Genomic DNA, 72,089 nt, shown 5'->3' on the forward strand with positions numbered 1-72,089 from the left:
CTGGCAGCTTGTACTTGTTGAGGGTACTTGTGACCTCTGGCAGCTTGTACTTGTTGAGGGTACTGGTGACCTCTGGCAGCTTGTACTTGTTGAGGGTACTGGTGACCTCTGGCAGTTTCTTCTTGTTGAGGGTACTGGTGACCTCTGGCAACTTGTACTTGTTGAGGGTACTGGTGACCTCTGGCAGCTTGTACTTGTTGAGGGTACTGGTGACCTCTGGCAACTTCAACTTGTTGAAGGTACTGGTGACCTCTGGCAACTTGTACTTGTTGAGGGTACTGGTGACCTCTGGCAACTTGTACTTGTTGAAGGTACTGGTGACCTCTGGCAACTTGTACTTGTTGAGGGTACTGGTGACCTCTGGCAGCGTGTACTTGTTGAGGGTACTGGTGACCTCTGGCAACTTGTACTTGTTGAGGGTACTGGTGACCTCTGGCAACTTGTACTTATTGAAGGTACTGATGACCTCTGGCAACTTGTACTTGCTGAGGGTACTGGTGACCTCTGGCAACTTGTACTTGTTGAAGGTACTGATGACCTCTGGCAACTTGTACTTGTTGAGGGTACTGGTGACCTCTGGCAACTTGTACTTGTTGAGGGTACTGGTGACCTCAGGCAACTATAAATTGTTGAGGGTACTGGTGACCTCTGGCAGTTTCTACTTGTTGAGGCTACTGGTGACCTCTGGCAACTTGTACTTGTTGAGGGTACTGGTGACTTCTGGCAACTTGTACTTGTTGAGGGTACTGGTGACCTCTGGCAGCTTGTACTTGTTGAGGGTACTGGTGACTTCTGGCAACTTGTACTTGTTGAAGGTACTGGTGACCTCTGGCAACTTGTACTTGTTGAGGGTACTGGTGACCTATGGCAGCTTGTACTTGTTGAGGGTACTGGTGACCTCTGGCAACTTGTACTTGTTGAGGGTACTGGTGACCTCTGGCAACTTGTACTTGTTGAGGGTACTGGTGACCTCTGGCAACTTGTACTTATTGAAGGTACTGGTGACCTCTGGCAACTTGTACTTGTTGAGGGTACTGGTGACCTCTGGCAACTTGTACGTGTTGAAGGTACTGATGACCTCTGGCAACTTGTACTTCTTGAGGGTACTGGTGACCTCTGGCAACTTGTACTTGTTGAGGGTACTGGTGACCTCAGGCAACTATAAATTGTTGAGGGTACTGGTGACCTCTGGCAGTTTCTACTTGTTGAGGCTACTGGTGACCTCTGGCAACTTGTACTTGTTGAGGGTACTGGTGACTTCTGGCAACTTGTACTTGTTGAGGGTACTGGTGACCTCTGGCAGCTTGTACTTGTTGAGGGTACTGGTGACTTCTGGCAACTTGTACTTGTTGAGGGTACTGGTGACTTCTGGCAACTTGTACTTGTTCAGGGTACTGGTGACCTCTGGCAGCTTTTACTTGTTGAGGGTACTGGTGACCTCTGGCAGATTCTACTTGCTGAGAGTATTGGTGACCTCTGGCAGTTTCTAGTTGTTGAGGGTACTGGTGACCTCTGGCAGTTTCTACTTGTTGAGGGTACTGGTGACCTCTGGCAACTTGTACTTGTTGAGGGTACTGGTGACTTCTGGCAACTTGTACTTGTTCAGGGTACTGGTGACCTCTGGCAACTTGTACTTGTTGAGGGTACTGGTGACTTCTGGCAACTTGTACTTGTTGAGGGTACTGGTGACCTCTGGCAGCTTGTACTTGTTGAGGGTACTGGTGACTTCTGGCAACTTGTACTTGTTGAGGGTACTGGTGACTTCTGGCAACTTGTACTTGTTCAGGGTACTGGTGACCTCTGGCAGCTTTTACTTGTTGAGGGTACTGGTGACCTCTGGCAGATTCTACTTGCTGAGAGTATTGGTGACCTCTGGCAGTTTCTAGTTGTTGAGGGTACTGGTGACCTCTGGCAGTTTCTACTTGTTGAGGGTACTGGTGACCTCTGGCAACTTGTACTTGTTGAGGGTACTGGTGACTTCTGGCAACTTGTACTTGTTCAGGGTACTGGTGACCTCTGGCAACTTGTACTTGTTGAGGGTACTGGTGACCTCTGGCAGATTCTACTTGCTGAGAGTATTGGTGACCTCTGGCAGTTTCTAGTTGTTGAGGGTACTGGTGACCTCTGGCAGATTCTACTTGCTGAGAGTATTGGTGACCTCTGGCAGTTTCTACTTGTTGAGTGTACTGGTGACCTCTGGCAGTTTCTACTTGTTGAGGGTACTGGTGACCTCTGGCAACTTGTACTTGTTGAGGGTACTGGTGACCACTGGCAGTTTCTAGTTGTTGAGGGTACTGGTGACCTCTGGCAGTTCCTAGTTGTTGAGGGTACTGGTGACCTCTGGCAGTTTCTAGTTGTTGAGGGTACTGGTGACCTCTGGCAGTTTCTACTTGTTGAGTGTACTGGTGACCTCTGGCAGTTTCTACTTGTTGAGGGTACTGGTGACCTCTGGCAACTTGTACTTGTTGAGGGTACTGGTGACCTCTGGCAGTTTCTACTTGTTGAGGGTACTGGTGACCTCTGGCAGTTTCTACTTGTTGAGGGTACTGGTGACCTCTGGCAGTTTCTACTTGTTGAGGGTACTGGTGACCTCTGGCAGTTTCTACTTGTTGAGGGTACTGGTGACCTCTGGCAGCTTGTACTTGTTGAGGGTACTGGTGACCTCTGGCAGCTTGTACTTGTTGAGGGTACTGGTGACCTCTGGCAGCTTGTACTTGTTGAGGGTACTGGCGACATCTGGCAGCTTGTACTTGTTGAGGGTACTGGCGACATCTGGCAGCTTGTACTTGTTGAGGGTACTGGTGACCTCTGGCAGCTTGTACTTGTTGAGGGTACTGGTGACCTCTGGCAGCTTGTACTTGTTGAGGGTACTGGTGACCTCTGGCAGCTTGTACTTGTTGAGGGTACTGGTGACCTCTGGCAGCTTGTACTTGTTGAGGGTACTGGTGACCTCTGGCAGCTTGTACTTGTTGAGGGTACTGGTGACCTCTGGCAGCTTGTACTTGTTGAGGGTACTGATGACCTCTGGCAGCTTGTACTTGTTGAGGGTACTGGTGACCTCTGGCAGCTTGTACTTGTTGAGGGTACTGGTGACCTCTGGCAGGTTTTTTACAGTCTGAGATTCTGAGCAGTTATATATCTCTGTATTTAACTATTTCTACATTTATCTACCTCTACTATAATACATCTGTATTTTGTTTATCCTCTACAGCATCCAGGACCTTGTCATAGTGGTCCAGTAGCTGGGACAGTCAGGAGCGACCTGCTCTAAACCCGTGTTGCCCTGGGTTGTGTAACTGATGGGTATCTAGATAATTGGGGATCTTGCTTCTTAGAACCTCTCAAAGATTTTTATGATATGGGATGTTAGTGCTATCGGTCTGTAGTTCTTTGCAATTGCTTTACTGCCACCTTTGTGGAGTGAGGCTATGTCTGTTGTTTTTAGTGTGTGTGGGATGACCCCTGTGTCCATGCTCCCTCTCCATAAAATGCTGAAGGCACGCGATAGGGGCTTCTTGCATATCTTGATGAACTATTGTGCAGAGGCAAAACAGACAGATAAATGACGGCGATAATGACGGTCTAGTAGCTAGGAATGATAACCTTAACTCCATATGTAATGCATACATAGGTCAATGTGAGACAATACAGCCATTATTATCTCAAACACTACCAAACAAGTTCATACACTGTACTAAAGTACGCATGAAAAACAGAAAAGGCACCTTATGTAAAATGTGTAAGGGGTGGGTGCATGATGGATGTATGTACAATTATAGCAACGGTGCCAGAATTCATTTTGTGTGTAACAAATGCACTTTGGCACAGTTACCCTTTAGCAGTGATGACATTGATTTACCTAATTTTAATACAAATGACCCATTGCCATATATTGATGATTATGATTGTTTTATGAAAACAGGCCTTCACTTTATTCATGTCAATGCAAGATCACTTCTTCCTAAATTGGCAGAGATTAGGATTCTAGCTAACAAAATTAGGGCGGCAGTTATAACCATCTCTGAATCTTGGTTGGATGATACGGTGACTGACGACGAGGTCAAAATAGATGGTTACAATATAAAACGCTTAGATAGGAACAGAAAGGGTGGTGGAGTATGTGCCTACATTAGAAATGACTTAGCTTACAACCCAAGACCTGATTTAAATAACAATAAACTGGAGATTCTATGGTTTGAAGTGCTGCTTCCTAAGACCAAACCCATCTTAGTAGGAACTAGTTACCGCCCTCCTACCCAGGACCAGTTCTTAGAAGACTAGAAGACTTTTCCAGAGTCTTGTCCGGAGTTGAAAACAATTGCGAGACAATAATACTGGGCGACTTCAATATCTGTTTTCAGCAGCAAAATAACGGGCTATGCAAAAGGTATAAGCAAATTCTAGGATTAAATAGTTACACTCAACTAATTAATACTCCAACCCGGATCACACAGTTCTCAGCCACCCTAACTGACCACATACTTTGTAACCGCTCTGAGAACATTAGTCAGTCAGGCGTCATTACCACAGGTCTTAGTGATCATTTCATCATTTACTGCACCAGGAAAATAACTAGGGATAGGATAGGCCTACACAGGACAATAAAAATGAGGTCAACTAGAAACTACAGTAAAGAAACACTGGTAAATAGGCTACACAATTGTGACTGGACAGAGATAACAAGTTGCACGGACGTAAACGATGCCTGGGAAAAATTCAAAACAATGTTCACTACCATCCTTGATAATATTGCACCAGTTAAAGAGGTTAGGATTAAACGAAGAACTGAACCCTGGATGACTACTGAGATATTAGATAATATGAAATTCAGAGACCAGTTGCTAAAAAGATTTAAAGCAAACAGACAGGATATTGCAGCACTAAATGAATTCCAAAGGGTGAGGAACAGAGTACAGAGACTTATAAAAGGAGCAAAGGCAAAGCACTACTGCTCAAAAATTGAAGTATAAGCATAACCCCAGAAAGCTCTGGCAACAACTAAAACAGTTGGGGTATAGCCATAAGCCAGTAGATAGGTCTAACATAGTACTCACTATCGATAATGAGGTATGCCACGAAACATCTAAGGTGGCAAATTGCTTTAATTCCTACTACACATCTGTTGCATCAACACTAGTAAGTAAACTACCAGCTGCATCAAATACCTTTAACACAGACTCTGATAAGTTTCAAACATACTATACCAATAAAGGGGTAACCCCAAACAGTTGTCAACTAGTAAGTGTATCTCATGACTTTATTCAAAAAGAACTAAGCAGGTTAAACCCAACTAAGAGCACGGGCCCTGATAACATCCCGTCTAAGTTCCTAAAAGATGGTGCTTCTGAACTGTCAATCCCTATTGCTCACATAATAAATCTATCAATCACCACTAATACCGTACCGGAGGGGTTCAAGGAGGCCAGAGTTACTCCTATCTTCAAGAAAAATAGTAGGTCTGATGTAAGCAACTATAGGCCTGTTAGTATACTCAGTATAATATCTAAAATTCTAGAGAGGGCGGTGTATTCTCAAGTAAAGTACCTTAATGACAACAACATTCTCCATAGCTATCAATCGGGCTTTAGAAGATCCTACTCAACCGATACCTCCCTTATTAATCTGATGGATTACCTGAGAACTGAAATGTCAAAGGGGAACCTCATAGGTATGGTAACCTTAGACCTGCATAAGGCCTTCGATACTGTCAACCACAATATATTATGTAATAAACTTCAAGCTATCGGTATAGGTTCTGTAGACTGGTTTAAGTCCTACCTTAGCAACAGGAGACAAATAGTCAAAATCAACAAAACAGAATCAGAACCCCTGCCGATAACATGTGGAGTTCCCCAAGGTAGTATTCTGGGTCCCTTATTATTCTTATGTTATGTCAATGATATGCCTATCAGTGTCAAGTGCAAACTCCTACTGTATGCAGATGACAGTGCTCTGTTAGTGTCAGGTAAAGACCCACAAGATATTGTTAATGTTTTAACACTGGAACTGGAGTCCTGCAGCAAATGGTTAGTAGACAACAAACTATCATTACACCTAGGGAAAACTGAAGCCATTCTCTTTGGCACGAAACATAAACTGAGAAGGGCAAATAATTTTAATGTTCAATGTAATGGGGAGCCCATCACTTTGGTTTCATCAGTAAAATATTTGGGAATCCCCTTTGACCCATGCATGTCAGGAGAATTGATAGGGAACAGTGTAGTAAAGAAAGCGAATGCCAGACTGAAGTTCCTGTATAGACAAGCACAGTGTCTACCTACTGAGGCTTGAAGGACCCTATGTCTAGCCCTTATACAATGCCATATGGATTACGCTTGCTGCAAATCACCCAGAACAAAATCGTAAGATTCATCCTGGGGCTGGGACCAAGAGAACATGTAGGCCAGGATGAATTACAGCAGTTGGATATGCTGAATGTTGAAGACAGAGTAAAACAACTGAAGCTAAATCATGTTTATAAAATTGCTCACGAACAGTGTCCAGAATATCTTGCTGTCAATTTTGTCAAGGTTGGGAACCAAAGCAATCATAGTACTAGGGGGAGAGAGCACAACTTTGTAGTACCCACAGTCAGTGGCCAGGCTTCAAACACCTTTTATTGTACAGCAATAAAGGAATGGAACAGACTGCCTGCACATGTCAAAGCCAGTCATAGCATGAACCAGTTCAAGAAGAGTGCCAAAAGGTGTCTGATGAATGTAGCTACAGAAAGGGAGGGGAATGATTTTCTATTTTTTAGCTAACATACGTGTAAATTTTACCATATTCCTAGTAATGACCCTCGTATTGTAGATAGTCATAATGACCCTCGTGTAGTAGATAGTCATTTTAGTATGATAATAAGATGTTATCTTCATTGTATAATAATAAGAAAATATTATAACCTTTATATTAAAATAATAAGGTAAAAGGACCCCAATGGAAATAAGTCACTGTCTGACTTTTCGGGGTTATCCTAGGTTCTCTACACATATGCTGCTATGTATGATAATTCTATGTAACTGTATTTGTGTATACCTGAATAAACTTACTTACTTACTTACTTACTTACTATGGAGATCCGTGAGTCTGGGCCTGGGGCAGAGTGCATGGGCATGTCATTAATTGCCTCATCAGAGTCTTGTGGAGTTAGAATAATATCCGAGATTTTTGGGATAACCAAATTTTGGGTTTTGTTCATAAAGAATTAATTTTGATTGTTGACCCTTAGTCTGGGCAGTGGCTCGCTGAACACTGAGTCATATTGGGACTTTAGTATCTCACTCATTTCTTGGCTATCATCTGTGTATGTCCCATCCCTCCTAAGCAGGGGCCCAGTACTGAATGTTGTTTTTTCCTTAGATTTGGCATAAGAGATGAACTTTTTTTTTTCAATTTCCTTTATGGCTTTTAGTTCTTCCTGTGATTCTTGTCTCCTGTAAGATTTCTTCAGCTTAAGTTCGATATTTGCAATTTCATTGACTGGTGCCTCCCTTCGTATTTCAGATATATTAGCCCCACTCAGCAGCTCTGTGACTCTTCGCCTTCATCTGTATAGGGAACGTCTCTCTCTTTCTAGTTTACATCGTCTCTTTCTTGTTCTTAATGGACTGTGTCTTGAGCAGATCTCAAGAACCACAGAATTAATTTTTTTCAAGGCAAAAGTTTGGATCCGTGTTGTTTCATTTAAGAAATGGTTTACTTGATCCCATTGTATGTTTTAGTTATTGAAACTGAATTTCGTGAAGAGACCTTCATGACTGCTCACATTTTGCTGGTCCAGAGCCCTGTGTATACGTGTCTGTACCTCTATTATGTTGTGATCTGAGTGTTTTGTCTTTGATACGGTTATATTACGTATCAGATCGTCATTGTTAGTGAAGATGAGGTCCAGCGTATTTTCTAGTTTTGTAGGCTCTACTATTTGCTGGTTTAAGGTGAAATTGGTGCAGAAATTTAATAGTTCATGTGTGTGTGTGAATTTTCATGTGAGCTGCCACCTGGGGTGATCTCCGCTAAAACATTGCTAAAACATTAAAGGTGTCTCAAGTTGAAATCTCCCAGTAGTAAGATGTTTGGGGCAGGAGTTGGGAGATTTTCCAGACAATGGTAAATTTTCTCAAGCTGCTCCTGGAATTGCTGGGAAGTTGCATCTGGAGGCTTGTATACTCCCACAATGACAAGGTTTTGGTTTTCAATCTTTACTGCCAAAACTTCAACTACATCATTTGTGGTGTTTAGTAGTTCTATGTAAATGAGCGACTCTGTGATGTACAGGCCACTCCCCCCCCCTTGTTGCCTGTTCAGTCTGTCGCATCAGAATAGGTTATAACCTGGGATCCATATTTCGTTGCTGCAAACATTGCGTTTGATTCCGTGAGCAGTCCCTTGATGTAAGGAATTTTGTTGTTTTTTGACGGCTTTAGACCCTGTATGTTTGCAAAGACAAATGTCGTTACATTGTTGGAATTCTGAGGACAACTATTGACAAGAGTAATCTTCTATACTAAAAATATAATAATAATAATAATAATAATAATAATAATAATAATAATAATAATAATAATAATATCTTTATTTACTACAAGTGCATATACAAGGTATACAGTCCTAGCTGACATCAGTGACACTACTACAGAGGAAGCCCCTTGTTACACTGAGCATTTCGGGCAAATTAGGTCAGTTTTTTCCCAGGATGCGACCCACACCAGTCGACTAACACCCAGGTGCTTATTTCACTGATGGGTGAACATAGACAACAGGTGTAAAGAAACACGCCCAATGTTTATACCCTGAGTGGGAATCGAACCCAGACACTCGCCGTGTGAAGCGAGAGCTTTAACCACCAGGCCACCAGAACCATCACTTACTCGTATTTAACACCACAACATTTATTCTGGTATCTTATCTATACACTATGGTACCACTGTGATATACACTATGGTACCACTGTGATATACACTATGGTACCACTGTGATATACACTATGGTACCACTGTGATATACACTATGGTACCACTGTGATATACACTATGGTACCACTGTGATATACACTATGGTACCACTGTGATATACACTATGGTACCACTGTGATATACACTATGGTACCACTGTGATATACACTATGGTACCACTGTGATATACACTATGGTACCACTGTGATATACACTATGGTACCACTGTGATATACACTATGGTACCACTGTGATATACACTATGGTACCACTGTGATATACACTATGGTACCACTGTGATATACACTATGGTACCACTGTGATATACACTATGGTACCACTGTGATATACACTATTGTACCACTGTGATATACACTATGGTACCACTGTGATATACACTATGGTACCACTGTGATATACACTATGGTACCACTGTGATATACACTATGGTACCACTGTGATATACACTATGGTACCACTGTGATATACACTATGGTACCACTGTGATATACACTATGGTACCACTGTGATATACACTATGGTACCACTGTGATATACACTATGGTACCACTGTGATATACACTATGGTACCACTGTGATATACACTATGGTACCACTGTGATATACACTATTGTACCACTGTGATATACACTATGGTACCACTGTGATATACACTATGGTACCACTGTGATATACACTATGGTACCACTGTGATATACACTATGGTACCACTGTGATATACACTATGGTACCACTGTGATATACACTATGGTACCACTGTGATATACACTATGGTACCACTGTGATATACACTATGGTACCACTGTGATATACACTATGGTACCACTGTGATATACACTATGGTACCACTGTGATATACACTATGGTACCACTGTGATATACACTATGGTACCACTGTGATATACACTATGGTACCACTGTGATATACACTATGGTACCACTGTGATATACACTATGGTACCACTGTGATATACACTATGGTACCACTGTGATATACACTATGGTACCACTGTGATATACACTATGGTACCACTGTGATATACACTATGGTACCACTGTGATATACACTATGGTACCACTGTGATATACACTATGGTACCACTGTGATATACACTATGGTACCACTGTGATATACACTATGGTGCCACTGTGATATACACTATGGTACCAATGTGACATACACTATGGTGCCACTGTGATATACACTATGGTATCACTGTGATATACACTATGGTATCACTGTGATATACACTATGGTATCACTATCATATACACTATGGTATCACTGTGATATACACTATGGTATCACTGTGATATACAATATGGTATCACTGTGATATACACTATGGTATCACTATCATATACACTATGGTATCACTGTGATATACACTATGGTATCACTGTCATATACACTATGGTATCACTGTGATATACACTATGGTATCACTGTGATATACACTATGGTATCACTGTGATGTACACTATGGTATCACTGTGATATACAATATGGTATCACTGTGATATACACTATGGTACCACTGTGATATACACTATGGTACGACTGTGATATACACTATGGTACCACTGTGATATACACTATGGTACCACTGTGATATACACTATGGTACCACTGTGATATACACTATGGTACCACTGTGATATACACTATGGTACCACTGTGATATACACTATGGTACCACTGTGATATACACTATGGTACCACTGTGATATACACTATGGTACCACTGTGATATACACTATGGTACCACTGTGATATACACTATGGTACCACTGTGATATACACTATGGTACCACTGTGATATACACTATGGTACCACTGTGATATACACTATGGTACCACTGTGATATACACTATGGTACCACTGTGATATACACTATGGTACCACTGTGATATACACTATTGTACCACTGTGATATACACTATGGTACCACTGTGATATACACTATGGTACCACTGTGATATACACTATGGTACCACTGTGATATACACTATGGTACCACTGTGATATACACTATGGTACCACTGTGATATACACTATGGTACCACTGTGATATACACTATGGTACCACTGTGATATACACTATGGTACCACTGTGATATACACTATGGTACCACTGTGATATACACTATGGTACCACTGTGATATACACTATGGTACCACTGTGATATACACTATGGTACCACTGTGATATACACTATGGTACCACTGTGATATACAATATGGTACCACTGTGATATACACTATGGTACCACTGTGATATACACTATGGTACCACTGTGATATACACTATGGTACCACTGTGATATACACTATGGTACCACTGTGATATACACTATGGTACCACTGTGATATACACTATGGTACCACTGTGATATACACTATGGTACCACTGTGATATACACTATGGTACCACTGTGATATACACTATGGTGCCACTGTGATATACACTATGGTACCAATGTGACATACACTATGGTGCCACTGTGATATACACTATGGTATCACTGTGATATACACTATGGTATCACTGTGATATACACTATGGTATCACTATCATATACACTATGGTATCACTGTGATATACACTATGGTATCACTGTGATATACAATATGGTATCACTGTGATATACACTATGGTATCACTATCATATACACTATGGTATCACTGTGATATACACTATGGTATCACTGTCATATACACTATGGTATCACTGTGATATACACTATGGTATCACTGTCATATACACTATGGTATCACTGTGATGTACACTATGGTATCACTGTGATATACAATATGGTATCACTGTGATATACACTATGGTACCACTGTGATATACACTATGGTACGACTGTGATATACACTATGGTACCACTGTGATATACACTACGGTACCACTGTGATATACACTATGGTACCACTGTGATATACACTATGGTACCACTGTGATATACACTATGGTGCCACTGTGATATACACTATGGTACCAATGTGACATACACTATGGTGCCACTGTGATATACACTATGGTATCACTGTGATATACACTATGGTATCACTGTGATATACACTATGGCATCACTGTGATATACACTATGGTACCACTGTGATATACACTATGGTATCACTGTGATATACACTATGGTATCACTGTGATATACAATATGGTATCACTGTGATATACACTATGGTATCACTGTGATATACACTATGGTATCACTGTCATGTACACTATGGTATCACTGTGATATACACTATGGTATCACTGTGATATACACTATGGTATCACTGTCATATACACTATGGTATCACTGTCATATACACTATGGTATCACTGTGATATACACTATGGTACCACTGTGATATACACTATGGTACCACTGTGATATACACTATGGTATCACTGTGATATACACTATGGTATCACTGTGATATACACTATGGTATCATTGTCATATACACTATGGTATCACTGTGATATACACTATGGTATCACTATCATATACACTATGGTATCACTGTGATATACACTATGGTATCACTGTCATATACACTATGGTATCACTGTGATATACACTATGGTATCACTGTGATATACACTATGGTATCACTATCATATACACTATGGTATCACTGTGATATACACTATGGTATCACTGTCATATACACTATGGTATCACTGTGATATACACTATGGTATCACTGTGATGTACACTATGGTACCACTGTGATATACACTATGGTACCACTGTGATATACACTATGGTATCACTGTGATATACACTATGGTATCTATGGTATCACTGTGATATACACTATGGTACCACTGTGATATACACTATGGTACCACTGTGATATACACTATGGTACCACTGTGATATACACTATGGTACCACTGTGTTATACACTATGGTATCAATGTGATAAACACTATGGTATCACTGTGATATACACTGTGGTATCACTGTGATGTACACTATGGTACCACTGTGACATACACTATGGTACCACTGTGATATACACTATGGTATCACTGTGATATACACTGTGGTATCACTGTAATGTACACTATGGTACCACTGTGATATACACTATGGTACCACTGTGATATACACTATGGTATCACTGTGATATACACTATGGTACCACTGTGATATACACTATGGTATCACTGTTATATATACTATGGTATCTATGGTATCACTGAGATATACACTATGGTACCACTGTGATGTACACTATGGTACCACTGTGATATACACTATGGTACCACTGTGATATACACTATGGTATCACTATGATATACACTATGGTATCACTGTGATATACACTATGGTATCACTGTGATGTACACTATGGTATCACTGTGATATACACTATGGTACCACTGTGATATACACAATGGTATCACTGTGATATACACTATGGTATCACTGTGATATACACTATGGTATCACTTTGATATACACTATGGTATCACTGTGATATACACTATGGTACCACTGTGATATACACTATGGTATCACTGTGATGTACACTATGGTACCACTGTGATATACACTATGGTACCACTGTGATATACACTATGGTACCACTGTGATATACACTATGGTATCACTGTGATATACACTATGGTATCACTGTGATATACACTATGGTATCACTGTGATGTACACTATGGTACCACTGTGATATACACTATGGTACCACTGTGATATACACTATGGTACCACTGTGATATACACTATGGTACCACTGTGATATACACTATGGTACCACTGTGATATACACTATGGTACCACTGTGATATACACTATGGTATCACTGTGATATACACTATGGTATCACTGTGATATACACTATGGTACCACTGTGATATACACTATGGTACCACTGTGATATACACTATGGTACCACTGTGATATACACTATGGTATCACTGTGATATACACTATGGTATCACTGTGATATACACTATGGTACCACTGTGATATACACTATGGTATCACTGTGATATACACTATGGTACCACTGTGATATACAATATGGTATCACTGTGATATACACTATGGTATCACTGTGATATACACTATGGTATCACTGTGATATACACTATGGTACCACTGTGATATACAATATGGTATCACTGTGATATACACTATGGTATCACTGTGATATACACTATACCACTATGTATTACGCTATTATCACAGAGATTGGTTGTCCTCTCACAGAGGTTAATACCATGTTAGATAATTTCAGGCGACGCTGCAGGTCTGTGAGTTCCCTCTGTGTATACATCACTCAACTATGTTATCTATCTACTATTTGTTGCTAGTTTAGTTCTACACGCCGGAGGAACCCACTTTAAAAGTTGAGTGTCACAGTTCTGCTACCACACGATCCTACGATATTCCAGGACAACAACGGCACCCCGGGGGAGGCTGTACCACACGACCCTACGATATTCCAGGACAACAACGGCACACGGGGAGAGGCTGTACCACACGATCCTACGATATTCCAGGACAACAACGGCACACCGGGGAAGGCTGTACCACACGATCATACGATATTCCAGGGCAACAACGGCACCCCGGGGGAGGCTGTACCACACGATCCTACGATATTCCAGGACAACAACGGCACACGGGGAGAGGCTGTACCACACGATCCTACGATATTCCAGGACAACAACGGCACACCGGGGAAGGCTGTACCACACGATCATACGATATTCCAGGGCAACAACGGCACCCCGGGGGAGGCTGTACCACACGATCCTACGATATTCCAGGGCAACAACGGCACCCCGAAGGAGGCTGTACCACACGATCCCACGATATACCAGGACAACAACGGCACACTGGGGGAGGCTGTACCACACGACCCTACGATATTCCAGGACAACAACGGCACACCGGGGGAGGCTGTACCACACGATCCTACGATATTCCAGGACAACAACGGCACACCGGGGAAGGCTGTACCACACGATCCTACGATATTCCAGGACAACAACGGCACACCGCGGGAGGCTGTACCACACGATCCTACGATATTCCAGGACAACAACGGCACACCGGGGGAGGCTGTACCACACGACCCTACGATATTCCAGGACAACAACGGCACACCGGGGGAGGCTGTACCACACGACCCTACGATATTCCAGGGCAACAACGACACACCGGGGGAGGCTGTACCACACGACCCTACGATATTCCAGGACAACAACGGCACACCGGGGGAGGCTGTACCACACGGCCCTACGACATTCCAGGGCAACAACGGAACACCGGGGGAGGCTGTACCACACGACCCTACGATATTCCAGGACAACAACGGCACACCGGGGGAGGCTGTACCACACGACCCTACGATATTCCAGGACAACAACGGCACACCGGGGGAGGCTGTACCACACGACCCTTCGATATTCCAGGACAACAACGGCACACCGGGGGAGGCTGTACCACACGACCCTACGATATTCCAGGGCAACAACGGCACACCGGGGGAGGCTGTACCACACGACCCTACGATATTCCAGGATAACAACGGCACACCGGGGGAGGCTGTACCACACGACCCTACGATATTCCAGGACAACAACGGCACCCCGGGGAAGGCTGTACCGCACGACCCTACGATATTCCAGGACAACAACGACACACCTGGGGAGGCTGTACCACACGACCCTACGATATTCCAGGACAACAACGGCACACCGGGGGAGGCTATACCACACGACCCTACGATATTCCAGGGCAACAACGGCACACCGGGGGAGGCTGTACCACACGACCCTACGATATTCCAGGACAACAACGGCACACCGGGGGACGCTGTGCCACACGACCCTACGATATTCCAGGACAACAACGGCACACCGGGGGAGGCTGTACCACACGAGCCTACGATATTCCAGGACAACAACGGCACACCGGGGGAGGCTGTACCACACGACCCTACGATATTCCAGGACAACAACGGCACACCGGGGGACGCTGTGCCACCCGACCCTACGATATTCCAGGGCAACAACGGCACACCGGGGGAGGCTGTACCACACGAGCCTACGATATTCCAGGACAACAACGGCACACCGGGGGAGGCTGTACCACACGACCCTACGATATTCCAGGGCAACAACGGCACCCCGAAGGAGGCTGTACCACACGATCCCACGATATACCAGGACAATAACCGTACCGCGGGGGAGGCTCTACGACAATAACCGTACCCCGGAGTAGGCTGTACCACACGATCCTACGATATTCTAGGACAACAACGGCGCCCCAGAGGAGGCTGTACCACACGATCCTACGAAATTCCAGTACAGCAACGGCACCCCGGGGGAGGCTGTACCACACGATCCTAGGATATTCCAATACAACAACGGCACCACGGGGGAGGCTGTACCACACGATCATACGATATTCCAGTACAACAACGGCACCACGGGGGAGGCTGTACCACACGATCATACGATATTCCAGGACAACAGCGGCGCCCCGGAGGAGGCTGTACCACACGATCCTACGATATTCCAGGACAACTACGGCGCCCCGGGGGAGGCTGTACCACACGATCCTACGATATTCCAGGACAACTACGGCGCCCCGGGAGAGGCTGTACCACACGATCCTACGATATTCCAGGACAGCTACGGCTACCCGGGGGAGGCTGTACCACACGATCCTACGATATTCCAGGATAACTACGGCGCCCCGGGGGAGGCTGTTCCTCACTATCATACAATATTCCAGGACAACTACGGCGCCCCGGGGGAGGCTGTACCACACGATCCTACAATCTTCCAGGACAACAACGGCGCCCCGGGGGAGGCTGTACCACACGATCCTACAATCTTCCAGGGCAACAACTGAACCCCAGGGGAGGCTGTACCACACGACCCTACGATATTCCAGGACAACAACGGCGCCCCGGGGAGGCTGTACCACACGATCCTACGATATTCCAGGACAACAACGGCGGCTCGCAGGAGGCTGTAATACACGATCCCACGATATTCCAGTACAACAACGGCGCCCCGGGGGAGGCTGTACCACACGATCCCACGATATTCCAGGACAATAACCGTACCGCGGGGGAGGCTCTAAGACACAATCCTTCGATATTCCAGGACAAAAACGGCACCCCGGGGAGGCTGTAATACTCGATCCTACGATATTTCAGGACAACAACGGCGCCCCGGGGGAGGCTGTACCACACGACCCTACGATATTTCATGACAACAACTGCGCCCCGGGGGAGGCTGTACCACTCGATCCTACAGTATTCCAGGACAACAACGGCGCCCCGGGGGAGGCTGTACCACACGACCCTACGATATTCCCGGACAGCAACGGTGCCCCGGGGGAGGCTGTTCCAAACGATGCTACAATATTCCAGGACAACAACGGCGCCCCGGGGGAGGCTGTACCACATGATCCCACGATATTCCAGGACAATAACCGTACCGCGGGGGAGGCTCTACCACACAATCCTACGATATTCCAGGACAAAAACAGCACCCTTGGGGTGGCTGTAATACACGATCCTACGATATTCCAGGACAACAACGGCGCCCCGGGGGAGGCTGTACCACACGATCCTACGATATTCCAGGACAACAACGGCGCCCCGGAGGAGGCTGTAATACACGATCCTACAATATTCTAGTACAACAACGGCGCCCCGGGGAGGGCTGTACCACACGATCCTACGATATTCCAGTACAACAATTGCACCCCGGGGGAGGCTGTACCACACGATCCTACGATATTCCAGGACAACAACGGCGTCCCAGGGAGGGCTGTACCACACGATCCTACGATATTCCAGGACAACTACGGCGCCCCGGGGAGGCTGTACCACACGATCCTACGATATTCCAGGACAACTACGGCTACCCGGGGGAGGCTGTACCACACGATACTACGATATTCCAGGACAACTACGGCGCCTAGGGGGAGGCTGTAATACACGATCCCACGATATTCCAGGACAATAACCGTACCGCGGGGGAGGCTTTACGACACAATCCTACGATATTCCAGGACAAAAACGGCACCCCGGGGGAGGCTGTAATACACGATCCTACGATATTCCAGGACAACAACGGCGCCCCGGGGGAGGCTGTACCACACGATCCTACGATATTCCAGTACAACAATTGCACCCCGGGGTAGACTGTACCACACGATCCTACGATATTCCAGGACAACAACGGCGCCCCGAGGGAGGCTGTACCACACGATCCTACGATATTCCAGTACAACAATTGCACTCCGGGGGAGGCTGTACCACACGATCCTACGATGTACCAGGACAACAACGGCGCCCCGGGGGAGGCTGTACCACACGATCCTACGATATTCCAGGACAACTACGGCTACCCGGGAGAGGCTGTACCACACTATCATACGATATTCCAGGGCAACTACAGCACCCCGGGGGAGGCTGTACCACACGATCCCACGATATTCCAGGACAACTACGGCGCCCAGGGGGAGGCTGTGCCACACGACCCTACGATATTCCAGGATAACTACGGCTCCCCAAGGGAGGCTGTACCACACGATCCAACGATATTCCAGGACAACAACGGCACCCCGGAGGATGCTGTACCACACGATCCTACGATATTCCAGGACAACAACGGCACCCTGGGGGAGGCTGTACCACACGATCCTACTATATTCCAGGACAACAACGGCACCCTGGGGAAGGCTGTACCACACGATCCTACGATATTCCAGGACAACTTCGGCACCCCGGGGGAGGCTGTACCACACGATCCTACGATATTCCAGGACAACTTCGGCACCCCAGGGGAGGCTGTACCACACGATCCTACGATATTCCAGGAAAACTTCGGCACCCCAGGGGAGGCTGTACCACACGATCCTACGATATTCCAGGACAACTTTGGCACCCCGGGGGAGGCTGTACCACACGATCCTACTATATTCCAGGACAACTTCTGCACCCCAGGGGAGGCTGTACCACACGATTCTACGATATTTCAGGACAACTTCGGCACCCCAGGGGAGGCTGTACCACACGATCCTACGATATTCCAGGACAACTTCGGCACCCCGGGGGAGGCAGTACCACACGATCCTACGATATTCCAGGACAACTTCGGCACCCCAGGGGAGGCTGTACCACAGGATCCTACGATATTCCAGGACAACGTCGGCACCCCGGGGGAGGCTGTACCACACGATCCTACGATATTCCAGGACAACTACGGCACCCCGGGGGAGGCTGTACCACACGATCCTACGATATTCCAGGACAACTTCGGCACCCCGGGAGAGGCTGTACCACACGATCCTACGATATTCCAGGACAACTTCGGCACCCCGGGGGAGGCTGTACCACACGATCCTACGATATTCCAGGACAACTTTGGCACCCCAGGGGAGGCTGTACCACACGATCCTACGATATTCCAGGACAACTTCGCCACCCCAGGGGAGGCTGTACCACACGATCCTACGATATTCCAGGACAACTTCGCCACCCCAGGGGAGGCTGTACCACACGATCCTACGATATTCCAGGACAACTTCGGCACCGCAGGGGTGGCTGTACCACACGATCCTACGATATTCCAGGACAACTTCGGCACCCCGGGGGAGGCTGTACAACACGATCCTACGATATTCCAGGACAACTTCGGCACCCCGGGGGAGGCTGTACCACACGATCCTACGATATTCCAGGACAACTTCGGCACCCCGGGGGAGACTGTACCACACGATCCTACGATATTCCAGGACAACTTCGGCACCCCGGGGGAGGCTGTACCACACGATCCTACGATATTCCAGGACAACTTCGGCACCCCGGGGGAGGCTGTACCACACGATCCTACGATATTCCAGGACAACTTCGGCACCCCGGGGGAGGCTGTACCACACGATCCTACGATATTCCAGGACAACTTCGGCACCCCGGGGGAGGCTGTACCACACGATCCTACGATATTCCAGGACAACTTCGGCACCCCGGGGGAGGCTGTACCAAACGATCCTACGATATTCCAGGACAACTTCGGCACCCCGGGGGAGGCTGTACCAAACGATCCTACGATATTCCAGGACAACTTCGGCACCCCGGGGGAGGCTGTACCAAACGATCCTACGATATTCCAGGACAACTTCGGCACCCCGGGGGAGGCTGTACCAAACGATCCTACGATATTCCAGGACAACTTCGGCACCCCGAGGGAGGCTGTACCAAACGATCCTACGATATTCCAGGACAACTTCGGCACCCCGGGGGAGGCTGTACCAAACGATCCTACGATATTCCAGGACAACTTCGGCACCCCGGGGGAGGCTGTACCAAACGATCCTACGATATTCCAGGACAACTTCGGCACCCCGGGGGAGGCTGTACCAAACGATCCTACGATATTCCAGGACAACTTCGGCACCCCGGGGGAGGCTGTACCAAACGATCCTACGATATTCCAGGACAACTTCGGCACCCCGAGGGAGGCTGTACCAAACGATCCTACGATATTCCAGGACAACTTCGGCACCCCGGGGGAGGCTGTACCAAACGATCCTACGATATTCCAGGACAACTTCGGCACCCCGGGGGAGGCTGTACCAAACGATCCTACGATATTCCAGGACAACTTCGGCACCCCGGGGGAGGCTGTACCAAACGATCCTACGATATTCCAGGACAACTTCGGCACCCCGGGGGAGGCTGTACCAAACGATCCTACGATATTCCAGGACAACTTCGGCACCCCGGGGGAGGCTGTACCAAACGATCCTACGATATTCCAGGACAACTTCGGCACCCCGGGGGAGGCTGTACCAAACGATCCTACGATATTCCAGGACAACTTCGGCACCCCGGGGGAGGCTGTACCACACCCGCTAAACGACGTCTGCTAAGATATACACACCTTCACGTGTGTATACCATGATATACACACCTTCACGTGTATATACCAAGATAAACACACCTTCACGTGTGTATACCAAGATAAACACACCTTCACGTGTGTATACCATGATATACAAGCCTTCACGTATATATACCATGATATACACACCTTCACGTGTGTATACCATGATATACAAGCCTTCACGTGTATATACCAAGATAAACACACCTTCACGTGTGTATACCAAGATAAACACACCTTCACGTGTGTATACCATGATATACACACCTTCACGTGTAGATACCAAGATAAACACACCTTCACGTGTATATACCAAGATAAACACACCTTCACGTGTGTATACCAAGATAAACACACCTTCACGTGTATATACCATGATATACACACCTTCACGTGTATATACCAAGATAAACACACCTTCACGTGTGTATACCATGATATACAAGCCTTCACGTGTATACACACCTTCACGTGTATATACCAAGATATACACACCTTCACGTGTATATACCAAGATAAACACACCTTCACGTTTATATACCAATATATACACACCTTCTTGTGTATATACATCGCTGTCCTCGGTGTATATACATCGCTGTCGTCGGTGTATACACATCAAGAGAGAGAGATCAGTCACTTTATCCAGCTTGTGTTAGGTTGAGTTATTTAGTGAGGTCACCACCAGGGTGACCTTCACACTCACACCAACACCAGGGTGACCTTCACACTCACACCAACACCAGGGTGACCTTCACACTCACACCAACACCAGGGTGACCTTCACACTCACACCAACACCAGGGTGACCTTCACACTCACACCAACACCAGGGTGACCTTCACACTCTCACCAACACCAGGATGACCTTCACACTCTCACCAACACCAGGGTGACCTTCACACTCACACCAACACCAGGGTGACCTTCACACTCACACCAACACCAGGGTGACCTTCACACTCACACCAACACCAGGGTGACCTTCACACTCACACCAACACCAGGGTGACCTTCACACTCTCACCAACACCAGGGTGACCTTCACACTCACACCAACACCAGGGTGACCTTCACACTCACACCAACACCAGGGTGACCTTCACACTCACACCAACACCAGGGTGACCTTCACACTCTCACCAACACCAGGGTGACCTTCACACTCTCACCAACACCAGGGTGACCTTCACACTCACACCAACACCAGGGTGACCTTCACACTCACACCAACACCAGGGTGACCTTCACACTCACACCAACACCAGGGTGACCTTCACACTCACACCAACACCAGGGTGACCTTCACACTCTCACCAACACCAGGGTGACCTTCACACTCACACCAACACCAGGGTGACCTTCACACTCACACCAACACCAGGGTGACCTTCACACTCACACCAACACCAGGGTGACCTTCACACTCTCACCAACACCAGGGTGACCTTCACACTCTCACCAACACCAGGGTGACCTTCACACTCACACCAACACCAGGGTGACCTTCACACTCACACCAACACCAGGGTGACCTTCACACTCACACCAACACCAGGGTGACCTTCACACTCTCACCAACACCAGGGTGACCTTCACACTCACACCAACACCAGGGTGACCTTCACACTCACACCAACACCAGGGTGACCTTCACACTCTCACCAACACCAGGGTGACCTTCACACTCACACCAACACCAGGGTGACCTTCACACTCTCACCAACACCAGGGTGACCTTCACACTCACACCAACACCAGGCTGACCTTCACACTCACACCAACACCAGGGTGACCTTCACACTCTCACCAACACCAGGGTGACCTTCACACTCACACCAACACCAGGGTGACCTTCACACTCACACCAACACCAGGCTGACCTTCACACTCACACCCACACCAGGGTGACCTTCAAACTCACACCAACACCAGGGTGACCTTCACACTCACAACAACACCATGGTGACCTTCACACTCACACCAACACCAGGGTGACCTTCACACTCACACCAACACCAGGCTGACCTTCACACTCACACCAACACCAGGGTGACCTTCACACTCTCACCAACACCAGGGTGACCTTCACACTCACACCAACACCAGGGTGACCTTCACACTCTCACCAACACCAGGGTGACCTTCACACTCACACCAACACCAGGGTGACCTTCACACTCACACCAACACCAGGGTGACCTTCACACTCTCACCAACACCAGGGTGACCTTCACACTCACACCAACACCAGGGTGACCTTCACACTCACACCAACACCATGGTGACCTTCACACTCACACCAACACCAGGGTGACCTTCACACTCTCACCAACACCAGGGAGACCTTCACACTCACACCAACACCATGGTGACCTTCACACTCTCACCAACACCAGGGTGACCTTCACACTCACACCAACACCACGGTGACCTTCACACTCACACCAACACCAGGGTGACCTTCACACTCACACCAACACCAGTGTGACCTTCACACTCACACCAACACCATGGTGACCTTCACACTCACACCAACACCAGGGTGACCTTCACACTCACACCAACACCACGGTGACCTTCACACTCACACCAACACCAGGGTGACCTTCACACTCACACCAACACCAGGGTGACCTTCACACTCACACCAACACCAGGGTGACCTTCACACTCACACCAACACCAGGGTGACCTTCACACTCACACCAACACCATGGTGACCTTCACACTCTCACCAACACCAGGGTGACCTTCACACTCACACCAACACCACGGTGACCTTCACACTCACACCAACACCAGGGTGACCTTCACACTCACACCAACACCAGGGTGACCTTCACACTCACACCAACACCAGGGTGACCTTCACACTCACACCAACACCAGGGTGACCTTCACACTCACACCAACACCAGGGTGACCTTCACACTCTCACCAACACCAGGGTGACCTTCACACTCACACCAACACCAGGGTGACCTTCACACTCACACCAACACCAGGGTGACCTTCACACTCACACCAACACCAGGGTGACCTTCACACTCACACCAACACCAGGGTGACCTTCACACTCTCACCAACACCAGGGTGACCTTCACACTCACACCAACACCAGGGTGACCTTCACACTCACACCAAAACCAGGGTGACCTTCACACTCACACCAACACCAGGGTGACCTTCACACTCTCACCAACACCAGGGTGACCTTCACACTCACACCAACACCAGGGTGACCTTCACACTCACACCAACACCAGGGTGACCTTCACACTCACACCAACACCAGGGTGACCTTCACACTCTCACCAACACCAGGGTGACCTTCACACTCACACCAACACCAGGGTGACCTTCACACTCACACCAACACCAGGGTGACCTTCACACTCACACCAACACCAGGGTGACCTTCACACTCTCACCAACACCAGGGTGACCTTCACACACCAACACCAGGGTGACCTTCACACTCACACCAACACCAGGGTGACCTTCACACTCTCACCAACACCAGGGTGACCTTCACAATCACACCAACACCACGGTGACCTTCACACTCACACCAACACCAGGGTGACCTTCACACTCACACCAACACCAGGGTGACCTTCACACTCACACCAACACCAGGGTGACCTTCACACTCACACCAACCCCACGGTGACCTTCACACTCACACCAACACCAGGGTGACCTTCACACTCACACCAACACCAGGGTGACCTTCACACTCACACCAACACCAGGGTTACCTTCACACTCACACCAACACCACGGTGACCTTCACACTCACACCAACACCAGGGTGACCTTCACACTCTCACCAACACCAGGGTGACCTTCATACTCTCACCAACACCAGGGTGACCTTCATACTCTCACCAACAACACGGTGACCTTCAAACTCGCACCAACACCAGGGTGACCTTCACACTCACACCAACACCAGGGTGACCTTCACACTCACACCAACACCAGGGTGACCTTCACACTCACACCAACACCAGGGTGACCTTCACACTCTCACCAACACCAGGGTGACCTTCACACTCACACCAACACCAGGGTGACCTTCACACTCACACCAACACCAGGGTGACCTTCACACTCTCACCAACACCAGGGTGACCTTCACACTCACACCAACACCAGGGTGACCTTCACACTCACACCAACACCATGGTGACCTTCACACTCACACCAACACCAGGGTGACCTTCACACTCTCACCAACACCAGGGAGACCTTCACACTCACACCAACACCATGGTGACCTTCACACTCTCACCAACACCAGGGTGACCTTCACACTCACACCAACACCACGGTGACCTTCACACTCACACCAACACCAGGGTGACCTTCACACTCACACCAACACCAGTGTAACCTTCACACTCACACCAACACCATGGTGACCTTCACACTCACACCAACACCAGGGTGACCTTCACACTCACACCAACACCACGGTGACCTTCACACTCACACCAACACCAGGGTGACCTTCACACTCACACCAACACCAGGGTGACCTTCACACTCACACCAACACCAGGGTGACCTTCACACTCACACCAACACCAGGGTGACCTTCACACTCACACCAACACCATGGTGACCTTCACACTCTCACCAACACCAGGGTGACCTTCACACTCACACCAACACCACGGTGACCTTCACACTCACACCAACACCAGGGTGACCTTCACACTCACACCAACACCAGGGTGACCTTCACACTCACACCAACACCAGGGTGACCTTCACACTCACACCAACACCAGGGTGACCTTCACACTCACACCAACACCAGGGTGACCTTCACACTCTCACCAACACCAGGGTGACCTTCACACTCACACCAACACCAGGGTGACCTTCACACTCACACCAACACCAGGGTGACCTTCACACTCACACCAACACCAGGGTGACCTTCACACTCACACCAACACCAGGGTGACCTTCACACTCTCACCAACACCAGGGTGACCTTCACACTCACACCAACACCAGGGTGACCTTCACACTCACACCAACACCAGGGTGACCTTCACACTCACACCAACACCAGGGTGACCTTCACACTCTCACCAACACCAGGGTGACCTTCACACTCACACCAACACCAGGGTGACCTTCACACTCACACCAACACCAGGGTGACCTTCACACTCACACCAACACCAGGGTGACCTTCACACTCTCACCAACACCAGGGTGACCTTCACACTCACACCAACACCAGGGTGACCTTCACACTCTCACCAACACCAGGGTGACCTTCACAATCACACCAACACCACGGTGACCTTCACACTCACACCAACACCAGGGTGACCTTCACACTCACACCAACACCAGGGTGACCTTCACACTCACACCAACACCAGGGTGACCTTCACACTCACACCAACCCCACGGTGACCTTCACACTCACACCAACACCAGGGTGACCTTCACACTCACACCAACACCAGGGTGACCTTCACACTCACACCAACACCAGGGTTACCTTCACACTCACACCAACACCACGGTGACCTTCACACTCACACCAACACCAGGGTGACCTTCACACTCACACCAACACCAGGGTGACCTTCAAACTCACACCAACACCAGGGTGACCTTCACACTCACACCAACACCAGGGTGACCTTCACACTCACACCAACACCAGGGTGACCTTCACAGTCACACCAACACCAGGGTGACCTTCACACTCACACCAACACCAGGGTGACCTTCACACACACACCAACACCAGGGTGACCTTCATACTCTCACCAACACCAAGGTGACCTTCACACTCACACCAACACCAGGGTGACCTTTACTCTCACCAACACCAGGGTGACCTTCACTCTCACCAACACCAGGGTGACCTTCACACTCACACCAACACCAGGCTGACCTTCACTCTCACCAACACCAGGGTGATCTTCACTCTCACCAACACCAGTGTGACCTTCACTCTCACCAACACCAGGGTGACCTTCACTATCACCAACACCAGGGTGACCTTCACACTAACACCAACACCAGGGTGACCTTCATACTCTCACCAACACCAGGGTGACTTTCATACTCTCACCAACACCAGGGTGACCTTCGTACTTTCACCAACACCAGGGTGACCTTCATACTCTCACCAACACCAGGGTGACCTTCATACTCTCACCAACATCAGGGTGACCTTCATACTCTCACCAACACCAATGTGACCTTCATACTCTCACCAACACCAGGGTGACCTTCATACTCTCACCAACACCAGGATGACCTTCACACTCACACCAACACCAGGGTGACCTTCATACTCTCACCAACACCAGGGTGACCTTCATACTCTCACCAACACCAGGGTGACCTTCATACTCTCACCAACACCACGGTGACCTTCACACTCACACCAACACCAGGGTGACCTTCACACTCACACCAACACCAGGGTGACCTTCACACTCACACCAACACCACGGTGACCTTCACACTTTCACCAACACCAGGGTGACCTTCACACTCACACCAACACCAGGGTGCCATTCACACTCACACCAACACCAGCGTGACCATCACACTCACACCAACACCACGGTGACCTTCACACTTTCACCAACACCAGGGTGACCTTCACACTCACACCAACACCAGGGTGACCTTCACACTCACACCAACACCAGGGTGACCTTCACACTCACACCAACACCAGGGTGACCTTCACACTCACACCAACACCAGGGTGACCTTCACACTCACACCAACACCACGGTGACCTTCACACTCACACCAACACCAGGGTGACCTTCACACTCACACCAACACCAGGGTGACCTTCACACTCACACCAACACCAGGTTGACCTTCACACTCACACCAACACCAGGGTGACCTTCACACTCACACCAACACCAGGGTTACCTTCACACTCACACCAACACCAGGGTGACCTTCACACTCACACCAACACCAGGGTGACCTTCACACTCTCACCAACACCAGGGTCACCTTCACACTCACACCAACACCAGGGTGACCTTCACACTCTCACCAACACCAGGGTGACCTTCACACTCACACCAACACCAGGGTGACCTTCACACTCTCACCAACACCAGGGTGACCTTCACACTCAAACCAACACCATGGTGACCTTCACACTCACACCAACACCAGGGTGACCTTCACACTCACACCAATACCAGGGTGACCTTCACACTCTCACCAACACCAGGGTGACCTTCACACTCACACCAACACCACGGTGACCTTCACACTCACACCAACACCAGGGTGACCTTCACACTCACACCAACACCAGGGTGACCTTCACACTTACACCAACACCAGGGTGACCTTCACACTCACACCAACACCACGGTGACCTTCACACTCACACCAACACCAGGGTGACCTTCACACTCACACCAACACCAGGGTGACCTTCACACTCACACCAACACCAGGGTGACCTTCACACTCACACCAACACCAGGGTGACCTTCACACTCACACCAACACCAGGGTGACCTTCACATTCACACCAACACCAGGGTGACCTTCACACTCACACCAACACCAGGGTGACCTTCACACACACACCAACACCAGGGTGACCTTCATACTCTCACCAACACCAAGGTGACCTTCACACTCACACCTACACCAGGGCGACTTTCACTCTCACCAACACCAGGGTGACCTTCACTCTCACCAACACCAGGGTGATCTTCACTCTCACCAACACCAGTGTGACCTTCACTCTCACCAACACCAGGGTGACCTTCACTCTCACCAACACTAAGGTGACCTTCACACTCACACCAACATCAGGGTGACCTTCATACTCTCACCAACATCAGGGTGACCTTCACACTCACACCAACACCAGGGTGACCTTCACTTTCACCAACACCAGGGTGACATTCACTCTCACCAACACCAGGGTGACCTTCACACTCACACCAACACCAGGGTGACCTTCACTCTCACCAACACCAGCGTGACCTTCACTCTCAGCAACACCAGGGTGACCTTCACTCTCACCAACACCAGGGTGACCTTCACTCTCACCAACACAAGGGTGACCTTCACACTCACACCAACACCAGGGTGACCTTCATACTCTCACCAACACCAGGGTGACCTTCATACTCTCACCAACACCAGGGTGACCTTCGTACTCTCACCAACACCAGGGTGACCTTCATACTCTCACCAACACCAGGGTGACCTTCATACTCTCACCAACACCAGGGTGACCTTCATACTCTCACCAACACCAGGGTGACCTTCATACTCTCACCAACACCAGGGTGCCATTCACACTCACACCAACACCAGGGTGACCTTCACACTCACACCAACAAAAGGGTGACCTTCATACTCTCACCAACACCAGGGTGACCTTCATACTCTCACCAACAACAGGGTGACCTTCATACTCTCACCAACACCAGGGTGACCTTTACACTCACACCAACACCAGGGTGACCTTCACACTCACACCAACACCAGGGTGACCTTCACTCTCTCACCAACACCAGGGTGACCTTCACATTCACACCAACACCAGGGTGACCTTCATACTCTCACCAACACCAGGGTGACCTTCACACTCACACCAACACCAGGGTGACCTTCACACTCACACCAACACCAGGGTGACCTTCATACTCTCACCAACACCAGGGTGACCTTCCCACTCACACCAACACCAGGGTGACCTTCATACTCTCACCAACACCAGGGTGACCTTCACACTCACACCAACACCAGGGTGACCTTCATACTCTCACCAACACCAGGGTGACCTTCACACTCACACCAACACCAGGGTGACCTTCACACTAACACCAACACCATGGTGACCTTCACACTCTCCCCAACACCAGGGTGACCTTCACACTCTCACCAACACCAGGGTTACCTTCATACTCTCACCAACAACACGGTGACCTTCATACTCTCACCAACACCAGGGTGACCTTCACACTCACACCAACACCAGGGTGACCTTCATACTCTCACCAACACCAGGGTGACCTTCATACTCACACCAACACCAGGGTGACCTTCACACTCACACCAACACCAGGGTGACCTTCATACTCTCACCAACACAAGGGTGACCTTCACACTCTCACCAACACCAGGGTGACCTTTTACTCTCACCAACACCAGGGTGAATTTCACACTCACACCAACATCAGGGTGACCTTCACACTCACACCAACACCAGGGTGACCTTCATACTCCCACCAACACCAGGGTGACCTTCATACTCTCACCAACACCAGGGTGACCGTCACACTCACACCAACACCAGGGTGACCTTCACACTCTCACCAACAACACGGTGACCTTCACACTCACAACAACACCAGGGTAACCTTCACACTCTCAGTAACACCAGGGTGACCTTCACACTCATACCAACACCAGGGTGACCTTCACACTCTCACCAACAACACGGTGACCTTCACACTCTCACCAACAACACGGTGACCTTCACACTCACACCAACACCAGGGTGACCTTCACACTCTCAGTAACACCAGGGTGACCTTCACACTCACACCAACACCAGGGTGACCTTCACACTCTCACCAACAACACGGTGACCTTCACACTCACACCAACACCAGGGGGACCTTCTCACTCTCACCAACACCAGGGTGACTTTCACACTCACACCAACACCAGGGTGACCTTCACACTCACACCAACACCAGGGTGACCTTCTTACTGTCACCAACAACACGGTGACCTTCACACTAACACCAACACCAGGGTGACCTTCACACTCTCACCAACACCAGGGTGACCTTCATACTCTCACCAACACCAGGGTGACCTTCATACTCTCACCAACAACACGGTGACCTTCATACTCTCACCAACACCAGGGTGACCTTCATACTCTCACCAACACCAGGGTGACCTTTACACTCACATCAACACCATGGTGACCTTCATATTCTCACCAACACCAGGGTGACCTTCACACTCACACCAACACCAGGGTGACCTTCACACTCACACCAACTCCAGGGTGACCTTCACACTCTCACCAACACCAGGGTGACCTTCACACTCTCACCAACACCAGGGTGACCTTCACACTCACACCAACACCAGGGTGACCTTCACCCTCTCACAAACACCAGGGTGACCTTCACACTCACACCAACACCAGTTTGACCTTCACACTCTCACCAACACCTGGGTGACCTTCACACTCTCACCAACACCAGGGTGACCTTCACACTCACACCAACACCAGGGTGACCTTCACACTCTCACCAACACCAGGGTGACCTTCACACTCTCACCAACACCAGGGTGACCTTCACACTCACACAAGCACCAGGGTGACCTTCACACTCACACCAACACCAGGGTGACCTTCATACTCTCACCAACATCAGGGTGACCTTCACACTCTCACCAACATCAGGGTGACCTTCACACTCACACAAGCACCAGGGTGACCTTCACACTCACACCAACACCAGGGTGACCTTCATACTTTCACCAACAACACGGTGACCTTCACACTCACACCAACACCAGGGTGACCTTCACACTCTCACCAACACCAGGGTGACCTTCACACTCACACCAACACCAGGGTGACCTTCACACTCACACCAACACCAGGGTGACCTTCACACTCACACCAACACCAGGGTGACCTTCACACTCTCACCAACACCAGGGTGACCTTCACACTCACACCAACACCAGGGTGACCTTCACACTCTCACCAACAACACGGTGACCTTCACACTCACACCAACACCAGGGTGACCTTCACACTCTCCCCAACACCAGGGTGACCTTCACACTCACACCAACACCAGGGTGACCTTCACACTCTCACCAACACCAGGGTGACCTTCACACTCACACAAGTACCAGGGTGACCTTCACACTCACACCAACACCAGGGTGACCTTCATACTCTCACCAACACCAGGGTGACCTTCACACTCTCACCAACAACACGGTGACCTTCACACTCACACCAACACCAGGGTGACCTTCACACTCTCACCAACACCAGGGTGACCTTCACACTCACACAAGCACCAGGGTGACCTTCACACTCACACCAACACCAGGGTGACCTTCATACTCTCACCAACACCAGGGTGACCTTCACACTCTCACCAACAACACGGTGACCTTCACACTCACACCAACACCAGGGTGACCTTCACACTCTCAGTAACACCAGGGTGACCTTCACACTCACACAAACACCAGGGTGACCTTCACACTCTCACCAACAACACGGTGACCTTCACACTCACACCAACACCAGGGGGACCTTCACACTCTCACCAACACCAGGGTGACCTTCACACTCACACCAACACAAGGGTGACCTTCACACTCACACCAAAACCAGGGTGACCTTCATACTCTCACCAACAACACGGTGACCTTCACACTCACACCAACACCAGGGTGACCTTCACACTCACACCAACACCAGGGTGACCTTCACACTCTCACCAACACCAGGGTGACCTTCATACTCTCACCAACACCAGGGTGACCTTCATACTCTCACCAACAACACGGTGACCTTCATACTCTCACCAACTCCAGGGTGACCTTCATACTCTCACCAACACCAGGGTGACCTTCACACTCACACCAACACCAGGGTGACCTTCATATTCTCACCAACACCAGGGTGACCTTCACACTCACGCCAACACCAGGGTGACCTTCACACTCACACCAACACCAGGGTGACCTTCACACTCTCACCAACACCAGGGTGACCTTCACACTCTCACCAACACCAAGGTGACCTTCACACTCACACCCACACCAGGGTGACCTTCACACTCTCACCAACACCAGGGTGACCTTCACACTCACACCAACACCAGGGTGACCTTCACACTCACACCAACACCAGGGTGACCTTCACACTCACACAAACACCAGGGTGACCTTCAGACTCACACAAACACCAGGGTGACCTTCACACTCACACCAACACCAGGGTGACCTTCACACTCACACCAACACCAGGGTGACCTTCACACTCACACAAACACCAGGGTGACCTTCACACTCACACCAACACCAGGGTGACCTTCACACTCACACCAACACCAGGGTGACCTTCACACTCACACCACCAGGGTGACCTTCACACTCTCACCAACACCAGGGTGACCTTCACACTCTCACCAACACCAGGGTGACCTTCACACTCACACCAACACCAGGGTGACCTTCACACTCTCACCAACACCAGGGTGACCTTCACTCTCACACAAGCACCAGGGTGACCTTCACACTCACACCAACACCAGGGTGACCTTCACACTCACACCAACACCAGGGTGACCTTCATACTCTCACCAACACCAGGGTGACCTTCACACTCTCACCAACAACACGGTGACCTTCACACTCACACCAACACCAGGGTGACCTTCACACTCTCAGTAACACCAGGGTGACCTTCACACTCTCACCAACACCAGGGTGACCTTCACACTCACACCAACACCAGGGTGACCTTCACACTCTCACCAACAACACGGTTACCTTCACACTCACACCAACACCAGGGTGACCTTCACACTCTCAGTAACACCAGGGTGACCTTCACACTCTCACCAACAACACGGTGACCTTCACACTCTCACCAACAACACGGTGACCTTCACACTCTCACCAACACCAGGGTGACTTTCACACTCACACCAACACCAATGTGACCTTCACACTCACACCAACACCAGGGTGACCTTCATACTCTCACCAACAACACGGTGACCTTCAGACTCACACCAACACCAGGGTGACCTTCACACTCTCACCAACACCAGGGTGACCTTCATACTCTCACCAACACCAGGGTGACCTTCATACTCTCACCAACAACACGGTGACCTTCAAACTCGCACCAACACCAGGGTGACCTTCATACTCTCACCAACACCAGGGTGACCTTCACACTCACACCAACACCAGGGTGACCTTCATATTCTCTCCAACACCAGGGTGACCTTCACACTCACACCAACACCAGGGTGACCTTCACACTCACACCAACACCAGGGTGACCTTCATACTCTCACCAACACAAGGGTGACCTTCATACTCTCACCAACACCAGGGTGACCTTCACACTCTCACCAACACCAGGGTGACCTTCATACTCTCACCAACACCAGGGTGACCTTCACACTCTCACGAACACCAGGGTGACCTTCACACTCTCACCAACACCAGGGTGACCTTCACACTCACACCAACACAAGGGTGACCTTCATACTCTCACCAACACCAGGGTGACCTTCACACTCTCACCAACACCAGGGTGACCTTCATACTCTCACCAACACCAGGGTGACCTTCACACTCACACCAACACCAGGGTGACCTTCACACTCTCACCAACACCAGGGTGACCTTCACACTCACACCAATACCAGGGTGACCTTCACACTCACACCAACACCAGGGTGACCTTCACACTCTCACCAACACCAGGGTGACCTTCACACTCACACCAATACCAGGGTGACCTTCACACTCACACCAACACCATGGTGACCTTCACACTCTCACCAACACCATACACACACTCAAGGAAAAAGATGTTGAGGTAAGCATCATACCGAGCACCTCTCCTGAGGACCACATCAACCAGTAACTGCTGCAGCATACTGGTGCCTGGCTAACCTGCACATAACGTTTCGACACCCTAGTAAGGAGTCATTCACGACACTGTACACCGTGTACGTCAGGCCCATACTGGAGTAAGCAGCACCAGTATGGAACCCACAACTGGTCAAACACGTCAAGAAATTAGAGAAAGTTCAATGGTTCGCAATAAAATTAGTGCCGTAGCTGACACGTTTGTCCTAATAGGAAAGATTAAATAACTGGACGTGACGACACTAGAGGACAGGAGAGACGATGAGGGGGGAGGATAACAGCATAAAAAATACTGAGAGGATACATACTACAATACTAAATGGCTTTAACTGACCTTAATTTTTAAAGGGGTGGACCGGTAAGCCAGCGGAAGACCTCGGTCACATGACCAAAAGTTCCAACGTCGGGTCATCATCTGACTAAGACTTGCACCAGGAAACACTTGTCCTGTTTCCTGGCGCACCTAACCTGACTGAGAGGAAGTGAATGTTCCAGAGATGGGACACAATATCAAGAGGTCACAACTGGAAGGTGAAAGTTCAGATGAGTCACAGGGATGTTAGGAAGTACTTCTTCAGTTACACAGTTGTCAGGAGATGAAACAATCTGGAGAGTGATGTAGTGGAGGCGGGATCCATACATACCTTTAAGAAGAGGTATGATAAAGGTCACGAAGCAGGGAGAGAGTGGACCTAGTAGCGACCAGTGAAGAGACGGGGCCAGGAGCTATGATTTCACCCCTACCTCTTCTCTCTGTCTCTCTTTCACTTACTATAAATAATTACAACATTCCATCAGAGGATCCGTTATAACGAGGTACAACACTGTTATGTTCTATATAAGTTAATGGATTTTAATGTTTGGCTAAATAACTGTGTAACGGTGACTGTCTACTGTGACGATGTTGCTGTGGTCAACGTCCCCGCGACTGTGTAACTGTGACTGTCTACTGTGACGATGTTGCTGTGGTCAACGTCCCCGCGACTGTGTAACTGTGACTGTCTACTGTGACGATGTTGCTGTGGTCAACGTCCCCGCGACTGTGTAACTGTGACTGTCTACTGGGACGATGTTGCTGTGGTCAACGTCCCCGCGACTGTGTAACTGTGACTGTCTACTGTGACGATGTTGCTGTGGTCAACGTCCCCGCGACTGTGTAACTGTGACTGTCTACTGTGACGATGTTGCTGTGGTCAACGTCCCCGCGACTGTGTCTGTGACTGTCTACTGGGACGATGTTGCTGTGGTCAACGTCCCCGCGACTGTGCCTGTGACTGTCTACTGGGACGATGTTGCTGTGGTCAACGTCCCCGCGACTGTGCCTGTGACTGTCTACTGGGACGATGTTGCTGTGGTCAACGTCCCCGCGACTGTGTAACTGTGACTGTCTACTGGGACGATGTTGCTGTGGTCAACGTCCCCGCGACTGTGTCTGTGACTGTCTACTGGGACGATGTTGCTGTGGTCAACGTCCCCGCGACTGTGCCTGTGACTGTCTACTGGGACGATGTTGCTGTGGTCAACGTCCCCGCGACTGTGTCTGTGACTGTCTACTGGGACGATGTTGCTGTGGTCAACGTCCCCGCGACTATGCCTGTGACTGTCTACTGGGACGATGTTGCTGTGGTCAACGTCCCCGCGACTGTGTAACTGTGACTGTCTACTGGGACGATGTTGCTGTGGTCAACGTCCCCGCGACTGTGTAACTGTGACTGTCTACTGTGACGATGTTGCTGTGGTCAACGTCCCCGCGACTGTGTAACTGTTACTGTCTACTGGGACGATGTTGCTGTGGTCAACGTCCCCGCGACTGTGTAACTGTGACTGTCTACTGTGACGATGTTGCTGTGGTCAACGTCCCCGCGACTGTGTCTGTGACTGTCTACTGGGACGATGTTGCTGTGGTCAACGTCCCCGCGACTGTGCCTGTGACTGTCTACTTCGACGATGTTGCTGTGGTCAACGTCCCCGCGACTGTGTAACTGTGACTGTCTACTGTGACGATGTTGCTGTGGTCAACGTCCCCGCGACTGTGTAACTGTGACTGTCTACTGGGACGATGTTGCTGTGGTCAACGTCCCCGCGACTGTGTAACTGTGACTGTCTACTGTGACGATGTTGCTGTGGTCAACGTCCCCGCGACTGTGTAACTGTGACTGTCTACTGTGACGATGTTGCTGTGGTCAACGTCCCCGCGACTGTGTCTGTGACTGTCTACTGGGACGATGTTGCTGTGGTCAACGTCCCCGCGACTGTGTAACTGTGACTGTCTACTGTGACGATGTTGCTGTGGTCAACGTCCCCGCGACTGTGTAACTGTGACTGTCTACTGTGACGATGTTGCTGTGGTCAACGTCCCCGCGACTGTGTAACTGTGACTGTCTACTGTGACGATGTTGCTGTGGTCAACGTCCCCGCGACTGTGTAACTGTGACTGTCTACTGTGACGATGTTGCTGTGGTCAACGTCCCCGCGACTGTGTCTGTGACTGTCTACTGTGACGATGTTGCTGTGGTCAACGTCCCCGCGACTGTGTAACTGTGACTGTCTACTGTGACGATGTTGCTGTGGTCAACGTCCCCGCGACTGTGTAACTGTGACTGTCTACTGTGACGATGTTGCTGTGGTCAACGTCCCCGCGACTGTGTAACTGTGACTGTCTACTGTGACGATGTTGCTGTGGTCAACGTCCCCGCGACTGTGTAACTGTGACTGTCTACTGTGACGATGTTGCTGTGGTCAACGTCCCCGCGACTGTGTAACTGTGACTGTCTACTGTGACGATGTTGCTGTGGTCAACGTCCCCGCGACTGTGTAACTGTGACTGTCTACTGTAACGATGTTGCTGTGGTCAACGTCCCCGCGACTGTGTAACTGTGACTGTCTACTGTGACGATGTTGCTGTGGTCAACGTCCCCGCGACTGTGTAACTGTGACTGTCTGCTGTGACGATGTTGCTGTGGTCAACGTCCCCGCGACTGTGTAACTGTGACTGTCTACTGTGACGATGTTGCTGTGGTCAACGTCCCCGCGACTGTGTAACTGTGACTGTCTACTGGGACGATGTTGCTGTGGTCAACGTCCCTGCGACTGTGTAACTGTGACTGTCAACTGGGACGATGTTGCTGTGGTCACCGTCCCCGCGACTGTGTAACTGTGACTGTCTACTGTGACGATGTTGCTGTGGTCAACGTCCCCGCGACTGTGTAACTGTGACTGTCTACTGTGACGATGATGCTGTGGTCAACGTCCCCGCGACTGTGTAACTGTGACTGTCTACTGGGACGATGTTGCTGTGGTCAACGTCCCCGCGACTGTGTAACTGTGACTGTCTACTGGGACGATGTTGCTGTGGTCAACGTCCCCGCGACTGTGTAACTGTGACTGTCTACTGGGACGATGTTGCTGTGGTCAACGTCCCCGCGACTGTGTAACTGTGACTGTCTACTGGGACGATGTTGCTGTGGTCAACGTCCCCGCGACTGTGTAACTGTGACTGTCTACTGGGACGATGTTGTTGTGGTCAACGTCCCCGCGACTGTGTAACTGTGACTGTCTACTGGGACGATGTTGCTGTGGTCAACGTCCACGCGACTGTGTAACTGTGACTGTCTACTGGGACGATGTTGCTGTGGTCAACGTCCCCGCGACTGTGTAACTGTGACTGTCTACTGGGACGATGTTGCTGTGGTCAACGTCCCCGCGACTGTGTAACTGTGACTGTCTACTGGGACGATGTTGCTGTGGTCAACGTCCCCGCGACTGTGTAACTGTGACTGTCTACTGTGACGATGTTGCTGTGGTCAACGTCCCCGCGACTGTGTAACTGTGACTGTCTACTGTGACGATGTTGCTGTGGTCAACGTCCCCGCGACTGTGTAACTGTGACTGTCTACTGGGACGATGTTGCTGTGGTCAACGTCCCCGCGACTGTGTAACTGTGACTGTCTACTGGGACGATGTTGCTGTGGTCAACGTCCCCGCGACTGTGTAACTGTGACTGTCTACTGTGACGATGTTGCTGTGGTCAACGTCCCCGCGACTGTGTAACTGTGACTGTCTACTGTGACGATGTTGCTGTGGTCAACGTCCCCGCGACTGTGTAACTGTGACTGTCTACTGGGACGATGTTGCTGTGGTCAACGTCCCCGCGACTGTGTAACTGTGACTGTCTACTGGGACGATGTTGCTGTGGTCAACGTCCCCGCGACTGTGTAACTGTGACTGTCTACTGGGACGATGTTGCTGTGGTCAACGTCCCCGCGACTGTGTAACTGTGACTGTCTACTGGGACGATGTTGCTGTGATCAACGTTCCCGCGACTGTGTAACTGTGACTGTCTACTGGGACGATGTTGCTGTGGTCAACGTCCCCGCGACTGTGTAACTGTGACTGTCTACTGGGACGATGTTGCTGTGGTCAACGTCCCCGCGACTGTGTAACTGTGACTGTCTACTGGGACGATGTTGCTGTGGTCAACGTCCCCGCGACTGTGTAACTGTGACTGTCTACTGTGACGATGTTGCTGTGGTCAACGTCCCCGCGACTGTGTAACTGTGACTGTCTACTGTGACGATGTTGCTGTGGTCAACGTCCCCGCGACTGTGTAACTGTGACTGTCTACTGGGACGATGTTGCTGTGGTCAATGTCCCCGCGACTGTGTAACTGTGACTGTCTACTGGGACGATGTTGCTGTGGTCAACGTCCCCGCGACTGTGTAACTGTGACTGTCTACTGTGACGATGTTGCTGTGGTCAACGTCCCCGCGACTGTGTAACTGTGACTGTCTACTGTGACGATGTTGCTGTGGTCAACGTCCCCGCGACTGTGTAACTGTGACTGTCTACTGGGACGATGTTGCTGTGGTCAACGTCCCCGCGACTGTGTAACTGTGACTGTCTACTGGGACGATGTTGCTGTGGTCAACGTCCCCGCGACTGTGTAACTGTGACTGTCTACTGGGACGATGTTGCTGTGGTCAACGTCCCCGCGACTGTGTAACTGTGACTGTCTACTGGGACGATGTTGCTGTGATGTTGCTGTGGTCAACGTCCCCGCGACTGTGTAACTGTGACTGTCTACTGGGACGATGTTGCTGTGGTCAACGTCCCCGCGACTGTGTAACTGTGACTGTCTACTGGGACGATGTTGCTGTGGTCAACGTCCCCGCGACTGTGTCTGTGACTGTCTACTGGGACGATGTTACTGTGGTCAACGTCCCCGCGACTGTGTAACTGTGACTGTCTACTGGGACGATGTTGCTGTGGTCAACGTCCCCGCGACTGTGCCTGTGACTGTCTACTTCGACGATGTTGCTGTGGTCAACGTCCCCGCGACTGTGTAACTGTGACTGTCTACTGTGACGATGTTGCTGTGGTCAACGTCCCCGCGACTGTGTAACTGTGACTGTCTACTGGGACGATGTTGCTGTGGTCAACGTCCCCGCGACTGTGTAACTGTGACTGTCTACTGTGACGATGTTGCTGTGGTCAACGTCCCCGCGACTGTGTAACTGTGACTGTCTACTGTGACGATGTTGCTGTGGTCAACGTCCCCGCGACTGTGTCTGTGACTGTCTACTGGGACGATGTTGCTGTGGTCAACGTCCCCGCGACTGTGTAACTGTGACTGTCTACTGTGACGATGTTGCTGTGGTCAACGTCCCCGCGACTGTGTAACTGTGACTGTCTACTGTGACGATGTTGCTGTGGTCAACGTCCCCGCGACTGTGTAACTGTGACTGTCTACTGTGACGATGTTGCTGTGGTCAACGTCCCCGCGACTGTGTAACTGTGACTGTCTACTGTGACGATGTTGCTGTGGTCAACGTCCCCGCGACTGTGTCTGTGACTGTCTACTGTGACGATGTTGCTGTGGTCAACGTCCCCGCGACTGTGTAACTGTGACTGTCTACTGTGACGATGTTGCTGTGGTCAACGTCCCCGCGACTGTGTAACTGTGACTGTCTACTGTGACGATGTTGCTGTGGTCAACGTCCCCGCGACTGTGTAACTGTGACTGTCTACTGTGACGATGTTGCTGTGGTCAACGTCCCCGCGACTGTGTAACTGTGACTGTCTACTGTGACGATGTTGCTGTGGTCAACGTCCCCGCGACTGTGTAACTGTGACTGTCTACTGTGACGATGTTGCTGTGGTCAACGTCCCCGCGACTGTGTAACTGTGACTGTCTACTGTGACGATGTTGCTGTGGTCAACGTCCCCGCGACTGTGTAACTGTGACTGTCTACTGTGACGATGTTGCTGTGGTCAACGTCCCCGCGACTGTGTAACTGTGACTGTCTACTGTGACGATGTTGCTGTGGTCAACGTCCCCGCGACTGTGTAACTGTGACTGTCTGCTGTGACGATGTTGCTGTGGTCAACGTCCCCGCGACTGTGTAACTGTGACTGTCTACTGTGACGATGTTGCTGTGGTCAACGTCCCCGCGACTGTGTAACTGTGACTGTCTACTGGGACGATGTTGCTGTGGTCAACGTCCCCGCGACTGTGTAACTGTGACTGTCAACTGGGACGATGTTGCTGTGGTCACCGTCCCCGCGACTGTGTAACTGTGACTGTCTACTGTGACGATGTTGCTGTGGTCAACGTCCCCGCGACTGTGTAACTGTGACTGTCTACTGTGACGATGATGCTGTGGTCAACGTCCCCGCGACTGTGTAACTGTGACTGTCTACTGGGACGATGTTGCTGTGGTCAACGTCCCCGCGACTGTGTAACTGTGACTGTCTACTGGGACGATGTTGCTGTGGTCAACGTCCCCGCGACTGTGTAACTGTGACTGTCTACTGGGACGATGTTGCTGTGGTCAACGTCCCCGCGACTGTGTAACTGTGACTGTCTACTGGGACGATGTTGCTGTGGTCAACGTCCCCGCGACTGTGTAACTGTGACTGTCTACTGGGACGATGTTGTTGTGGTCAACGTCCCCGCGACTGTGTAACTGTGACTGTCTACTGGGACGATGTTGCTGTGGTCAACGTCCACGCGACTGTGTAACTGTGACTGTCTACTGGGACGATGTTGCTGTGGTCAACGTCCCCGCGACTGTGTAACTGTGACTGTCTACTGGGACGATGTTGCTGTGGTCAACGTCCCCGCGACTGTGTAACTGTGACTGTCTACTGGGACGATGTTGCTGTGGTCAACGTCCCCGCGACTGTGTAACTGTGACTGTCTACTGTGACGATGTTGCTGTGGTCAACGTCCCCGCGACTGTGTAACTGTGACTGTCTACTGTGACGATGTTGCTGTGGTCAACGTCCCCGCGACTGTGTAACTGTGACTGTCTACTGGGACGATGTTGCTGTGGTCAACGTCCCCGCGACTGTGTAACTGTGACTGTCTACTGGGACGATGTTGCTGTGGTCAACGTCCCCGCGACTGTGTAACTGTGACTGTCTACTGTGACGATGTTGCTGTGGTCAACGTCCCCGCGACTGTGTAACTGTGACTGTCTACTGTGACGATGTTGCTGTGGTCAACGTCCCCGCGACTGTGTAACTGTGACTGTCTACTGGGACGATGTTGCTGTGGTCAACGTCCCCGCGACTGTGTAACTGTGACTGTCTACTGTGACGATGTTGCTGTGGTCAACGTCCCCGCGACTGTGTAACTGTGACTGTCTACTGGGACGATGTTGCTGTGGTCAACGTCCCCGCGACTGTGTAACTGTGACTGTCTACTGGGACGATGTTGCTGTGGTCAACGTCCCCGCGACTGTGTAACTGTGACTGTCTACTGGGACGATGTTGCTGTGGTCAACGTCCCCGCGACTGTGTAACTGTGACTGTCTACTGGGACGATGTTGCTGTGGTCAACGTCCCCGCGACTGTGTAACTGTGACTGTCTACTGGGACGATGTTGCTGTGGTCAACGTCCCCGCGACTGTGTAACTGTGACTGTCTACTGGGACGATGTTGCTGTGGTCAACGTCCCCGCGACTGTGTCTGTGACTGTCTACTGGGACGATGTTGCTGTGGTCAACGTCCCCGCGACTGTGTAACTGTGACTGTCTACTGGGACGATGTTGCTGTGGTCAACGTCCCCGCGACTGTGTAACTGTGACTGTCTACTGGGACGATGTTGCTGTGGTCAACGTCCCCGCGACTGTGTAACTGTGACTGTCTACTGGGACGATGTTGCTGTGGTCAACGTCCCCGCGACTGTGTAACTGTGACTGTCTACTGGGACGATGTTGCTGTGGTCAACGTCCCCGCGACTGTGCCTGTGACTGTCTACTGGGACGATGTTGCTGTGGTCAACGTCCCCGCGACTGTGTAACTGTGACTGTCTACTGTGACGATGTTGCTGTGGTCAACGTCCCCGCGACTGTGTAACTGTGACTGTCTACTGGGACGATGTTGCTGTGGTCAACGTCCCCGCGACTGTGTAACTGAGACTGTCTACTGTGACGATGTTGCTGTGGTCAACGTCCCCGCGACTGTGTAACTGTGACTGTCTACTGGGACGATGTTGCTGTGGTCAACGTCCCCGCGACTGTGTAACTGTGACTGTCTACTGGGACGATGTTGCTGTGGTCAACGTCCACGCGACTGTGTAACTGTGACTGTCTACTGGGACGATGTTGCTGTGGTCAACGTCCCCGCGACTGTGTAACTGTGACTGTCTACTGGGACGATGTTGCTGTGGTCAACGTCCCCGCGACTGTGTAACTGTGACTGTCTACTGGGACGATGTTGCTGTGGTCAACGTCCCCGCGACTGTGTAACTGTGACTGTCTACTGTGACGATGTTGCTGTGGTCAACGTCCCCGCGACTGTGTAACTGTGACTGTCTACTGGGACGATGTTGCTGTGGTCAACGTCCCCGCGACTGTGTAACTGTGACTGTCTACTGGGACGATGTTGCTGTGGTCAACGTCCCCGCGACTGTGTAACTGTGACTGTCTACTGGGACGATGTTGCTGTGGTCAACGTCCCCGCGACTGTGTAACTGTGACTGTCTACTGGGACGATGTTGCTGTGGTCAACGTCCCCGCGACTGTGTAACTGTGACTGTCTACTGGGACGATGTTGCTGTGGCCAACGTCCCCGCGACTGTGTCTGTGACTGTCTACTGGGACGATGTTGCTGTGGTCAACGTCCCCGCGACTGTGTCTGTGACTGTCTACTGGGACGATGTTGCTGTGGTCAACGTCCCCGCGACTGTGTCTGTGACTGTCTACTGGGACGATGTTGCTGTGGTCAACGTCCCCGCGACTGTGTAACTGTGACTGTCTACTGTGACGATGTTGCTGTGGTCAACGTCCCCGCGACTGTGTAACTGTGACTGTCTACTGGGACGATGTTGCTGTGGTCAACGTCCCCGCGACTGTGTAACTGTGACTGTCTACTGGGACGATGTTGCTGTGGTCAACGTCCCCGCGACTGTGTAACTGTGACTGTCTACTGGGACGATGTTGCTGTGGTCAACGTCCCCGCGACTGTGTAACTGTGACTGTCTACTGGGACGATGTTGCTGTGGTCAACGTCCCCGCGACTGTGTAACTGTGACTGTCTACTGTGACGATGTTGCTGTGGTCAACGTCCCCGCGACTGTGTAACTGTGACTGTCTACTGTGACGATGTTGCTGTGGTCAACGTCCCCGCGACTGTGTAACTGTGACTGTCTACTGGGACGATGTTGCTGTGGTCAACGTCCCCGCGACTGTGTCTGTGACTGTCTACTGGGACGATGTTGCTGTGGTCAACGTCCCCGCGACTGTGTAACTGTGACTGTCTACTGGGACGATGTTGCTGTGGTCAACGTCCCCGCGACTGTGTAACTGTGACTGTCTACTGTGACGATGTTGCTGTGGTCAACGTCCCCGCGACTGTGTAACTGTTACTGTCTACTGTGACGATGTTGCTGTGGTCAACGTCCCCGCGACTGTGTAACTGTGACTGTCTACTGGGACGATGTTGCTGTGGTCAACGTCACCGCGACTATGTAACTGTGACTGTCTACTGTGACGATGTTGCTGTGGTCAACGTCCCCGCGACTGTGTAACTGTGACTGTCTACTGGGACGATGTTGCTGTGGTCAACGTCCCCGCGACTGTGTAACTGTGACTGTCTACTGGGACGATGTTGCTGTGGTCAACGTCCCCGCGACTGTGTAACTGTGACTGTCTACTGGGACGATGTTGCTGTGGTCAACGTCCCCGCGACTGTGTAACTGTGACTGTCTACTGGGACGATGTTGCTGTGGTCAACGTCCCCGCGACTGTGTAACTGTGACTGTCTACTGGGACGATGTTGCTGTGGTCAACGTCCCCGCGACTGTGTAACTGTGACTGTCTACTGGGACGATGTTGCTGTGGTCAACGTCCCCGCGACTGTGTAACTGTGACTGTCTACTGGGACGATGTTGCTGTGGTCAACGTCCCCGCGACTGTGTAACTGTGACTGTCTACTGTGACGATGTTGCTGTGGTCAACGTCCCCGCGACTGTGTAACTGTGACTGTCTACTGGGACGATGTTGCTGTGGTCAACGTCCCCGCGACTGTGTAACTGTGACTGTCTACTGGGACGATGTTGCTGTGGTCAACGTCCCCGCGACTGTGTAACTGTGACTGTCTACTGGGACGATGTTGCTGTGGTCAACGTCCCCGCGACTGTGTAACTGTGACTGTCTACTGGGACGATGTTGCTGTGGTCAACGTCCCCGCGACTGTGTAACTGTGACTGTCTACTGGGACGATGTTGCTGTGGCCAACGTCCCCGCGACTGTGTCTGTGACTGTCTACTGGGACGATGTTGCTGTGGTCAACGTCCCCGCGACTGTGTCTGTGACTGTCTACTGGGACGATGTTGCTGTGGTCAACGTCCCCGCGACTGTGTCTGTGACTGTCTACTGGGACGATGTTGCTGTGGTCAACGTCCCCGCGACTGTGTCTGTGACTGTCTACTGGGACGATGTTGCTGTGGTCAACGTCCCCGCGACTGTGTAACTGTGACTGTCTACTGGGACGATGTTGCTGTGGTCAACGTCCCCGCGACTGTGTAACTGTGACTGTCTACTGGGACGATGTTGCTGTGGTCAACGTCCCCGCGACTGTGTCTGTGACTGTCTACTGGGACGATGTTGCTGTGGTCAACGTCCCCGCGACTGTAACTGTGACTGTCTACTGGGACGATGTTTCTGTGGTCAACGTCCCCGCGACTGTGTAACTGTGACTGTCTACTGGGACGATGTTGCTGTGGTCAACGTCCCCGCGACTGTGTAACTGTGACTGTCTACTGGGACGATGTTGCTGTGGTCAACGTCCCCGCGACTGTGTAACTGTGACTGTCTACTGGGACGATGTTGCTGTGGTCAACGTCCCCGCGACTGTGTCTGTGACTGTCTACTGGGACGATGTTGCTGTGGTCAACGTCCCCGCGACTGTAACTGTGACTGTCTACTGGGACGATGTTTCTGTGGTCAACGTCCCCGCGACTGTGTAACTGTAACTGTCTACTGGGACGATGTTGCTGTGGTCAACGTCCCCGCGACTGTGTAACTGTGACTGTCTACTGGGACGATGTTGCTGTGGTCAACGTCCCCGCGACTGTGTAACTGTGTCTACTGGGACGATGTTGCTGTGGTCAACGTCCCCGCGACTGTGTAACTGTGACTGTCTACTGGGACGATGTTGCTGTGGTCAACGTCCCCGCGACTGTGTAACTGTCACTGTCTACTGGGACGATGTTGCTGTGGTCAACGTCCCCGCGACTGTGTCTGTGACTGTCTACTGGGACGATGTTGCTGTGGTCAACGTCCCCGCGACTGTAACTGTGACTGTCTACTGGGACGATGTTGCTGTGGTCAACGTCCCCGCGACTGTGTAACTGTGACTGTCTACTGGGACGATGTTGCTGTGGTCAACGGCCCCGCGACTGTGTAACTGTGACTGTCTACTGGGACGATGTTGCTGTGATCAACGTCCCCGCGACTGTGTAACTGTGACTGTCTACTGGGACGATGTTGCTGTGGTCAACGTCCCCGCGACTGTGTAACTGTGACTGTCTACTGGGACGATGTTGCTGTGGTCAACGTCCCCGCGACTGTGTCTGTGACTGTCTACTGGGACGATGTTACTGTGGTCAACGTCCCCGCGACTGTGTAACTGTGACTGTCTACTGGGACGATGTTGCTGTGGTCAACGTCCCCGCGACTGTTTAACTGTGACTGTCTACTGGGACGATGTTGCTGTGGTCAACGTCCCCGCGACTGTGTCTGTGACTGTCTACTGGGACGATGTTGCTGTGGTCAACGTCCCCGCGACTGTAACTGTGACTGTCTACTGGGACGATGTTGCTGTGGTCAACGTCCCCGCGACTGTGTAACTGTGACTGTCTACTGGGACGATGTTGCTGTGGTCAACGTCCCCGCGACTGTGTAACTGTGACTGTCTACTGGGACGATGTTGCTGTGGTCAACGTCCCCGCGACTGTGTAACTGTGACTGTCTACTGGGACGATGTTGCTGTGGTCAACGTCCCCGCGACTGTGTAACTGTGACTGTCTACTGGGACTATGTTGCTGTGGTCAACGTCCCCGCGACTGTGTAACTGTGACTGTCTACTGGGACGATGTTGCTGTGGTCAACGTCCCCGCGACTGTGTCTGTGACTGTCTACTGGGACGATGTTGCTGTGGTCAACGTCCCCGCGACTGTGTCTGTGACTGTCTACTGGGACGATGTTGCTGTGGTCAACGTTCCCGCGACTGTGTCTGTGACTGTCTACTGGGACGATGTTGCTGTGGTCAACGTCCCCGCGACTGTGTCTGTGACTGTCTACTGGGACGATGTTGCTGTGGTCAACGTCCCCGCGTCTGTGTAACTGTGACTGTCTACTGGGACGATGTTGCTGTGGTCAACGTCCCCGCGACTGTGTAACTGTGACTGTCTACTGGGACGATGTTGCTGTGGTCAACGTCCCCGCGACTGTGTAACTGTGACTGTCTACTGGGACGATGTTGCTGTGGTCAACGTCCCCGCGACTGTGTCTGTGACTGTCTACTGGGACGATGTTGCTGTGGTCAACGTCCCCGCGACTGTGTAACTGTGACTGTCTATTGGGACGATGTTGCTGTGGTCAACGTCCCCGCGACTGTGTCTGTGACTGTCTACTGGGACGATGTTGCTGTGGTCAACGTCCCCGCGACTGTGTCTGTGACTGTCTACTGGGACGATGTTGCTGTGGTCAACGTCCCCGCGACTGTGTCTGTGACTGTCTACTGGGACGATGTTGCTGTGGTCAACGTCCCCGCGACTGTGTCTGTGACTGTCTACTGGGACGATGTTGCTGTGGTCAACGTCCCCGCGACTGTGTAACTGTGACTGTCTACTGGGACGATGTTGCTGTGGTCAACGTCCCCGCGACTGTGTAACTGTGACTGTCTACTGGGACGATGTTGCTGTGGTCAACGTCCCCTCGACTGTGTAACTGTGACTGTCTACTGGGACGATGTTGCTGTGGTCAACGTCCCCGCGACTGTGTCTGTGACTGTCTACTGGGACGATGTTGCTGTGGTCAACGTCCCCGCGACTGTGTAACTGTGACTGTCTATTGGGACGATGTTGCTGTGGTCAACGTCCCCGCGACTGTGTCTGTGACTGTCTACTGGGACGATGTTGCTGTGGTCAACGTCCCCGCGACTGTGTCTGTGACTGTCTACTGGGACGATGTTGCTGTGGTCAACGTCCCCGCGACTGTGTAACTGTGACTGTCTACTGGGACGATGTTGCTGTGGTCAACGTCCCCGCGACTGTGTAACTGTGACTGTCTACTGGGACGATGTTGCTGTGGTCAACGTCCCCGCGACTGTAACTGTGACTGTCTACTGGGACGATGTTGCTGTGGTCAACGTCCCCGCGACTGTGTAACTGTGACTGTCTACTGGGACGATGTTGCTGTGGTCAACGTCCCCGCGACTGTGTAACTGTGACTGTCTACTGGGACGATGTTGCTGTGGTCAACGTCCCCGCGACTGTGTCTGTGACTGTCTACTGGGACGATGTTGCTGTGGTCAACGTCCCCGCGACTGTGTCTGTGACTGTCTACTGGGACGATGTTGCTGTGGTCAACGTCCCCGCGACTGTGTCTCTGACTGTCTACTGGGACGATGTTGCTGTGGTCAACGCCCCCGCGACTGTGTCTGTGACTGTCTACTGGGACGATGTTGCTGTGGTCAACGTCCCCGCGACTGTGTAACTGTGACTGTCTACTGGGACGATGTTGCTGTGGTCAACGTCCCCGCGACTGTGTCTGTGACTGTCTACTGGGACGATGTTGCTGTGGTCAACGTCCCCGCGACTGTGTAACTGTGACTGTCTACTGGGACGATGTTGCTGTGGTCAACGTCCCCGCGACTGTGTCTGTGACTGTCTACTGGGACGATGTTGCTGTGGTCAACGTCCCCGCGACTGTGTCTGTGACTGTCTACTGGGACGATGTTGCTGTGGTCAACGTCCCCGCGACTGTGTCTGTGACTGTCTACTGGGACGATGTTGCTGTGGTCAACGTCCCCGCGACTGTGTCTGTGACTGTCTACTGGGACGATGTTGCTGTGGTCAACGTCCCCGCGACTGTGTCTGTGACTGTCTACTGGGACGATGTTGCTGTGGTCAACGCCCCCGCGACTGTGTCTGTGACTGTCTACTGGGACGATGTTGCTGTGGTCAACGTCCCCGCGACTGTGTAACTGTGACTGTCTACTGGGACGATGTTGCTGTGGTCAACGCCCCCGCGACTGTGTAACTGTGACTGTCTACTGGGACGATGTTGCTGTGGTCAACGCCCCCGCGACTGTGTCTGTGACTGTCTACTGGGACGATGTTGCTGTGGTCAACGTCCCCGCGACTGTGTAACTGTGACTGTCTACTGGGACGATGTTGCTGTGGTCAACGTCCCCGCGACTGTGTCTGTGACTGTCTACTGGGACGATGTTGCTGTGGTCAACGTCCCCGCGACTGTGTCTGTGACTGTCTACTGGGACGATGTTGCTGTGGTCAACGTCCCCGCGACTGTGTCTGTGACTGTCTACTGGGACGATGTTGCTGTGGTCAACGTCCCCGCGACTGTGTCTGTGACTGTCTACTGAGACGATGTTGCTGTGGTCAACGCCCCCGCGACTGTGTAACTGTGACTGTCTACTGGGACGATGTTGCTGTGGTCAACGTCCCCGCGACTGTGTCTGTGACTGTCTACTGGGACGATGTTGCTGTGGTCAACGTCCCCGCGACTGTGTCTATGACCAGGCCTCGTGGTGGATCAGGACCTGATCAACCAGGCTGTTACTGCTGGTCACACAAAATTCAGCATACAAACCACAGCCTGGCTGGTCAGTCACTGACTTTAGGCACCTGCCCAGCCCCATCTTGAAGGCAACCAAGGTTCTGTTGATAATCCCCATTATGTATGATGGAAGACTGCTGAACAGTCTTCTGCCCGTAATCAATCAGGCTGTTACTGCTGGACACAAACTGAGGTATAAACCACAGCCTGGCTGGTCAGGAACTGACTTTAGGTACCTGTCCAGTGCCTTCTTGAAGACAGTCAGGGGTCTATTGGTAATCCCTCTTATGTATGCTGGGAGGCAGTTGAACAATCTTGGGCCCCTGAAACTTACTGTGTTATCTCTTATCGTGCTAGTAACATCTCTGGTTTTCATTGGGAGGATGTTGCATCGTCTGCCGAGTCTTTTGCTTTCGTAGGGAGTGATTTTTGTGTGCAAGTTTGGTACTAAATCCCTCTAAGATTTTCCAGGTGTATATAATCATGTATCTCTCCCGCCTGCGTTCCAGGGAGTACAGGTTCAGGAACTTCAATCGTTCCCAGTAAGTGAGGTGTTTTATCTCCGTTATGCGCGCCGTGAAGGTTCTCTGTACATTTTCTAGGTCAGCAATTTCACCTGCCTTGAAAGGTGCTGTTAGTGTGCAGCAATATTCCAGCCTAGATAGAACAAGTGACCTGAAGAGTGTCATCATGGGCTTGGCCTCCCTAGTTTTGAAGGTTCTCATTATCCATCCTGTCATTTTTCTAGCAGATGCGATTGATACAAAGTTATGGTCCTTGAAGGTGAGTTCCTCCGACATGATCACTCCCAGGTCTTTGACGTTAGTTTTCGCTCTATTGTGTGGTTGGAATTTGTTTTATATTCCGATATAGTTTTAGTTTCCTCACGTTTTTCATATCGGAGTAATTGAAATTTCTCATCATTGAACTTCATCTTCTTTTCTGCGGCCAATTTAAAGATTTGGTTGATGTCCACTTGGAGTTTTTCAGAGTCTTCAGTAGAGGACACTGTCGTGCATATTCGGGTGTCATCTGCAAAGGAAGACACGGTGCTGTGGCTGACATCCCAGGTCTGTGTCACCCAGGTCTGTCACCCAGGTCTGTGTCACCCAGGTCTGTGTCACCCAGGTCTGTGTCACCCAGGTCAGTGTCACCCAGGTCTGTGTCACCCAGGTCTGTGTCACCCAGGTCTGTGTCACCCAGGTCTGTGTCACCCACGTCTGTGTCACCCAGGTCTGTGTCACCCAGGTCAGTGTCACCCAGGTCTGTGTCACCCAGGTCTGTGTCACCCAGCTCTGTGTCACCCAGGTCAGTGTCACCCAGGTCTGTGTCACCCAGGTCTGTGTCACCCAGGTCTGTGTCACCCAGGTCTGTGTCACCCAGGTCTGTGTCACCCAGGTCTGTGTCACCCAGGTCTATGTCACCCAGGTCTGTGTCACCCAGGTCTGTGTCACCCAGGTCAGTGTCACCCAGGTCTGTGTCATCCACGTCTGTGTCACCCAGGTCTGTGTCACCCAGGTCAGTGTCACCCAGGTCTGTGTCACCCAGGTCTGTGTCACCCAGGTCTGTGTCACCCAGGTCTGTGTCACCCAGGTCTGTGTCACCCAGGTCTGTGTCACCCAGGTCTATGTCACCCAGGTCTGTGTCACCCAGGTCTGTGTCACCCACGTCTGTGTCACCCAGGTCTGTGTCACCCAGGTCAGTGTCACCCAGGTCTGTGTCACCCAGGTCTGTGTCACCCAGGTCTGTCACCCAGGTCTGTGTCACCCAGGTCTGTGTCACCCACGTCTGTGTCACCCAGGTCTGTGTCACCCAGGTCAGTGTCACCCAGGTCTGTGTCACCCAGGTCTGTGTCACCCAGGTCTGTGTCACCCAGGTCTGTGTCACCCAGGTCTGTGTCACCCAGGTCTATGTCACCCAGGTCTGTGTCACCCAGGTCTGTGTCACCCAGGTCTGTGTCATCCAAGTCTGTGTCACCCAGGTCTGTGTCACCCAGGTCTGTGTCACCCAGGTCTGTGTCACCCAGGTCTGTGTCACCCAGGTCTGTGTCACCCAGGTCTGTGTCACCCAGGTATGTGTCACCCAGGTCTGTGTCAACCAGGTCTGTGTCACCCAGGTCTGTGTCACCCAGGTATGTGTCACCCAGGTCTGTGTCATCCAGATCTGTGTCACCCAGGTCTGTGTCACCCAGGTCTGTGTCACCCAGGTCTGTGTCACCCAGGTCTGTGTCACCCAGGTCTATGTCACCCAGGTGTGTGTCACCCAGGTCTGTGTCACCCAGGTCTGTGTCACCCAGGTCTGTGTCACCCTGGTCTGTGTCACCAAGATCTGTGTCACCCAGGTCTGTGTCACCCACGTCTGTCTCACCCAGGTCTGTGTCACCCAGGTCTGTGTCACCCAGGTCTGTGTCACCCAGGTCTGTGTCACCCAGACCTGTGTCACCCAGGTCTGTGTCACCCAGGTCTGTGTCACCCAGGTATGTGTCACCCAGGTCTGTGTCATCCAGGTCTGTGTCATCCAGGTCTGTGTCATCCAGGTCTGTGTCACCCAGGTCTGTGTCACCCAGGTCTGTGTCACCCAGGTCTGTGTCATCCAGGTCTGTCACCCAGGTCTGTGCCACCCAGGTCTGTGTCACCCAGGTCTGTGTCACCCAGTCTGTGTCACCCAGGACTGCGTCACCCAGGTGTGTGTCACCCAGGTCTGTCACCCAGGTCTGTGTCATCCAGGTCTGTGTCACCCAGGTCTGTGTCACCCAGGTCTGTGTCACCCAGGTCTTTGTCACCCAGGTCTGTGTCACTCAGGTCTGTGTCATCCAGGACTGTGTCATCCAGGTCTGTGTCACCCAGGTCTGTGTCATCCAGGTCTGTGTCATCCAGGTCTGTGTCACCCAGGTCTGTGTCACCCAGGTCTGTGTCACCCAGGTCTGTGTCATCCAGGTATGTGTCACCCAGGTCTGTGTCACCCAGGTCTGTGTCACCCAGGTCTGTGTCATCCAGGTCTGTGTCATCCAGGTCTGTGTCATCCTGGTCTGTGTCATCCAGGTCTGTGTCACCCAGGTCTGTGTCACCCAGGTCTGTGTCATCCAGGTCTGTGTCATCCAGGTCTGTGTCACCCAGGTTTGTGTCACCCAGGTCTGTGTCACCCAGGTCTGTGTCATCCAGGTCTGTGTCACCCAGGTCTATGTCACCCAGGTCTGTGTCATCCAGGTCTGTGTCACCCAGGTCTGTGTCACCCAGGTCTGTCATCCAGGTATGTGTCACCCAGGTCTGTGTCACCCAGGTCTGTGTCACCCAGGTCTGTGTCATCCAGGTCTGTGTCATCCAGGTCTGTGTCATCCAGGTCTGTGTCATCCAGGTCTGTGTCACCCAGGTCTGTGTCACCCAGGTCTGTGTCATCCAGGTCTGTGTCATCCATGTCTGTGTCACCCAGGTCTGTGTCACCCAGGTCTGTGTCATCCAGGTCTGTGTCATCCAGGTCTGTGTCACCCAGGTCTGTGTCACCCAGGTCTGTGTCACCCAGGTCTGTGCCACCCAGGTCTGTGTCATCCAGGTCTGTGTCATCCAGGTCTGTGTCATCCAGGTCTGTGTCACCCAGGTCTGTGTCACCCAGGTCTGTGTCACCCAGGTCTGTGTCATCCAGGTCTGTGTCACCCAGGTCTGTGCCACCCAGGTCTGTGTCACCCAGGTCTGTGTCACCCAGTCTGTGTCACCAAGGACTGCGTCACCCAGGTATGTGTCACCCAGGTCTGTCACCCAGGTCTGTGTCATCCAGGTCTGTGTCACCCAGGTCTGTGTCACCCAGGTCTGTGTCACCCAGGTCTGTGTCACCCAGGTCTGTGTCACTCAGGTCTGTGTCATCCAGGTCTGAGTCATCCAGGTCTGTGTCACCCAGGTCTGTGTCATCCAGGGCTGTGTCATCCAGGTCTGTGTCACCCAGGTCTGTGTCACCCAGGTCTGTGTCACCCAGGTCTGTGTCATCCAGGTCTGTGTCACCCAGGTCTATGTCACCCAGGTCTGTGTCATCCAGGTCTGTGTCACCCAGGTCTGTGTCACCCAGGTCTGTGTCATCCAGGTATGTGTCACCCAGGTCTGTGTCACCCAGGTCTGTGTCACCCAGGTCTGTGTCATCCAGGTCTGTGTCATCCAGGTCTGTGTCATCCAGGTCTGTGTCATCCAGGTCTGTGTCACCCAGGTCTGTGTCACCCAGGTCTGTGTCACCCAGGTCTGTGTCATCCAGGTCTGTGTCATCCATGTCTGTGTCACCCTGGTCTGTGTCACCCAGGTCTGTGTCATCCAGGTCTGTGTCATCCAGGTCTGTGTCACCCAGGTCTGTGTCACCCAGGTCTGTGTCACCCAGGTCTGTGCCACCCAGGTCTGTGTCATCCAGGTCTGTGTCATCCATGTCTGTGTCACCCAGGTCTGTGTCACCCAGGTCTGTGACACCCAGGTCTGTGTCACCCAGGTCTGTGTCACCCAGGTCTGTGTCATCCAGGTCTGTGTCACCCAGGTCTGTGTCATCCAGGTCTGAGTCATCCAGGTCTGTGTCACCCAGGTCTGTGTCATCCAGGTCTGTGTCATCCAGGTCTGTGTCACCCAGGTCTGTGTCATCCAGGTCTGTGTCATCCAGGTCTGTGTCACCCAGGTCTGTGTCATCCAGGTCTGTGTCATCCAGGTCTGTGTCACCCCAGGTCTGTGTCATCCAGGTCTGTGTCATCCAGGTCTGTGTCACCCAGGTCTGTGTCATCCAGGTCTGTGTCACCCAGGTCTGTGTCACCCAGGTCTGTGTCACCCAGGTCTGTGTCACCCAGGTCTGTGTCATCCAGGTCTGTGTCACCCAGGTCTGTGTCACCCAGGTCTGTGTCACCCAGGTCTGTGTCATCCAGGTCTGTGTCACCCAGGTCTGTGTCACCCAGGTCTGTGTCACCCAGGTCTGTGTCACCCAGGTCTGTGTCACCCAGGTCTGTGTCACCCAGGTCTGTGTCATCCAGGTCTGTGTCATCCAGGTCTGTGTCACCCAGGTCTGTGTCACCCAGGTCTGTGTCACCCAGGTCTGTGTCATCCAGGTCTGTGTCACCCAGGTCTGTGTCACCCAGGTCTGTGTCACCCAGGTCTGTGTCATCCAGGTCTGTGTCACCCAGGTCTGTGTCATCCAGGTCTGTGTCACCCAGGTCTGTGTCACCCAGGTCTGTGTCACCCAGGTCTGTGTCATCCAGGTCTGTGTCACCCAGGTCTGTGTCATCCAGGTCTGTGTCACCCAGGTCTGTGTCACCCAGGTCTGTGTCACCCAGGTCTGTGTCACCCAGGTCTGTGTCACCCAGGTCTGTGTCACCCAGGTCTGTGTCACCCAGGTCTGTGTCACCCAGGTCTGTGTCACCCAGGTCTGTGTCACCCAGGTCTTTGCTTTTCATCGTAGCCGCCTCAGACTTGACTCTGTTTACTACTACAATTTGTGTTCTATTTTTTAGGAAATTTTAGATCCATTTACCAACTTTTCCTGTAATTCCTTTATCACACATTTAGTGCGCTATTACACCATGGTCACACTTGTCAAAGACTTTTGCAAAGTCTGTGTATATTACATCTGCCTTTTGTTTGTCTTCTAGAGCATCCAGGAGCTTGACATAAGAAAAGAAATACTTTGAGTTTCTTTCAATTTCATTTATGGCTTTTAGTTCTCTCCACATTTCTTGATTCTAGTAAGATTCGTTTAGGTTTAGTTCGATGTTTGTTATTTCTCTGACCAGCGTCTACCTACTTATTACAAATATATTGGCCTCTTTTAGCCGCTCTGTTATTCTTTGCCTTCGCCTGTATAGTGAGCGACTTTCTCTTTCTAGTTTACGTTTTCTCCTCCTTTTCCTTAAAATTTTTCCTTGAGCGTACCTCGAGTGCCACAGAGCTAATTTTTTCTACACATAGGTTTGGATCCATGATGCTTAAGCTATCTTCCCGGATTATATTATTTAGGACCTGGTTTACTTGGTCCCACCTTATGTTTTTGTTACTGAAGTTGAATTTGGTGAAGGTTCCCTCGTGACTGATCACATGTTGTTGTTCTGGGGCCCCGCACGTATATGTCTGAACCTCTATTATGTTGTGATCTGAGTATATTGCTTTTGATATCGTAATATTTCGTATCCGATCATCATTGTAGTGAAGATGAGGTCTAGAGTATTCTCCAACCTTGTTGGCTCTATTATTTGCTGGTTTAAGGTGAATTTGGATAGATGTCTACTGACTCATCAACTCTGAATTTTAGAGTATTAGCAGCTTGTAGTATTAGATGGTTATAATTCCTGCAGGAGTAACTATGTTACCTAAAAATTATATCTGACTTCGAGAATTCTCATTTTGAAAATCTTATAATTTATTTAGCATGAGTTAATTTATTCAGAGCCTTTATTTTTCTTTCCCATTTCAAAGTCACTTATTTGAATGAGGATCGAATCATTGAAAAATATATGTTGACTGATACAGGGGATGAAAACATCCAAAAGGCATTCTAAGAAAGTAATAATTACTGCAGGTATCAGGTCGGTTCTTTCCTTTCCTTATCAATGCGAATGTGCCACAGATTTCTAAGCATATATTACTTTCAAAATTCTTGTAGCTTGTTATGTTACGGGAACACTGTGGAGAAGGCCTGGTTAAGGTAGACTACTATGTATGAAGTAAAGATGTACGAGGTAAATTGTGTGGAATTTAGTGCCTCATTTACCAGTCACTAACTGTTTTATTTTTTTTGTTCCAGAAGCAGTGTTGGGGACCGACCACCCTCTAACTGTTGTGTCGCCCCACCCATCCCGCCCCTCAGCTGAACCACCTATCCCCCCAGCCTGGGTGCCACCAGTTGCCACATCTGCACCACCTCCCCCTGCCTGGGTGCCACCAGTTGCCACAGCTTCCTCTCTCTCAAGAATGACCACAGCTCCTTCCCAACACTCAGGCGAAATCCTGGTCATACTTCTCTCTCTCTCTCAGGCATCAACCAGATCCTTAACACCCTGGATACAACAGTATTAGGCACTCTAAGACATGTGTGTTGACGTGTTCTCAGTGTCTAATGCTCTCTGACATAATACTTATAAGTCTCCTATGATGGTATTGTAGAACCCGTGCTTGAACTATTGTCAGCTTCACGAAAATTATAAGACTTTACAGGAAAGTGTCATCTATACATATATATCTGCACATAATTGGTAAATAATACCTGATAAACAAAGTGAGGATGAATTATGTTGGTGTTGGAGTTGGGCACGAGAGGTCAGTGGGTGGTGGTGGTGGAAATCAAGTTGACCCCCAGTCACTGTGAGAGTGTCAGGACAAAGCAGTGCCACAAGCATGGATAGTGGCCAGGGTGACAGAACAAGTGTCGCCTCGCTTCCAATTGCAAGAACTTAGCCACACCGCCAACACCAGCCACTCTCAGTGACGTTACACCAGCACCGCCTTCACCAGCCACCCTCAGTGACACCATACCAGCACCGCCAGTACCAGCCACACTCACTGACACCACACCAACACCTTCCTCGCCAGCCACCCCCAGTGACACCATACCAGCACTGCCCTCCCCAGCCATCCCTCACTGACACCACACCAACACCTCCCTCACCAGCCACCCTCAGTGACGCCATACCAGCACCGCCAATATCAGCCACACCCATAATCACACCACATCACTACCGACCACGCCAGCCAGCCACCACACCCTCAGTTACGCCACACCAGTCCTGCCTGCACTAACACCTCCCACATAAACCATCCACTACATTCATATTGATTTGTCTCACGCCACAGCATCGTCCATTGTCAGATTAGAGAGTCGTGGTGGCCGAAGTGTTCCAATATCACTACTGCACAGCATGTGAGACAACAAGAAAGGTTGTTAGAGATTGTGGCTGGTGTTGTGGAGCGACACACACAAGGGAGACTCACCATGGATGTCCCACGGATGAACTGCCTCTCTCCTCATCCAACATCTTTATGATTAGTCCCACAGATTTATTTGATAGGTGAAACTACTCTTCCCTAAGTTTAGTTCATTTTAAGAATGAGAGTTATACTGGCAGTAGAGTTTATGGATGTCAAGAATTATCTTGCTTGTACACTGGAAAGATCCAACAGTAGGGTGTTGCCCTCTGATTCACACTCAATCATCACTAGTTCCGCTGGTGGCCTTGGCTGTGACCTAACTCTCACATATTTTGAAGTATAACGTTATATACCAAAACTTTTAGCCGGCGTTGTTACGTGAATACATAGGACATATATATATTTATATATATGTTTGCTATATATGTTCTTATATTTGATATATAACACATATAACCCATATTTATTGATAGTATATATCTAACCCATAGTTAGCCATATTTTCGTAGATATATGTATATATATATATATATATAAATATATAATAGTAATAATAATATAATACAGAGTAAACACAGCGCAGTAACCACAGCAACACAGCGCAGTAACCACAGCAACACAGCGCAGTAACCACAGCAACACAGCGCAGTAACCACAGCAACACAGCGCAGTAACCACAGCAACACAGCGCAGTAACCACAGCAACACAGCGCAGTAACCACAGCAACACAGCGCAGTAACCACAGCAACACAGCGCAGTAACCACAGCAACACAGCGCAGTAACCACAGCAACAAGGACTGTACTCAGGAACATTGGCATAAATGTGTGAGCCAACAAGAAAATAAAGTTGAGTCAGCGTAAACAACCTGATTTAAGAGAAAAATCAACTAGACTGAGTTCTTCACCTCAGCAAACTTTATTGTTTGCGTTCACATCTTCCTGTCTTGGTTACTGCTGATCCATTAGTCCAGTCCTTATGAAAGTTGTAACTGAAGGGCACTTGTAGATGCATATTCCAGCCATTAATCACACTCCATTACTGAATAACTGTAGTTGAAGTTTTCATTAGGCAGTCAGAGATGAATAACATTTTTCATGAGTCATGAATGAACCAGAAGCTTAAGATAGCAGCCACCAGTGAGTCAAATACACATAAAATAAGACCACTAATTATTGTATAACAGATTTGTGCTTCGAGACGGTAATTATATCAGCTACAAACACAGACAAGAGGATTAAGCATTAACCTAAGAACAGACTCAAGAAATATATATACTATATATGTATATACGACACAACGCAAAAATTAAGTGATAACAGTATTGTGATGATGAGACAGGTACAAGGTTACAGCAAGACAAGTTAGAAGTGATCGTTGTTGAGCAAGTCATGTTTCCAGGGTCACCGCTGTGATATACGCATGAGTATCACTTAAAATTTTCCATGAGAAGTTAGACTATTGATAGTGTATCCGTGCATTAATAGTGTATATAGAGTAGACAACAGTAAGATAAAAGAGCTTATATTTATGTCTGTGATGCGAAATCCTTCCATGTAATTTAAAGCAAACTATATTCTATGTTAAAGGAAAAGTTAAATTTTATGTCCATCCTCAAAGCAAAGGATATATGAACATTTCATGATTTTGTATTAAGTTCTGATCACAATACAGAAGTTACTCCTAGAAATCTGAGGTAGAGTAACCGTTTTCTTTCATTTATTTTGATAAGTAACTAAAGTAATTCACTTCTGAGATCAAGGGTTTTCCTTATACTGAATTAATAAACATATAAATTCAAAATATTATTTATAAGGTACATTAAAGTTTCGGTTCGTAATTTGCATAAACTTTAAGTCAATATTAGAATGTTCAAAGTGAATTATTACCACAAATATTGTCTTTAAGATATAAACATTTTTATTTACAAGAGTTTGAATGTCTGTGAGGCAAATTATATATAGTAAGTGAATGAAGTGGTAGTGTCAGCAAGTGCTGTAGTGTAAGGTGTCAGCAAGTGCTGTAGTGTAAGGTGTCAGCAAGTGCTGTAGTGTAAGGTGTCAGCAAGTGCTGTAGTGTAAGGTGTCAGCAAGTGCTGCAGTGTAAGGTGTCAGCAAGTGCTGCAGTGTAAGGTGTCAGCAAGTGCTGCAGTGTAAGGTGTCAGCAAGTGCTGCAGTGTAAGGTGTCAGCAAGTGCTGTAGTGTAAGGTGTCAGCACATAAAGAAACACAAACGTGTGACGGGTGCCAAGACTTGTACACAACTTGAACTATTAACATCAGACTGTGAGTGACTCTCACAAACATGTGATGACATCATAACGATGGAGGAGATACGTCTTATGAATATGCTAAACTATGCAAATCTGAGGAACAAAAATAAATCTGGAGGAACATAAAAGCGGAACGAGCCCCAAGACCTCAATATTTAGCAGGAGTTGGGTTGTGAACAGTGTCTTCAAATTGAACAAGGTGGAAGAAGATAGAGGAGGGAGAGAGGTGGAAGGAGGAGGAGGTAGAAAGAGTCAAGAAGAGACAGCAGAGGGTAAGAAGTGTTGCCTGAAGAAAGAAGAGGGAAGCAGGAAGAGTGGAGGGGTGAGAGGCAGGAGGGAGGAGCTGGTGTGGATGTCTGGTATGGTAGCCAGGGGCATGATCCGGCAGTCCAGCCTTACCAGGCTGGGACTTATGATCAACACGGCTGTTACTGGCGTCGTCAGCAACACCACCAACAATAAGAGAGGTCAGTAGAACTAGTTTTATTAGTAGTAGTAATTACTTCATTCAATTAGTACTTGTAAAAGATGTGTTTCCATTTATTTTTGTTTTTAGTGTTGATGAAAATAATATAATGTCTGAGGAATGTGTAGAGTAACCAGGTTTGATCCAGGGGAGTGGATGGGTATCCCCAGTTCCTTTGAGCAACAGTCACCACCATCAAAGATTTCTTCTGTTTATTCATACACAGTCGTCCTCCACCATATATATATATATATATATATATATATATATATATATATATATATATATATATATATATATATATATATATATATGCAAAACAACCACTCTGAAAGAATAGAGAAATTCCAAGCGCTTTCGCGACTACTCACATTATCAAGGAACTATGAAAGTGAAGCATCCAAGGAAGCTATATAAGGGGTCGGCCAGCACCTCACTATCAGATCCTCACTAGCTGCAAGAACTGTGTCAAAACTGTCAGGTGTGACAATAAGGCAGGAGGAGGTGCATTTCCTTCTTAAATCACTTGACCAAGAAAAGGCTGTGGGCCCAGACAAGTTGAGCCCAAGATTGTTGAGAAGATGTGCAGACCAGCTAGCAGCACCTCTAACTCGCATCTTTCAGCACTGCCTAGTACAGTGCAAATGGCCCTCTCCATGGAAAGAGGCAAACGTAGTCCCTGTTCACAAAAAGAAGAGCAGAGCAGAAATCAGCAACTACAGACCAGTGTCACTCCTGTCAATCACTGGTAAGATCCTTGAGACAATAATCTCAAGACAAATGCCAGATTTTTTTGACTACCACTCACTACTTTGTGATCGTCAATATGGCTTCAGGAAAGGTTACTCTGCTGCTGATCTGTTGTTAAACCTCTCCACTAAGTGGCACCAGTCACTGGATGAATCCAAAGTCAGCTGTGTGGTAGCACTGGACATTGCTGGCGCTTTCGACCGGGTGTGGCACCAGGGCCTCTTAGCAAAACTTCAAGCACTGGGAATTGCAGGCTCTACGCTATGTCTCCTCAGTGATTACCTTCATGGTAGATCTCTAAGTGTAGTCCTCAATGGAACGGAATCAGCAAGACATCCTATTGGGGCAAGCGTTCCACAAGGAAGTGTGCTGGGTCCACTGTTATGGAATGTCTACTTCAACGACCTTCTTCATCTCATCCCAGAATCACATGCATATGCAGACGACTGTACACTGACATTCACTTATCCAAGAGAAGAAATGCCAGCTGCTCTAAGCTACATCAATCACCAGCTGAGAGCTATATCAGCTTGGGGAAATAGATGGCAAGTAACATTTGCACCTGAGAAAACGCAAATGATGATCGTCTCTAGGCACCATGATGGTAATGCTGGTGCAGTAGTAAGGATGAATGGGAGGATGTTGGCACCTGGAGAAGAAGTTGATATCCTTGGGGTGAAATTTGACTCCAAACTAACCATGAAGAACCATGTTGTAAATCTTGCAAACAAGGCAGCCAGGAAGCTTACAGCACTTCGCCGTATCTCGCATCTGCTTGACAGTAGGGGTTGCAAGATACTGTACGAGGCACAAGTACGCTCACACCTTGAGTATGCTCCACTTTCTTGGTTTGCCTGTCCCCCCTCTCATCTGCGACTGCTTGACAGAGTAGAGAACAGAGCAAGACGTCTCATCTCTCGCCTGGACCCATCCTGGATGGATCTGTCATTTCAGCAGAGCCTTCAACATAGGAGGGATGTGGGTGGCCTTACTGTTATGTACAAGGCCAATATTGTCAAAATACCACACTTGGATCCACTTCGAGGACAGCGCGAAACAAGCTTTTATGCCACAAGACGGGCAGAAAGCAGCAACTTCACTCTGGCTGTACCCTTCTCCAGAACATCACTCCATCTGAGATCATACATACCCAGGATGACTCGAGTATGGAACACATTCGTTCAGCATAATGATGTCAACGAGATAACGTCAGTTGATCAAATGAAAATGCTGGCCCACAGATGGCTCCAACTTCATCCTGTTCCCTACTTGTATGTCTCATAACAATAAAAATGCTTTCAAATGAGCTGATGTAGGTAACAGCTCTTAGCTTGTCAATAAAGTTAGGAATCCTTAACCTGTAAATAGCTTGTCAATAAAGCTAGGGATCCTTAACCTTGTCAAACCATGTGTAAAAAAAAAAAAAAAAAAAAAAAAAAAAAAAAAAAAAAAAAAAAAAAAAAAAAACAAAAAAAAAAAAAACACGTGACGCGCGGCGAGCCAACTTGGATAGGTCCTTTACAAAACTCACCCCCAAGCTATTTATTTGTCCAGTGTATTATTAAATTCTTCCCAAATTCTATTAATTATAAATGGATCTAATTTATATAAACCAAAGGAAATATTCATATTATTGTCAAAACTGCTTTTTATGAAACAAGATTCAATTATATTCCTGTCGACCATGGACTTGCTTGATACTACTTTCTCAACTTTTTGAAAATCAATCCTCCCTAATAGAGCTAAATGGTTCAGATATGTTGATGATATTTTGTGTCTTATGCCCAAAAATGTAGATATACACCATTTTCTTGGAAAATTAAATAGCTTAGCCCATTCTATAAACTTTACTGTTGAGTTTGAAGAAAATAACTCATTGCCTTTTCTAGATGTTTTAATTATTAAGGGTAATAATGAATTCAAATTTAAAATTTACAGAAAACCTACAAATAACTGTTCCTATGTCCACTATTATTCCTCGCATCAAGATAGAGTCAAACTGTCTGTTTTCTCATCAATGTTTTTGAGAGCTTTACGAATTTGTAGTCCTGAGTTCATAGATGAGGAAATATCCAAAATTTATGAAATAGGTAATGATTTAAAATATCCAAGAAATGTAATTGATAAATCTTTTAAAGTTGCTAGGAACACTTTCTATAATCCAAAAAAGGGCAACCAGCCTTATTCAACTAAAAATATGTTGGTTCTCCCTTACCATGAAAACTTGGTTGATATGCCTTCTCTTCTTAAGACTTTTAATATTAAAGTTGTATTCAAAAATCTTGATACAGTAAAAAAACTTTTGATTAAGAATTCCCCCCAAAATGCTGATGGATGTGTCTATAAGATTCCTTGTAAAATTTGCGATAAAGTTTATTACGGTCAAACTGGTAAAAATCTCGAACTAAGATTAAAACAACATAAATATAGCATTAGAACTGGACAAGATTCCAATGCTCTATTTATTCATGTAAGAGATTTTAACCATCCAATTGATTTTCAAAAAGTTGAGAAAGTAGTATCAAGCAAGTCCATGGTCGACAGGAATATAATTGAATCTTGTTTCATAAAAAGCAGTTTTGACAATAATATGAATATTTCCTTTGGTTTATATAAATTAGATCCATTTATAATTAATAGAATTTGGGAAGAATTTAATAATACACTGGACAAATAAATAGCTTGGGGGTGAGTTTTGCAAAGGACCTATCCAAGTTGGCTCGCCGCGCGTCACGTGTTTAACCGTTGTGGGATCTGATAGTGAGGTGCTGGCCGACCCCTTATATAGCTTCCTTGGATGCTTCACTTTCATAGTTCCTTGATAATGTGAGTAGTCACGAAAGCGCTTGGAATTTCTCTATTCTTTCAGAGTGGTTGTTTTGCATATTTTGAAATCACCTGTTTACTGTGATCTCATTGCATATATACATATATATATATATATATATATATACATATATATATATATATATATATACATATATATATATATATGAACACTGATCTCTGGCTGAAGGAGACTCGAACCTACGAACCATGGAATAAGGTACGCAGTGCTATACCATTCTCACCACACTGGACAATACCTTGGCATCCAGCTTGCACTAGACTTTGATCCAAGGCAGCCAGCTTTCAGGGAGAAGGCTTACAGCCTGCTCTTGCAAATTCCTTGCATATATATATATATATATATATATATATATATATATATATATATATATATATATATATATATATATATATGTAATCACTTTCTTCTCCGCTGTCTCCTCTCTCTAGCTCATCAAAATTCCATTGGTGTTTGATCAGCAATGCCACTCCTCCACCCCCCCCTGTTCCTTCTGTCTTTTCTCAGGATCTGGTATCCCGCTGGAAAGATGGCATCTGTTATCATACCTGTAAGCTTGGTTTCTGTGATCGCTATGATGTCTGGTGATGCCTTTTTGACTCTTTCATGCCACTCCTCCCACTTGTTTGTTATTCCATCAGCGTTTGTGTACCATACCTTCAGTTTCCTTTCCAACACTGTGGTTTGGGGGGCCTGTGGGGGTGGGAGACCTGGTAGCATACTGTGGGATTCTATGATTGGGGGTTGGTTGGAAGCTGTGTGTATGGATTGTATTGTGTGTTGGGGTGGTGTGATAGGTTGTGGGGTTCTGAGGATAGTTGTGTGCCCTTGCTGCTCTTTTCTGCTCTGACTGACCTCTGCTGGTTCCATCCTTGTCTCCTTTCCTAGCTCCTTTCGCTATTTTGTCCTCTCCCTCAGCTGCTGTCTCTCTGTTTGTGTTCTGTCTCTGTCTAGGAACACCTTCTTGCACTCTTCCGAGCTTTTCAACCGTGGTTTCTCTTGGAGGATCCTGTTCCGCACTGTTTCTGTCCTGAGAATCAGCTTGATCGGTCGGTTTCTCCCCTTCACGTACCCCCCTATTCTCTGAAAATTTACAATCTCATCCATGTCTTCTCCCCCTATTTCCGTGATGATTTTCTCAATCTCCTTTCTTTCTTCCTGCCGTCTTTTAGTGTGTGTCCTTTCCTCTCTCTCCCGAAGCCCATGGATAATCACTGATTTTGCCCTTTCATTCTCCCATTGCCTCTCCCTCTGTGACTCTGGTTCCTGTCTGTATGTGGTCATTTTCTCCCTTGATTTTTCCAGTGGCTCTTGGTAGCATGGTTGTGCCTCAGCATTCGACCTATCTCCCTCTCCATCTGCACCCATCTGCTCTTCCCTTCCACTCCCTGGCCCTTCTTTGCAGGCTGATATGACCTTAGCATAATTCATATCTCCTTCCTTCCTGTTCAGCCTCTCATCTTCGTATGGTGTGTCTTCTCTGGTCACTGCCCCTGAGACTTGCTTCAGCCTGTTTACCTCAAATTCTAGGACCTTTACCCTGGCTACTGCAGTTTCGACCTGTGCCTCCCAATTCTTCGTCTCCTTCTCCAACCTCTTTTCCCATTTCACAGAGAGCTCTTTCTCCATTTTTTCAGAAAGCTCTCCTAATTTTCTCTCCCATTCTTGCTCTATCCTTTTCCACTGTCCCTCCATCCATTCCTCCCTACCAGTACCATTGTCATCTGATCCCTGATTCCTGCGAGTCCCAACCATTTTTTTTTTTTTAGTGAAAGAGAGAGAGAAAGAGAAAAAGAAAAAGGGAGAGAGAGTGAGAGATAGGGAGAGAGAGAAGGGGAGCCTAGAAGGAGGGGAAAAGAAGGGAAAAAGGGGGAGAAAGTGAGAGAGAGGGAAAAGGTAAGAGAGAGGGGGGAGTGACAAGGGAAGAGAGAGAGAGATAAAAGAAGAGGAAGAGAGAGAGCAAGAGAGGGAGAGAGAGAGGGAGAGAGAGAGAGAGAGAGAAAGAGAGAAAGAGTGAGAGGAAGAGAGAAAGGGGGAGAGAAAGAGAGAGAGAGAGAGAGAGAGAGAGAGAGAGAGAGAGAGAGAGAGAGAGAGAGAGAGAGAGAGAGAGAGAGAGAGAGAGAGAGAGAGAGAGGAAGAGAGAGGAGAGGGAGAGAGATGGGGGGAAAGGAAGTGTTATAGAGTCACTTCACAGGAAGGTGTAAAATCATGTATATGTGTGTGTATGTGTGTGTATGTGTGTGTGTGTGTGTGTATGTGTGTGTGTGTGTGTGTGTGTGTGTGTGTGTGTGTGTGTGTGTGTGTGTGTGTGCATATGTGTGTGTGTGTGTGTGTGTGTGTGTGTGTGTGTGTGTGTTACAGCTATTCAAGTGCCTAACAACAGAGCTGCCCTCACCTAGTGTGTGTGCATATGTTTATGTAAACAGTCCTTATTTCCCACGTATGTACTACATATGTATTGTATATGTACCCGATCTCTTGGTTCCCACTGTACTGTCTTATGCGTTTAAAATTACGTTCAAAAATAAATACACTAGGCTTCGCCTATATGCCGCTACCTCTAAATTCTATTAAATGCCAGTAAATGCTGCTTATTCTAATTCTGATAGCTCGAGGAGAGTGACCCCCAATTCCAGCTAGAGACAGGTACTATTGACCACATGCAACTCAAACTAGGTGAATATTACTTGCGGCTGGCAGTGGAGTAACGTTGCCGGTCTGTCCTGTCCCAGAAGTTGAAGGTGTTTGATGCTTCTCGGTAATTTTTCCACTAACTTCTGTATGCACTATAGTCGCTAGCTCTTCTAATTTTTTTCACTCACTCACTGTATTTACTGACACATCTATACATATCTCTTATCTCCCTGGTCTTGAGTCGCACTTATTCTTCAAAATACCCCACAGCATTATTATGGCAACACTATTTAGGCCTGACACAACCGTTCACCCTTCCAACGGCCCTCACAAAACACTCAGCCAATATTTCCTTTGTTTTCTTTTCTGTGATCACTTATATTTCCTTTTTTCGGGGCTTAAGTGATTATATGCACTCTTATGCATGCACACGCCTATATCCCACACTCTATTCCTTATGGCACAGTCAGAAATTACCACCAAAACACGAGCTCAAACCGCGTGACTCCGCCACGAGTGTGTGTGTGTGTGTGTGTGTGTGTGTGTGTATGTGTGTGTGTGTGTTGTGTGTGTGTGTGTGTGTGTGTGTGTGTGTGTGTGTATGTGTGTGTGTGTATGTGTATGTGTGTGTGTGTGTGTATGTATGTGTGCGTATGTGTGTGTGTGTGTGTGTGTATGTGTGTGTGTGTATGTGTGTGCGTGTGTGTGTGTGTGTGTATGTGTACGTGTGTGTATATGTGTGTGCACGTACTCACCTAATTGTACTCACCTAATTGTGGTTGCAGGGGTCGAGAATCAGCTCCTGGCCCCGCCTCTTCACTGATCGCTACTACGTCCTCTCCCTCTCTGCTTCCTGAGCTTTGTCATACCTCTTCTTAAAACTATCTATGGTTCCTGCCTCCACTACTTCACTTGCTAGGCTATTCCACTTGCTGACGACTCTATGACTGAAGAAATACTTCCTAACGTCCCTGTGACTCGTCTGAGTCTTCAGCTTCCAATTGTGACTCCTTGTTTCTGTGTCCCCTCTCTGGAACATCCAGTCTCTGTCCACCTTGTCTATTCCCCGCAGTATCTTGTATGTCGTTATCATGTCTCCCCTGACCCTTCTGTCCTCCAGTGTCGTCAGTCCGATTTCCCTCAACCTTTCCTCGTACGACATTCCCCTGAGCTCTGGAGATAGCCTTGTTCAAACCTTTGTACTTTCTCTTACTTTTTGATGTGCTTGACCAGGTGTGGGTTTCAGACTGGTGCTGCATACTCCAGTATGGGCCTAACATACACAGTATACAGTGTCTTGAACGATTCCTTATTAAGGTATCGGAGCGCTATTCTCAGGTTTGCCAGGCGCCCGTATGCTGCAGCAGTTATTTGGTTGTGAGCCTCCGGTGACGTGCTCAGTGTTATGGTCACTCCAAGGTCTTTCTCCCTGAGTGAGGTCTGTAGTCTTTGTCCACCTAGCCTATACTCTGTCTGCGGTCTTCTTTGCCCCTCCCCAATCTTCATGACTTTGCATTTGGCAGGGTTGAATTCGAGAAGCCAGTTTCTGGACCATGCGTCCAGCCTGTTCAGGTCTCTTTGCAGTCCTGTCTCATCCTCATCCGATTTAATTCTTCTCATCAGCTTCACATCATCTGCGAATAGGAACACTTCAGAGTCTATTCCTTCCATCATGTCGTTCGCGTATATCAAAAATAGCACTGGTCATAGAAGTGACCCCTGTGGGACCCCGCTCGTCACAGGCGCCCACTGTGATACCTCTTCACGTACCATGACTCGTTGTTGCCTCCCTGTCAGGTATTCCCTGATCCATTGCAGTGCCCTCCCTGTTATATGCGCCTGATCCTCTGTGTTTGTGTGTGTGTGTGTGTGTGTGTGTGTGTGTGTGTGTTAACAGCTTGCTAAGGATGTGTTGTTAATCCAGAATTGATAAAAAAAATTAGTATAAAAGCAACTGTGATTCATTGCAAAAATTTAGCAAATTTTGGCTGAGTATGTATTGTGGGAGTCAGTTTATTTAGGCACAGCTACACGTAAGTACAATTATTGTACATAGTGTAAATTACCTAGTACATATAACCCAAAAAAGTCATACAATGTGACTTATTTCCATTGTGATCGTTGAGGCAAAATAAAAGACAGCTGAATAATGTTATTACAGAAAACTTCTTAAAACTTTGTGTCAAGTAATAAACACTAACTAAATCATAGGATATTTATATTAAATAAGTTCACAATATCATCCCTACATAAATACCAACAGTTCATTGTGAACATTACCAAACATTATTATTAATGTTAATGTGGAAAATTACATTTATCTGTATGTAACTCATAATGTACATACCAGTAAATAACGAAGATAATTATTATTTATCAGAGTTACATAGACAAGTATTAATTTGGGACACCTAGGTCACAAAAAATGTCCCCCTTCGATACCTACCACTGTCAAATCCACAAGTTGCTCTGGACCTATTAATTACAAATGAAAGATGCATCACCAGGAATTCTGGTAAATATATAAATTTTTGGACTGTATATTAAATTAATAAAGGATTATATATACACACATTTACACAACAGAAGGTGAATATCTTAAAATCACTCACCAATTTGACTGGAGATTAAGGTGTATCATACTCAGAAAACCTCACTGTCTATCCATGAAAATAACACTGGCCAGAGTTACAAACATAAACAAACTTATCTGAGGTTCCTGGAACTGTCTTGTCCAGTCGCCTGATATCTCAAGTTATGCAGGAATGCACATCCAACAATTTCGCCTCCTATTTGAGAGGTGTCAACCCAATTTTGCCTCTAGAGCACGAAAAATTCTTCCCATTATTTACTAGCGTTTGTGTCCAATTCAAACAACAATGGCGAGACTCGTCTGCTCAGGCGCAGAATTTTTTTTCCATTTTTTATAACATAAATTTTATTAAATACAGTATGGCCATCTATTTACATATAACTACTGTATTTCTGGAAAATATATACAGTATTTTCCAGTTATTGTTTAGGAAGCACCGACATAGAAAACGGGTCAGGGAACCGAAAATTTCTATTTTACTACTTGTGATAACTCAAGAATATTTTACTACACCACCACTTGCTTACATCTTAATAATAACTGTGGAAAATTTTTTGATTTTCCGAAACTATAGCGCCTAATAGGTGTTTAATGTGTCGATATGAGTCAAAAATATATTCGACAATAGGATAGAACCAAGAGTTCCCTTTGCGCATGCGCGGATGTGCGGGGGGAGAGGTCGACTCGGGCCATGGAGGAGGCGGGAGTGTTTTGAATGTAGTGAGGAGGCTAGGAAAGCATGGAACCAGGAAATTGGCGTTCACGGCGGCCTAAGGATTAATATGGGCCTCACTTCATAATAGGAAGTGTCGTAACTGTTCCTGGTGAAGAGTGAGGGAACGTGATTTACGGGACCACCGTAAAAAGGTGGTAAAATTAGTGAATAATGGTTCGACCGGGTGTGACTGGTGCGCGGGCATGGTGTGTGTCCAGGGGAAATACCCGTGTGTTAATCCTCACTCATCGGCCTCAGATCTTAATGGAGTGACCTCTAATGTGTATAATAATTATGAGACGTTAAATCGTCTTGTGAATGGTAATGTAATCAGTGATAATAACATTAAGTTAAGAGAATGCGGGATGTGAAATACATCGCTCTGCTCCGAGTGAACACGTGATTCTCGTACCGAGGATAGTGAAGCTTTATGGAATCACGACTTCTAAACCGGGACAAACCGACGGATACCTCGTCCTGCTGGAATAAGAACCGTGTCAGTGTAGCAGGACATCGAAATGAGATGGTGAATTGAGGGAATAAGGAGTATCAATCACCCACAGTTAAGTAACCCTTCTAGTTATAGCAGACTGATACTGGCCAGTTAGGTATGTTGTAATTGGATAGGTTATGGGTGATCCAGCTACATCAAGTGACCACCAGAGAATATCTGGTAAGTGGTGAGATTATGTACAAGTGTTTTCCTTGATGGATATATCCATGTGTAACCTACCCACCCCCCTTCATTCAGTTAAACTAATATAATCTATACAGTCCACAATTAATTAGTAGCACCGTACTTGTGGGTGCTATCCAATCCATACTGGTCTCGGATAGATATGGATAAGATTGTGAGGTCGAAGGAACCACTTGCCGTGACCAGGGGTGGTTAAGTTTTCTCACATGTCTACACGGGGTGACTACGGTAAACAATATGGTTGTCTCCCAATGAGTTTACTTGTAAGCATGTAATGTTGAGGTACATAAAGGTAATCACCCTATAAAATTTTCCATATCTGCCCGCCGGTCCTTCCTGAACTGGATGCAATCAGTGAAAAAATTAATTGAATTAATTACTTAATAATTAAGTGACTGATTGAAGGAAGTGGGTGTAGGGTGCACAAGTTTAATCGATCGTGTGATGGATGATAATTAGCCCAATTAATTGCTAGCACATGTGTGGCTAGGATTTATACAAGAGTAAAGGGCAAGAATTACTCTTATAAGGCGCCTACTTAAATTGTATAATCAGTGATTAATAATTCTCTAACCATAACTGGATCTGATGGAGTTAATGTGGCTGACAAGTCCGTGGATTTTAGAGTAATGAAAGCATCATTACAGGCTATTAAAAGCCATGTGACGAAGGCATTTGATTTAATGAATCAAAGAACCGTGAACCCTAATGAATTAAAGTTATATTTAGATGCTTTAGAGAGTAGATTTGATTGGTACAAATTGTGGTTTAAAGACTGTGAATGAGATCTGCTGGAGAATTGTGCAGATGGAATGGAAATGAATGTTTTAATTAATCAACATTACGAATTGGAAGAAAAACTGTCTTGTAAAAGTAAGGCTTTGAATAAATTAAAGGGTGTAAGCCAGGCAGTTGATCAACCTATTAATGCAAAGGGAGTGTTTGCCAAAACCTCCAGAGTACGGTCTGGAGGAAATCAGACTAGGTCGGCAGGAATTAATTGTTCAATTGCAGACCAGTCAGCCAAACAGTTCTAAGGATATAACACATAATGGTCTGAAGTATCTGTCAAGTCTCAAAAGGGAAAAATGCTTCCAATGGTAATAATCATAGTTAAGAGTTAAATAGGCACATATCAAGTGACAGGAATCAGTAATAGTGGTTCCTCACATCAAGGTAAGAGGAATAAGTACCTCAGTAAAGGTAACCCAGTTAATAAGAGGTCAGGCAAGGAAAAGAGAGACTGCCTCTTCTGCCAGGGTACTCATTTCACTAAA

Source organism: Cherax quadricarinatus, chromosome 15 (genome assembly GCF_038502225.1).
Source record: "Cherax quadricarinatus isolate ZL_2023a chromosome 15, ASM3850222v1, whole genome shotgun sequence".
Lineage (NCBI taxonomy): Eukaryota > Metazoa > Arthropoda > Malacostraca > Decapoda > Parastacidae > Cherax > Cherax quadricarinatus.